Source organism: Chiloscyllium punctatum, chromosome 38 (genome assembly GCF_047496795.1).
Source record: "Chiloscyllium punctatum isolate Juve2018m chromosome 38, sChiPun1.3, whole genome shotgun sequence".
Taxonomy (NCBI): domain Eukaryota; kingdom Metazoa; phylum Chordata; class Chondrichthyes; order Orectolobiformes; family Hemiscylliidae; genus Chiloscyllium; species Chiloscyllium punctatum.
The window spans coordinates 68,298,414-68,370,502 of NC_092776.1; positions in this window are offsets into that span (position 1 = coordinate 68,298,414).

The window sequence follows — 72,089 nt, forward strand, 5'->3', positions numbered from 1 at the left end:
AACTACATCTAACCGTCGGAGTGGCCTCGATCCACCCCTGTGTAGCAGGTCCTGAAGGGCTGAATGGAACATCAGAACATAAGGCTGAGGGACACGAGTGGGACACTCGGCCCTTTGACACTACTCCACCAGTTGATAAGGTCGTGGCTCATCTCATTCTGGTCCCAGCTGCACTTTTCTCTCCATGCATCATTATCCCTGATTCACCTGTCTATGGAAAATCAGATGAAGCCAGCCTCGATATAATATAAAGCTTCAGCCATCCCATATATCTGGGAAGGAGAATACCTACGTGAATAAATTCCCACTTTGTGAATTTCTCCTCACGCGGTTCTGACTGAGGTTGGAGGGTGTCACTGTTTCCTTTTCTAGTCCCACTCCTTCACTACTCACATCACATTTTAAATGTGACTAGATTGGTGATATGGCCGATGATAAAAGTCTTAGACTAGGTATGGTTCAATGAAAAGAACAAGTCAAGCAGATTTCTTTAGTCAGACATAAGTAACTTATATAACTAATGGAGGAGCATGGTGGATCTGTGTTTCACACTGCTGCCTCACATCACCAAGGAGTTGGGTTCAATTCCAACCTCGGGCGTCCTGTATGTGGAGTTTGAACATTCTCCCTGTGTCTGTGTGGGTTTCCTCCAATGTTCCAGTTTCCTTCCACAGTCCAAAAATGTGCAGCTTAGAGTCGATTGGCCATGCTAATTTGCCCATAGTGCCCAGGGATTTTTATGTTAGGTGAGTCAGTCATGCGAAATGCAGTGTTATATGCATAGGATGAGGGACAGGTCTGGCTAGGATGCTGTTCGGTGGGTCAGTGTAGATTTGATGGGCAGAATGCCCTGCCTCCACCCAGTGGATATCTACCTGATACACTCTGCTGAAGGTTTTGTACGTTTCTGTAAGATCACCTGTCTTTCTATGAGTAACCATAATATAAGACCTTCATCTCTGGAATACATGAAGTGAAACATCTCTGAACTGCTTCCAATGTAATTTTATCCAATCTCAGGGAAGTAGACAAAAAATAACCTCACACCCCAGGTGAGGCTTTTTTTTTTGTTTTCTCAGTGCTATGAGTTTATGGAACTCTCTTCCCCGCAGACCATTGGAGGCAGAGATATTTAATATTTTTGAGGCATAGACAGAAGTTTCATAAGTAATAATGCAGTCAAGGAATATCAGGGAATGTGCTGGAATGTGCAGCCTGGGGAAATATTGACAGTGGTACAAAATGACACTGCTTCAGAACATCTGGCAAAATGAAATGATAATCTAGAAAACATTTTAAAATGCTAACAGTGATAGAACAGAGTACCAAAGGACCATAGGGTTGCTCGGTCATTAGAGAGAGACCACTTGTGGTCGTTTCAGCTGAGGGTCACCACGCCTCGGGTGATGGGTTGAGGGTGAGACAGCGTCCCCATCATGGTAACCTCTGTCAGTGTGGTGAATTGAACCGGCGCTGTTGGCCTCCATCTGCATCACAAACCAGCCGTCCAGCCAATTGAGTGGGAGACAGTTTAACTGTTACAGACAGAAACAGTCACAGGCAAAGTTCAAGAGAAACATTCATAACAAGGAAAAAGGTACAATTCAGATAACTGTCAAAATAACGACTGAGGGTAAATACGTTCCCTGCTAGAAATCGTATTTTATAATGAGACAAGTATTTCAAATCCGCCTTTGGTTGAATACGGTAAGGTGAGACAAATGAAATAACCAGAATTACTAAGTGTGATTGGATATCGATAACCATAAAATACGTGCAGATTTTTGATTGCTCTGTGTAAAATGTGCTTACCATTACATAGACGGAGAAAGCTGATGGAATATATTATTGGAAGAGTGCGCCCCCATGGGAAATGCCCTTGAGCAGGAGCTTAAAGAAAACCGGGGTAAAGGTGAATATTGTCTGCTCAGTGACAGGAACCCAGGGAGTTGAATGACTGAAAATTCATGTAACATGGAACTGAGAAAAGCATCAGATCAGCCACAATCTTCTTAAATGCTTGAATGCGTTTGAAGAGCTGAATGGCCTCATGGTGGATTTGAATTGCAGGTGATTTGAAAACTGTACAACATTATTACTTCCCCTTCTGTGTTACATACTGGGGCATTGACAATTTCCTGAAAATGGGAATTATTTGGAACACTAACTTGAACATTCCAAAATCAGCATTCTTCAGAATATTCTATCAACATGTGGGCGAATTGCAAAGGCGAGAGTGTTTGTGTGTGTGTGTGTGTGTGTGTGTGTGTGTGTGTGAGAGAGAGAGAGAGAGAGAGAGAGAGAGAGAGAGAGAGAGAGAAAGATAGAAGGCTTTGCATGCAATCGTGAGAGTAGTGGACCATGAATGGTGTTCGGGTGTTGGTGCTATAACAGATATACAGTGAGTGTGAGGAAGCAGGGAGAATACAGTGACCCTTATCCTGACAGAGTGGGGACGGTTATTGAAGCTTGTCCTGTATTGCTGAATATTTCTTCAGACCGCAGATGCGGCACTGAGCTGACTGGTGAGCTCAGACCATGCTTGGTGGGTCTGGTGGTGTGGCCCCTCTGGGAAGAGAATGGTCCCCCTCTGTACTAGCCTTTCCACCAGGAGCTTCGTGTCCCTGTCGACAAACCGTGGTGCAATTGCCCCTTATCTGCCATGCTCGGGGTAAACTGTGCAGGGCAGCTCCAAACTGAGAGAGCTCAATCGTGTGTCCGTTACCTTTAAAAGATGGCACCAGTAGCAGGGATCACGGAATATCGGGGCATCTGGCGATCGTGAGTAACTCCAGCCATGATGGGTGTGATCGGGCTGGCATTGAATGATAGGGACACCATGGGGTGGCTGGGTAGTTAATGAGGTGAGTTCGATATGATAGTACCAGGAATCTAGCTCAGCCTCGTGCAAACAACCCATCTGTCACACTCAGTGAAAATCACACAAAGATAAATCATTGTTATATTCAGCACAATGCGTCATAGACTCTGCTGTGCCCACTTTCAGTTACAGGGCTGCAGAACAAATGCTCATTCAAAACTGTCCATCATCTGAACTCACACCAATATCCGGTTCACCCATCAATCCTGGGAATACTGGCTCATGTTGCAGGGTACTGTCGAAATAACTTCATATCAGCATGCTGAAACATGTGATCGTCAATGAAATATTCTCTCAATCTCCCTCTCTCTTTTTCCCAAAATTCTTTTGTTTATAGTTATTTAAACGGATTTCCGCACCATCTCTCTCTGGCAGTGATTTACATATCCGTTGTCATGGTACAATGGAGCTGTAAATGGTTGGGAGCTTCACATCCTTTCACTTCCAGTATGGGCTGCAAGCTTCGCCACGCTGGTCAGTGATCTAACACAGTGTTACTGAACAATGCACTGGGGTTGTGTGCACAGCTTTATATGCTGCGATGGTAACTGCTCCCGGTTTACAGACCAATTCACTGCTTGTCACTGTACAGGTACCCATACTGAACAGAAACCTGTTTACAAAGCAAGACACTGGTGTGGGCTGCATACCACCCCATCCTGGACAGACCGTTTCATCTGGGTTACTGAATCCATGCACCAGTGTGGTCTGTGCTGGTCCCCATGTTGGACAGATAGCCAGTGGCCTGGTGAGACTTACGCATTATTCCATCCTGGAGAGATTGCTAGAATGTACTGGGCCTCGTCTGCACAGTGCTCCATCCTGGAAGATTGCTGGGTTGTCCTGAGCTGAGTTGTACAATGCTCCATCCTGAACAGATTGCTGGGTTGTTCTGAGCCTGGTCTGCACAGTCCTCCGTGCTGAGCAGGTATCTCATCTAGGCTTATACGTGTCTGGACTGGATCTGTGAAGTGGATTGAGTATCCAGTATAATTCCTGATCGAGCTATCACTCCTCCAGCTCGGCGCAGTCCGCTGTTATACCCCGTATTTCTGCAACATGTTGTCCATTAAGTAATTATCCAATTAAAACATGAATATCTGTCCTTCTTGCGATGCAAATGAGCTGACTTACCTGAAAATATATGATGAAGGTTGTCTCAACCCAAAAGTTTTCTTATTTTAAAGGTAAGTATGAGGTGCTCTGTTTCAGATGCAATTCGCTTTGTCAAAATATTTGGCATTCAGCAAAATACAATATATTCAAACACCGTCAATAAAATACAACAAAAACAAGAGCAACTTGTAATAACTTAATTTATTGGAAAACATAACAGAATAATAGTATATTTAACTACTAGGCAGTAACTACTCCAAAATGGCAGCATCCAATAAACACCCACTTTTCACAAAACAAATTCAGGAAACAGATGGTCTCACATGCAGTTCTCCAAACCAGGAGGAACGAACATCAAAGGACAATTCTGAGAGAAATCTCAGAGAGAGAGTGCAGCAGCTGGGAGAGATTTCCTGCCTTGCAACCCTACTGAGACCCTACCAATAACTGGCATAATCTAAGACTAAGAATCCTGCTTCTATAAGAGCTTGGCCATCACTCCACAGGACCAGGCTGCAGCTTCAATGACCACAATGAATGGAGTGTATCTACGCCGTCTATGACACTGCAGGAGCCTCTCAAAAATGCCTAATCCAACCCAAGCCGTTAAATGATGATAAGATAAATGTCAAAGTTAAACATAAATAAATTAAAGAAAAGCGTGCAGCTGCCTGGTGATCAGTCATGGACGGTCTCGGGAACCCAGCAATTCCTACCCTGCCAAAACACAGTAGAATCATCGACCTTGTGAAGAGAAAACATCATCTCTCTCCGTCACCTCGAACTTTACAATTGGAGATGTGCCATTCACCCAATAGTCAGCGATGTCAATACCCTACCCAGACTAAGTATTGTTGTGATCTATGCGGGATGCAGTGAAATTGGTTAACTGGAGCTGTTTGTTCAGTGACTATGATTGATGTCAGTCTCCATGGACCCTAACTGCGTCACTGGAGAGTTTCTCTCTTCCATAATTAAGGGGCGCCTTTGAACCTGTTGTCCGGTAGTGTCAGGGGCAGCGTGATCCTCAACACAACAGGACTAAGCAGCTCCAGAGAGCGGGAGAGGAAGTGAATCAGAACAATAGACTGAAATGTTCCAGCAATTATCCGAATCTGAGAAATTTACATTGGAATGTCACTACAATGAACAGGAATTTATCATTGGGTATTTACTGGCTTTCTCAGGATTGGCCATCGTTAGAGTGGCGGATCGAAGCCGTACTGAGGATTATTCAAGCATGTTACTACCCCATCCTCGCTATTATTGGTGTTCCTGGTAAGTCTATCCCTTTCAATTCTATAAACTATGATGAAAATCATTGCTAATTCTGTCATTTATATTTCGCAAAGACGTAGAGTATTTTATTCAGTTTCAGTCACAAACTCCACTTCCTTTAAATTAATTTCAGACTCTTCACTCATAAACATCTCAGAGGGAACATGACTGTTCACAACCTCAATCTGACGTTTGCCCTGAACTGTTCTATGTCTCGGTATTCCCTCTGTCATCGAATCTGCCCACACCCAACTCAATAATATCCCCCGTCTCGACCTCTGCCTCAATGCTGTTGCTGAATTAAACATCATGTAGCCCTTTGTTAAATTCAGATTTTATGGCACCCGTTGTATTCTGACTTCTCTACCAGTGACAAATATTTTGACCACAAACTTGTTGCCGTCACGACAGGTACTTCACAACAGGTTCTCTGTGTCAGATTCATAATGTCACTGCACGTGTAATTCAGAGGCAAAGGTGATAACTCGAAAGGCGTTGTTTGAAATCCTACCACAGCCGATGATTGAACTTAAAGTCGAAAGATAAAAATTAGAATAAAATTTCACTGATGGAAAAAATAAACAATCAGAATTTCTTTTAATATTACACTGATAGCCTTTGGTAAAAAAACTTAACATTATTGCCCGGTCTGGACTAAGGGCGACTTCAGTTCCACAATAAAATAGTTGGCTCCATGATGTCTTGACAAATGGCCTCACAGTCAAGGGCAATTAGGATGGACCACACATGCTGCCCTTGCCAGTGATGCTGACATACAACATTAAAGGAGAAATAAACCAAGGAACTGTGGATAATGGAGATCTGAAATAAAATTCTCCAGTGTCCAGAGAGAGAGAGAGAGAGAGAGAGAGAGAGAGAGAAAGGAAAAAGAAATAAAGCGATTGCTGAAGATGGACTGGAAGGAAAGTAGAATGACAAGTTATTCTAACATTCGTGACTTTCCCATATTCCCGAATATCACGTCCATTTAGGTATGTCCCTGATTAAAATGAGTTATGTTCCCTCCGTCTCTCTTCTCTGAGTGTGATGATTTATTGAAATTGGCAATACCGGTGCTGCTCTTGCCGTTGCTGAGATACAGAAAAAGGTAATGTTACAGAGTCAACTGCTTCTTTGGAGAGAGGAACTGTTACTGTGGGACTTTACAGAGATGCAACGGCTTTCTCAGCCGGGAAGAGAAACTAAGGAGAGGGAGGCATTTTCAACACTGAATAGGTGCACCATGTGTGTCGGGCATTGACTTGCTGCTGTCATTGGAAAGTCAGTGGAGTTTCTGAGGATAGTGTTCTCAGGGTTGTTTTGTCAGCTGCTGAGTTCATTCAGGGCGACCCGAGGGTCTGGTGATCACACCCTGGACACTGCATTTACAGCGTGTCTGGGTCCATGGAGCGAAGACTACACAGAAGGGAAGCTCTAGAAACAAGGAGGAGCAAAACAGAACTAATGAAAAAGATATTGAATATTCTTCAAAGCTGGTTAGATTCTGGAAAGGATCCTGTACTTTCCTTCCTGGGATTTCCAGGAACATTTGTCTCAGCTGGACCCATTCAGGTGTAAAGTGTGAAACCAGTTTGTTTCAAACATGAGGTGCTCACTGAGCTGTTTCCCTCCTTCAGTATAACCTGTAGCCTCACACCAGGGACAGGACTGTGCTGACTATCACCATGAATTTAACTGTTTTAATTCTGGAACTTTCCAGGCAGGAGTGGGTAATTTAGCCATCCTCTCTGAAGTGTAATCCTCCGATGTATCACGAGCTAACAGAAGCCACCTGCCTGCTGAGAGGAATGCATTGGTTCCATCTCCTCAGCAGAAGGGACAGAAACCAACTTCCAGATATACTAGAGACAAGGGGGATTGGTGAAAATGATGAAATGCAGGAAATTAGAATTAATGCAGGTTACCCTTTTGGAATTCCAATTGAACTGAAGTTTCATAAGTTGCTGCATCTGATGAGTTAGTTCCCATGGTATTGAGGAGATGAAAACAAAACTAGTGAAAAAAATATTGATTATACTTCAAAGCTGGTTAGATTCTGAAAGGAAACTGTAGACTGGAAAACAGCTATTGTAAACCTGAATATTTAAAACAGGACGGAGAGGAAAAACATAAAACTAAATAGCTTGGTGTTAGCTGTGAGAAAAAAAAAACATTGGAACCTTTTATAAGGAAACTGACAACTAAATACTTGGAAAATAATGATATGATTTGGTAGAATCGGCCTAGATTCGTGAAAGGGAAATGATCGTTGATAAACCTTTTTGTGGAGATTGTGCATTGTGACATCGACAATTGAGAACCAATGGGAGTGGATTATTTGAGTATTGAGAAGACGCTTGACTTGATCGAACACAGGTGAATGGGGAATGCGAGAATCCATGGGTATGTCGGGGAGGAATATATACCATATGGATTAAACATTGGTAATGGAGATACAAGAAGAATACTGTTTTTTTCCCTGGACTGAAGGCTTGATGGATGGCAGCAGGATCAGTGTTTGGGCAATATCTGTTCACAAGGTATAAAATGATTCAGATGTGCACAACAAATAGCATCATGTACACTTACATTTATTAAATGGTAAGAGATTGGGAAGTGCTATTGTTGAAAAGGACCTTGATGTCCTTGGTCATAATTCGCCAACAGAATTCTTATGGGGCAGGAAGTCAGTTATATGTGGCTCTTCATGCAAAATGATTGAAGCACCAGAGTTAGAACATGTTGTGGTTCTGTTTGCCGAGCTGGGAATTTGTGTTGCAGACGTTTCGTCCCCTGTCTAGGTGACATCCTCAGTGGTTAGGATCCTCCTGCGAAGCGCTTCTGTGATGTTTCCACCGGCATTTATAGTGGTTTAATGCCAGAGGAAACATCACAGAAGCGCTTCCCAGGAGGCTCCCAAGCAATGAGGATGTCACCGAGACAAGGGACGAAACTTCTGCAACACAAATTCCCAGCTCGGCGAACAGAACCACAACAACGGGCACCCGAGCTACTAATCTTCTCCCAAACATACAGGTAGAACATATTTCGCATTGGTCGTGTTCTATTTTGAGAGTATTTGTTTGTTCTGCTTTATAGACAATGATGTCTTTGTCACCGAGACAGCGCAAAGGAGTTTTACCAGACCAAACCCTGGCATGTTGGTAACTTGAGGAGTGAGTTCAGTGACTATGTATTTAATCTGTAGGGCTCTGAGAAAATAAGAAGCTGAAACTTGATGATTATGGATGGGCATTTATTATGTCACAAACAGCGGAATACTGTGAAAACTCCATACTTTTCATTAAATGATTGATTCCCGATGCATGTGCTGAGAACATGTCGATTGACAGAGAGCTACAGGCTCTGAATGAACTCGGAACACTTGAATGCACAGTTAGTGTTTGACACTGCATTGAATGTCACTTTGTGCACAATCCTGTCAGCAGCTACTATAACTTCATTTTGAAAGAGATAGGCATTCCCCATCAGCTTCTGACCCCCATGAAGACCATGGGTCTGCCTTCTTGGAGATTGAAGACAATTATTTGGAGAATACTTTAAAAAGGTTGGCTTCATTTCGAATGCCACAAAACCATGTTAAAGTAACACTTATGTACGATGAGTAATTAAGTCATGTGGATCAATTTGGAGCAGTCTATCTGTGCAGCCTCTGCTCCATTTGTTTGCAACGTTAGAACATCTCTGACCCTTTCCTGTTCCCGTGATATGACTTGAGAAGCTGAATGACCTCTTCGTGTTCATTTTTAATGATTCCGGGGGGTGAAATTGTCTCTTTCTGATCATGTGCAAGTGGCTGTGGGAGTAAGCAAATTCCTTCTCTTCCTTTTTTTATGAGCAGGAAGGACTGAATGGACTATCCCTCATTTTGCCCAGTAGTTGTGATAGGCTGAATGGCTTCCCCATATTCTTGTGAAACCAGATTGAAGTGCTGAATGTGCTCCTCGTTTTACTGTGGAAATATACAGTGCTGTAACATAAATGTTATCCAGGCTTTAGTCGCACAATCTTGAATGTAGTCCATGTCTAGCTGCACATGGACACAGACTGCTTCAAGAGCTGAAGAGGGACAAATTGTTCTAAACATTATGTAAACTTCAGTGAATATCCCCACTTCTGCTCAGTTTTGACTCAATGGGCTGAAAGGCCTCCTTCCAAACTGCAGGGATTCCCCGCTGACGAACAGAAGATGCCTGGGCTAAGGTAGCTACCTTGAGGATCTCCTGCAGAGATGCCCCATGGCCGAGATGATTGATACCCAACAATGATAGTCATCATCCCTTGTGCCGTGAATGACTCCAAACACTGGAGAGGTCACAAACAATTCCCATTAAGTGTGATTTTGCTCAGGCTCCTTGATCTCATCCTCAGTCAAATACTGCCGTGAGTTCAGGGCCAGTCTGTCTTATCTGAGCCCCTGTGTTCCCTCTTTTGTTCATATCAATGGTCATGATGTCGAAGCAGAGAATGTTTTCTTCAAACAGAGGGCACTGAATGTCAGGAATTCTATTGCAAAGAGTTAGGGGAGCTAGATCACTGAAAAGGACAAGTGGTGTTCAGCAGGGATCGGCTCTGGGACCCCTACTCTTTGTTATTTCTATAAATGATTTGGATGGGGGTGTGGAATAGTGGGTTAACAAGTTTTCCAATGACACAAAGGTTGGTGGAGTGGTACAGAATGTGGAGGGCTTTTGTAGTTTACAACGGGACATTGACAGAATGCAGAGCTGTGCTGAGAAGTGGCAGATGGAGTTCAAGCTGGAAACGTGTGAAGTGAATCTCTTTGCAAGCTCGAATGTAAATGCAGAACACATGGTTAAAGACAGGATTCTTGGCAGTGTGGAGGAACAGAGCGACCTTGGGGTCCGTGTCCACAGATGCCTCCAATTTGCTCCCCAAGTTGATGGTGTGGTTAAGGAGGCATATGGTGTGTTGGCTTTCATTAGCGGGGGATTGAGTTTAAGAGCAGTGAGGTTATGCTGAAGCTCTATAAACCCCTGGTTAGACCACACTTGGAATATTGTGTTCAGTTCTGGTCACCCCATTATAGGAAGGATGTGGAAGCTTTAGACCGGGTGCATAGGAAATTTACCAAGATGATGCCTGCACTGGAGGGCAAGCTTTATGATGAAAGCTTGAGGGAGCGAGGCCTTTGCTCATTGGAGGAAACAAAGATGACAGGTGACTTGATAGAGGTGTGCAAGATGATGAGAGGCATAGCTAGCGTATAGCTAGCGACTGTTTCAAAGGGCAGAAATATCTATCACAAGGGGTCATAATTTTAAGGTAATTGGAGGAAAGTTTAGGGGAGATGTCAGAGGTAGGTTCTTTAGACAGAGAGTGGTGGGTGTGTGGAATGCACTGCCAGCAGTGGACGTAGAGTCAAGTACTTGAGGTAAACTTAAGAGAATCTTGGATAGGCATATGGAAGAAAGTGAACGGAAGCATGTAGGATAGTCTGATCATAGAGTAGGATAAACGGGTGGCAAAACATCGAGGGCCGAAGGTCCTGTACTGTGCTCTAATGTACTTTGTTCTGTGTTCTATGGAAGTCAGAAAGTTGAGGGCTATAAAGCCATGATTTTAGTGAAAGGCAAGGCAGGCTTGGGAGGTGAACGACCTGCCTTTGTTTCAGATATTCTAACATTCTGTTATTGGAAAATTAGATTTGATTAGATTAGATCACTTACAGGAATGTACCTGGCAGGTCAGTAATGGAATGTTGCAGTCAAGGAGCCCAGAGGGCTTTGTGAGCATCTCTGGATGAGGTATGGGGGCTGTATTCACAGTGAATCTGGGTCTGCCAACAAGTGGAGAACATGTTGCAGAGAGGGGAAGCTCTGTAAAGAGAAATGAAGGACTGCTTCCATATTCAGCCTGGGTTTTCCAATTACATTTTCCAAATCTCCAAAACTGTGTGTTACAGTCATGAGGGAGTGGAAGTTCTCCTCTGTTTCTGTGCACCAGGTGATAGCAATAAGTGGCCTCCAACTGCTCCTATCCAGCAGGTTTGAGGGTCTGAATGGAACACAGAAACAGGGGGCTAGGGAGTAGGAGTGGGTCATGAGATGCTTTGAGACTTCTCCACCAGGCACTAAGATTGTGTCTTAACAGGTTTGTTCTCAGCCCCACTTCCTTGTCTGTATCCCATTATCCATGACGCAGTGTCTGTGAAATCTTTAACAAACTCAGCTGTGAATACTTGCAATCAGTGAGGCACCACAAACTTCTGGGGAAGAGAATTCCCATTCTAAAGCCCTTTTAGCATTTAACTCATACCTGTGATAGAATAGGAGAGTCAGACAGCATGGAAACACAACCTTTTTTTCCAAATTCTCCATGCTGATCAGGCATCCTAACCTGACCTAGTCGCACTGGCCAGCATTTGGCCCATATCCCTCTGGACCATTCCTATTCATGTATCGATCCAGATATGTTTTAAACATGCAATTGTACCCGCTTTCTCCACTTCCTCTGACAGCACTTTCCGTACACCCACCAGCCTCTGCGTGATAACGTTTCCCCTCAGGTCCCGTCTAAATCTTTCCCCTGTCATCTTCAACCGAAACCGTCTAGTTCTGGAAGTCCCTACACTGGGAAACATATGTTGGCCATTGTGACTATAAGCGGCCCTCAGGATTTTATAAACCTCTATCATGTCATTATTCAGCCTCCGAAAGTCCGGGGGGAAAAACCTCAACCTGTTCATCCTCTCCTGCAGCTCAATTTCTCAGTTTCCAGAAAATCCTTGTAAATCTTTTCTGCACCCTCTCAAGCTTAGCAACATCCACCCTTTAGCAGTGCCAACTGAATTGTACGCAATATTCTTAAAGTGGCCTCACCAACGTCCTGTAGAATCGTAATATGTTCCTTTACTCAATGTTCTGACTGAACATTAATACTCTCTCTACCTACTACTTCACTTTCAACGAACTATGAACCTGTATCCATAGGTCTGTTTGTTCAGCAACGTTAAAACTTACCAAAATGCAAAACCTCACAAGTGTCTGCATTAAATTCTATCTGCCAGTCCTTGGCAATTTGTTTGTCAAGGGTGCCGTTGTACACTGAAATAATCTTCACTGCCCACTGCCCCTTTTTTTAATGTTACCTGTAAACCAATTAACCATGCCTCTGATAATCACATACAAGTTGCTTATATACATGATGAAAAGCACTGAGCTCAGCACTGATTCTTTCAGCACACCCCGGCCCACAGGTCTACAGTCTAGAAAACAACCCGTTACCTTCAATCCAATTTTGTATACAATTGGTTAGCCTTTCCTGAATTCCATATGATCTAACCTTAGTATTCTGTCTATGATGAGGAACCTTATTAAATGCCTTGCTGAAGTCTGTGTAAACAATGTATACCAGAGTGCCTTCCTCAATCTTCTTCGTCACCTTTTCAAAACACCAATCACATTAATGAGACATGATTTCCATCGTACAAAGACATGTTGACTCTTCCTAATAAGTCGTCGTCTTTCTAAATGCATGTAAATCCTATCCCTCAGAATCCCCTCCAACAATCTCCTCTACACTGGCATTAGGCTGACTGAGTCGATAATTTCCTGTGTTTTTGGATCGCTGTTCCCTTTTCTAGTCCCACTCGTCCATTAACCACAAAAAAAAATTATAACTAGGTTGGTGATATGGCAAAGGATATAGTTCTCAGAGTGTCAGCGTCAGTGTTAGGAACAAGTAAGGCAGATTTCTTTAATCTGTTAAAACAACATGTATATGACCAAAGCAAAGTTACTCAAACTATGATGGAAAGAAGAATGACGAGTGGATATTGCAAATATGTACATTGATATTTCCCTTTTAAAAATACTGCGGAACACACACACACGCACACACATGCACACACACACACACACACACACACACACACACACACACACACACACACACACACACACACACACACGTATGTTTGACATCAAACTGAAAAGGACAATCAATGCAAAGTTATCTTGCAAGAACTTTGTCCAAGTATTATTCGAACTCATGACCAAAGGAAGAATGAGAGTTTGACCCAAATGCTGTTCTATTTATAGAGTCATCAAGTCCTACAGCATGGAGAGAGGCTCTTTTGCCCAAACTGGCCCATGCTGACATAAATATCCATCCACATTAACCTTTCTACCCAGCACATGTCACTTCTCGTCCTTTCCTGTCCATGTAATTGTCCAAATAATATAAATGCTTCAATCACTTCCGCTGGCAGCTCATTCCCTTTGTGTACCTCTCTCTGTGTAAAACAGTTTCCATCAGCTTCCCTTTTATTCTTTCCCATCTCACCTTAAATTGATGTACTCTCGTCCTCAATTCCCCAACTCTGGGAAAAAAGGCTCAGTCAATTCACCCTATCCATGCCTCTCATAATCTTGTACACTTCTATAAGATCCCCCTCAGTCTCCTACGCTCTAAAGAAAAAATGTTCTCATTTGTCCAACCTCTTCCTATAATTCATAATGTTAAGTCCTGGCAGCATCTTTGTCAATTCTGTCTGCACACATTTCAATTTAAAAGCATCCTTCTGATCGGAACGTGACCAAAACTGAACACAACACTACAACTGCAGTCTCACGGACATCCTGTATAACTGCAATATAACATACCAACTTCTCTCCTCCATGTCCTGACCGTTGACTGCCAGTGAGCCAAAAGTCTTTTTCACTGCCCATGTCTACCTGTTACTCCACTTTCAGAGAACGGTGGACATGAACTACATAGTCCCTCTGCTCAACGACACTGCTTAAGGCCTTATCATTCACGAGGAAACTCCTACATTGATCTAAGTTTGCAAAACATATTCCTCAGCCCACTTTTGCAGTTGATCAAGATCCTGCTGCAATTTCTGACAACCTTCCCCAACTGTCCACGATACCACCAATTTTAGTGTCATCATCAAATGTACTAATCATGCCTTGTACATTCTGAAGAATATCATTGAAATAGATAATAAAGAACAATGGGCCCAGCACTGACCACTGAGGCATTTCATGTGTCACAGGCCTCCACTCCGAGAGCATCCTTCCAATATTACCCTCTGGTTACTACCATCAAGCCAATTGTGTATCCAATTTGTCAACTCCCTCTGGATTCCTTGCGATTCTAATCTTCCAGACCAGCCTATCAAGAGTAATCTTGTCAAAGGCCTTACTGAAAACCATACAGACTATATCTACCGCTCTGCCCTCATCCAAGTTCCTGCTCACTTCATCAAATAATTCAAGCAAATTTGTGAGGCATGATCTCTCACACACAAAGTCATGCAATCGTTCCAGTCTAAAAACAACTATTAATAATAAGTATTATAATAAATAACAACAAACAATAATAAATAATAATAAGATGACATTTTCAGTGGAGAATAAATGATCCATGGTATGTGACATTGTAACGTGCATCATTGGTGAAGAGCAGAATAGATTTTGTCGCTGTGTCATTGAACTGCGTTGACAAAAAGCAGGGGTGGCATGGTGGCTCAGTGGTCAGCACTGCTGCCTCTCAGTGCCACGGATCCGAGTTTGATTTCAGCCTCGGGTGACTCTCTTGTGGAGTTTGCAAATTCTCCCTGTGTTTGTGTGGGTTTCCTCTGGGAGCTTCATTTTCCTTACACAATCCAAAGATGTACATATCAGGTAAATTGGCCACAGCCTCATGTGCATTAGTCAGTGGTAAATATAGGATAGGGGCATGGGACTGGGTGGGTTGCTATTCAGAGTCTCGGTGTGGCCTTGTTGGGCGAAATGGCCTGTTTCCATACTTTAGGAAACTGAAAAAAAATATTTCTGATCAAACCCTGTCTTTCCAAACCTGTGCATATCTTAACACTCAGAATCGTCTCAAGTAATCTGCCTACCACAGATGTTAGGCTTCCCGGTCTATAGTTCCCAGATTTTCCTTTGCTTCCATTCCAGAATAATGGCACAACGTTTGATAGACTTCAATATTCTGTAACCTAATCTGTGGCCAACGATGATGCAAAAATATCACCCAGGTCCCCGTACTTTCTTCTGTAAACTCTTGCAGTATTCTTGGATGCATCTGTTTAGGACCAGGAGATTTTTCCACCTTCATGCATTCTAATGCAGCCAACACGTCCTCTCCTGTGATATTGACTAACCCTAATATCGCCTCGACCTTTGTTATCCTCCCAAGTCTTCTTGTATTTCTCCATGGTAAAGAGAGAGGAGACATATTTGTTGAGAATCTGACACATCTCCTAGTTCTAGACATGCATGTCCACTTTGGACCTTGAGGGGTCACATTCTCATGCAGTTATTCTTTTAACTTCAATATCCTTGAAGAACCGCTTTGGATTTACCGTAATCTTCTCAGACAAGGCTATTGTGTGCGCCCTTTTTGCCCTTCTGATTTGCTTCTTCGGTGAACTCCTGTATTCTCTGTACACCGCCAGGGATTCCCTTGATCCCAGCTGCATAGACCTCAGCCAGATCACCTTTTTGCCTGTCAAAGCCTCAATATCTTCGAACAGCCAGGTTTCCCTCTTCATGCCAACCTTGCCTTTTACCCTCACAGGAACATACAGACCTTGAACTCCAGCCATTTCAATTTTGAAGTCATCCCACTTGCTGGAGGTTCCTTCTCCTGCAAACAAACTCCTCCAACCAACCCCTACAAGCTCCTATCTAATTCCATCAAAATTCGCCTTGCTCCAGTTTAGAACTTGAACATGCGGGCCAGTCTTGTCCTTCTCCATAAGTATTTTAAAACTAACAGAACCATAGTCCCTGTCCCAGCTTGCACTCCCATTGTCACCTCAGTCATCTGTCCTGCCATATTTCTTGGAATAGGTCAAGTATTACCCCTTCCCGAATTGCACCCTCTACATACTGCTTGAGGAAACGTTTCTGAACACACTTAATAGATACACCCCATCTCAGTCCTTAATTCTATGTCATTCCTAGTCAATGTTCAGAAAATTAAAATCTATGATTATGGCAATCCTATTGGCCCTACAAGTCTTCCCAATCTCTCTACATAATTTAATTATTCTAGTTTCCCGTTTACTATTTGGGGGCATATATTAAAACCAAATAATATCATCATTCCCTTTTTATTTCTTAGCTTCCCCCACAAATCCTCACTGGATGATCCATCAGTTATTTTATCTCTGATTACTGCTGTGGTACTCGCCTTAATAAAAAATGAAACTCCCCACACCTCCTTCTACCATCTCTGTCTCGCATAAAGCACCTGTACCTTGGTATATTAAACTGTCATTCCTGTCCCTCCCTTAGCCGTATTTCAGTAATGGCTATAACATCCCAGTCCCACGCACCTATTCACGCACTGAGTTCATCGGCCTTACCTGTCAGCCATCTTACATTGAAACAGATGCAACTTAATCCAACTGGCATTCCTTGCTCCCTGTCGTGTTCCTGCCTTACCTATCTCTGCACTTTACTATTTGCGATTACGGTATCTCCTTCCAGCCTCGCACTTGCAACCCTGCTGTTGAAGATCCCACGCCATCCCCAACGCCAGCCAATCTAGTTGAAACACTCCCTTGTAGCAACAGCAAATGCCAGCCAGGATATTAGTCCTCTTCCAATTCAGGTGCAACCCGTCTTTCCTGAACAGGTCACCTCTGCCCCACAAAAGATCCGAGTGATCTAAAACTCTGAAAACCCTACCTCCTGTACCAATTATTTAGCCACGCATTCATCTGCCATGTCCGCCTGTTCTTACCCTCACTAGCATGGAACACTGGAAGTACACCGGATATTATCGTTGTCCTGGTCCTGTCTTTTACCCTTTTTCCTCGCTCTCTATCATCACTCTACAGGACCTCATCACTACTTCTCCCTGTGTCATTTGTACTCCACACCCCGGTGAGAACGTTCCTCAGCCACTCTGCGATGGCCTGGACCATGGAACGTGGGAGGCTAAACACCATCCCAGATTCCCATTTGCAGCACAACATCTCTTGTCTGATGCCCTCACATATCGAGTCTGAATAATTACTTCTGTAGCTATTCATCTCGCATAACCTTCGAACAATGGGATTTCTTCCTGAAACTGTTGGATTTGGCGGAATTGCTTTGCAGTGGGGAGATTCTAATCAATCATCATCAGGAATCCTCCATGAGTGGAAAAGACGACTAGGCTTTTTTTTTCACTCCCACACATTGCTGTGTTGAGCGGCAGGGAAACAGAAAGGGAGCAATAGGCTGTTACTTCACAGATAGGCTACATTGTTCTCACTGTAAGTTAATTCAGTAACGTTATCAGGCCCCAGACTGGACCATGTGAGCTCTCCTTGAATATTGTCCGAATTATATGACTCCATCACATTCTCGTCTCCAGGTCAGTGCATCATTGTGGTTGTCATACACCGAATCAATTCATTAGCAATAAATGGCACTACTTGTTTTGAAGATGTGTTAATATGTGCCTGCATAATGTAAACATAAGCATTTGATGACTTCACAATATCTGTGTTAAGATGAATATCTTTTATTCTTAAACAAATACAGAAATTGCTGGAAAAGCTCAGCCTGTCTGGCATCAGATATGAAAAGAAATCAGAGTTCAATTTTTCAGTACATTGACTTTTTCTTTGAACCTGACTTATTCTTAAATTATTTCCCCAATTTTATCCTCACACATAAGAAGAAATATCCATCCGGTATTCACCAACTACGCACTTCGCAAGATGTTATATGGTCAATAAAACTTCTCTCATTCTCAGGTCGAACTGTTCCTTCATCGTAACGTAATGCCTTCATCCCAAGAATGAGTAAAGAGAAAAATCTTTGAAACGTTTCGAATGCAATTTTGTTGTTATCAGTTAAGGCAATTATAAATCCAGCAATGCCCTGTACTGATGCAAAAATCATCGCTAAGATCAAACACAACACCCCTTACACGAAACACAATAATTCCATTTACTTCCAAATCACCAGCTGCATCTTCAGAGTCATTTGATGTGATTCATGTACTAAGACACACAGATCCCTCTGTACCACTCAGTTCTGCATTCTCCTTGTATTTAAATAATTTTCTGCTGTTTTGTCTTTTCCCCGAAACAGAAAATTCCCATCACAGAAATGTTGTACATTTTTTTCTGCTGAAGGTTTGCTCAAAACTGTCCTCTGTCTGTATGCCATTGCTTGATTCTCTGCTCCTCCCCCTGTCTGTATCCCATTGCAGACACTCTGCCCTCCCCCTTTCTGTGTCCCATTGCAGACGCTATGCCCTCCTCCTGTCTGTATCCCATTGCAGATACTCTGCCCTCCCCTGACTGTAACCCATTGCAGACACTCTGCCCTCCCACTGTCTGTATCCCATTGCAGATGCAATGCCCCTCCCCTGTCTGTAACCCATTGTAGATGCTCTGCCCTCCCCCTGTCTGTACCCACTGCAGATGCTTTGCCCTTCCCCGTCTGTGTCCCATTGCAGACGCTCTGCCCTCTCCCTGTCTGGTTTTGTGCACCCCACTCTGGGAAGAGAATAATCGCTTCCTCATCTAACTGCCCCTGACAACAAACCGTGATGTAATTGCCCCTTATCTGCCATACTCGGGGTCAACTGTACAGGGCAGCTTCTAACGGAGAAAGCTCAAGCCATGTGCCCATTGGCCGGTTAAAGATGGCACCAGTGTCAGGGGTAACAGAATATCCAGGGGCATCCGGGTGATGGTGTATACCTCCAGCCATGAAGGATTCCCATTTACAAAACTGGAGAACAAATGCTCATCCAAAATTGTCCATCATCTGACCACACACCAATATCCCTTTTACCCATCTTTCCTGAGAAGACAGGCTCATGTTACAGGATGCTATCGAAGTGACTACATTTCAGCATTCTGAAACCTGGGAACACATCCTTCCATGACACTGTCTCTCAGTCCTCCCTTCTCGGTCTATACGCAAATCCCCTCTCATGTGGTGATATTTAAACAAATACCCACCATCTCTCTCTGGCAGTGATGTTCACACCCACAGCACCCCTTTGTTATAGTACAATCGAGATATGGAGCTGTAAATAGATGGGAGCTGCACATCCTGCCCCTTCCAGCATAGGCTGCAAGTTTTCCCACGCTGGACAATGATCTAACACAGTGTTACTGAGCAATGAACTGGGATGGGGTACATATTCCTACATGCTGGGAGGGTAACTGCACCTGGTTTACAGAACAATGCACTAGGGTGGTGTACACAGTCCTACATGCTTGGAGTGTAATTGCTCCTGGTTTACAGATCAATGCACTGGGGTAGTGTACACAGTTCTACATGCTGGGAGGGAAACTGCTCCTGGGTTACAGATCAATGCACTGGGGTGGGGTACAGAGTCGTATATGCTGGAAGGGTAACAGCTCCTGGTTTACAGCTCAATGCACTGGGTTGGGGTACACAGTCCTATATGCTGGCAGGGTAACTGCTCCTGGTTTACAGATCAATGCACTGGGGTGGTGTACACAGTCCTATGTGCTGGGAGGGTGACTGCTCCTGGTTTATAGCTCAATGCACTGGGGTGGGGTACACAGTCCTACATACTGGGAGGGTAACTGCTCCTGGTTTTCACATTAGTGCCTTGCTGTGGTCTGCATAGCTCCCCGTGCAGGACAGATATCTAGTCTGGGTTTATTGATCAATGCCCTGAACTGATCTGTGCGTTTGAAGGTAAGTGTTGTGACTTGATCTGTGCAGTGTTCCACTCTGGACAGATTGCTGGGTTGTATTGACCAGTGAAATGGATGAATCTGGAGAGATTTTTGGGTTGAACTGAGCAGTACACTGGCCTGGTCTGCAGTGTTCCACGGTGAACAGATATCTCCCCTGCGTTTATGGTGTCTGGGCTGGTTCTGCGATTTGATTGAGAACGTGGTATATCTAACCATTTCAGCTGATCTGGCCATGGCTTTAGTTCCCATTCCTGTGATTGGATCCTCCGTCTCTCACCCCATTAATGTTACAGTGTGCCCAGGCACAGTACACTATGTTGGTGGGTTGGATAGTGGGGAAAGGTGATGGACAGGTCAAGGAGGTCCCCGGAATGTTCTGTCCCCGACATTCTGTAACTGACAATCCCCGGGTCGTTCTGTCCCCAACATTCTATAACTGATATTCCCCGGAACGTCCTGTCCCTGACATTGTTTGTGAACGGCCGGACGTCAGTGAATTGATCAAACGATAAGATCCTGAGGGAAGAGATCCCGTTCCAGGGAGAAGGAGAAACTGTTGTGAAGGTCCCTCAGGCAGTTAAAGGGGTGAATACATTTTCCCTGCGTTTACATTTTTCCACGACATAGGATTGACCACAATTTAAACGAAAATACAGAAATTCCCAAACTCCGTTTGTCTTCAGGAAACTGGGAGAGAATCTTTCAGGGCAGCAACGTTTCAAACCTCCGTATTCGGAACTGGGAAGGAGTATTCTCTGTCTGCTCTCGAGTGATCGAGTGTGTGGGAATGTCCTATAAACCATCTGTCCTTATGGATGTGTATTTGTGTGTTTAGGGAGGGAGGATTTCTTGTCGTTTATGTCACATTTTTGTCAGTAATTCCGACCTTCCCATTTGTTATTCCAGCTCCAATTATTTTAATAAATCCCTGAATACAGGGACACATTTGAAAATCTCACTGGGTCTCCGATCAAACGGGTCTCTTTGCCTCCAGGCTGATGGATAATGGGGTTGTTTTCCTTTCTCACAGTTAACGTAGTGACCATCTATGTCCTGCTTTATAAAGATTGTGGATTGTCTGAATGTGTCAGAAGTTAGTTGGGGGCCATGGCAGCGGCGGATCTCCTGGTCATTATCCTCGACCTAATCCTGAGACACATTCCCATTGGTTATCCGGAACAGTTTTATTTCCTGAAGTACTCTGAAATCGTGTGTAGTACCACGCCGTCCTGCTTTATGCAGCCTCTGACTGCTCTGTCTGGTTCACCGTCACTTTTACCTTTCACAAGTGGTTTGTGGCCACTTGTTGCCAGAAGCTGAAAAGTAAAATATTGCAGTGGGAAAACGGCGGTTGTGGTTCTGGGAACAGTGACTCTGCTGAGCTGTTTAAAGAACATCTTATGCTCATGGCTCGGTATCGGCTGGGGAACTTCCCCTGGCTTTGTGATGTAACACACGCTGTTGCATTCTCCATTGTCTGGGTCACAATCGAGTTCGTCCGCTACATGCTAGCCCCGTGTGTCCCATTTCTCCTGATTCTGCTGCTCAATGGTCTCACTGTCAGACACATTTTAGTGACCAGCAGAGCCCGCAGGAGACTCCGCGCTCACACCAATGGGGAAGCTCAGTCTGACACTGAAATAAGAAACCGAAAAAATCCATCATTTTACTGTTTGTGATCTCGGCCAATTTCTTCCTGTTATGGTCAACGTTAATGCTGTATTCTTTATGGATCCGGACGCGTGATATTGTGTATACCCCCGTATACCTCCATTGGTTTGTGCAGGAATTGGGCTTCATGCTGCAGCTCCTCAGTTGCTGCACAATCACCGCGATTTATGCCATGATCCAGACTAAGTACAGGCAGCAGCTGAAGAATGTGCTGAAATATCCCTTCACCCAAATCCATCCATCAATCAAATTCCCTCATAAATCAATCCATCCGGGATTTTCTCATTTCAGTTCAGTGTTTCAGCAATGGAGCAGCCTGTCGCTATGATAACAGACTGAGGGTAGCGATGGTTTGTCCTTCCTTATCCCACAGGGGGGTTACAGCGAAATATTTCAATGTTTCACACAACTCAGGTGCCAGTGAGAAAAGGCACCATCCCACTGACTGTATCCATCACTTCCATTTGTAAACAATAAAAATGTTCATGAAAGCGTGCCGAGCAGCAGAGTGACAGATGTTGTTGTGTGTCTTTGTATTGGAGAAACTGAGCTGGAGAGAGACAGACTCAGCCCCAAATCCTGGTCCTCAGGGAAGGGAAGGTTAACAGTGCAAATACACAATTTAATGACAGAGCTATTTCAGGTTTTGTATTATACAGTACATACAGTACACCATATACATTGTTGCATAGAGCTATTCGTCAATTCTTAAACATTGGAGCTGATCTGTTTGCATGTAAATATTACTGTACATCGAACTATCACATTTTATTTCTAAATCTTCTTTGTATGGGAACTGTTTGTTTATAAATACAAATATTGTTGTGGATTGGAAATGTTCATGTTTATATTTAAATCCTGTTTTGTCTTGGAGATGTTCATTCGTTTTCATAAATATTGTTGTGGATTGGAATTGATATGAATTATATCCCAGACCACGACAACTCGCTGTATCAAAACATCTGCCCCCTTGATACCTTTTGCTCAATTCGATGGGCCATGATAACATCAGCAACAGCACATTTGCCTTGTGTGTCAGAGAGAATAGTTATATTTCACTCAAACCCTTCCTCAATCTCATTAAAAAGTGATTAATCAAAGAAACGACATGTTTTTATAATTCAACCAAATAAAATAAAATTTTGTACAAAGTTAGAAAGATAGAATAATCTGGAGTGTATATGTCCATCCCTGTTTCCCTTCAGTGTTCTTTGGATTTGTTTGGACTGAGAAAAGGGACTGCAGATTAGAAATAATTGAATGAACAACAGAAAGGAATCTGTTTTTAAATTTCACTGGAATTTCAGTGAAGATTCTGAAGTCTGCTCTAAACCCACAAGATGGCAGCCTATTGCAAACTTCCCATGGAGCAGTCAGGCAGACTCACAGCAATGTGCTCTGACCCCACTAGAGGGCAGACTATTGTAAACTCCTCATGGAACAGTCAGACATACTCACAGCAATGTGCTCTGACCCCACTAGTGGGCAGACTATTGTAAACTCCCCACGGAACAATCAGACAGACTCACAGCAATGTGCTCTGACTCCACTAGAGGGCAGACAATTGTAAACTCCCCATGGAGCAGTCAGACAAATTCTGGATAGAGATCAGATTAAAATTACATTAGATGTATGTACTAAAGACAAGAATCAGTGTAAAGTTCCCAACATTTTACATCATGGTAAAACACGCTGTAATGAGAAAAAGAAAAGAGCCATTAATGAGCAATCCAAACCAAACAGTTTTTGGAGACAATTGCACATTAAAAAGATCGTACAACACCAGGTTATAGTCCAATATGGTTAATTGGAAGCACAGTAGCTTTTGGAGCGACGGTCCTTCATCAGGTGATTGGAGAGTTGCTCCGAAAGCTAGTGTGCTTCCAATTAAACTTGTTGGACTATAACCTGGTGTTGTGTGATTTTTAACTTTGTACTCCCCAGTCCAACACCGGCATCTACAAATAATGACATTGAAAAGTGGATATCTTCAACTGGACGTTAATTTAATGCAGCTTTTTTTTTTAAGGAGCATTTAGATGCGACAGGACCGATGCTTAAAACCAGAAAAGGAAAGGGACTGCTTTCATCCGGAGAAGACGAATTCTCATTCGGATCAAACTCAAACTCGGCAGAGCTCACTGGTTCATGGTATTTTCATCAGTCTGTGCAACACCTTGTGTAAACATGTGGAATAAACTGGTGTTAATTTGGGCAAAACTGTTGTATCAATCTGCACAAAACTCTTGTCTTAATTTGTGCAATAAGCTTGCGTTCAGCCAGGAAAAAATGTTAAATGAATTTGTCCAAAGAATGTGTGTTAACTTGTACAAACGTCTTGTGTTAGTTTGTTGGGGAAAATTGTGTGGTTTTGTGTTGTGTGTGTCTGGGGTTGTTCAGGATTTGAACCTGCAGCTTTGTGTCTGTGTCTGTGTCTGTGTGTGTATTCCCAGGCTGGGCTAAGTGGATAGTTTGGGGGAGGAGTGAACAGACACAGGAACAGACTGGGTCAGTCCTGATCTAACCCATTGACCTGCTGTTTCCTCCAAGACCCCCCCCCCCCCCCCCACGAAATCTCACAAAGATGGTAGTCGGTGTGTTCCATACCTGGGAGAGGTGGGTTCCAGGTAATGTAGCTGGGAGCTGACTGGATCAGCTGGCATTTGGGAGGAGATGGGGGTTGAGTGACAGACCTGAGGCTATTTAAACCAGGCTCAGGAAGCCATCATTCCCTTTGCCATGTGGCATGCCCAGTGGTGAGTATTGGGGAGTTAGTATCTCTATGTCTCTACGTTTATATGTCTCTCTGTCGCTATGTCTCTGTGTCTCTGTGTCTCTGTGTGTGTGTGAGTGAATGTGTGAGTTATTAGATTAGATTAGATTAGATTACTTACAGTGTGGAAACAGGCCCTTCGGCCCAACAAGTCCACACCGCCCCGTCGAAGCGCAACCCACCCATACCCCTACATCTACCCCTTACCTAACACTACGGGCAATTTACCATGGCCAATTCACCTGACCTGCACATCTTTGGACTGTGGGAGGAAACCGGAGCAAACCCACGCAGACACAGGGAGAATGTGCAAACTCCACACAGTCAGTCGCCTGAGGCAGGAATTGAACCCAGGTCTCTGGTGCTGTGAGGCAGCAGTGCTAAACACTGTGCCATCTCAATCCTAGGGCTAACCCATTTAAGCAGCCTCAGTCCCTGATGGGACACAGAGAGAGCTCTTGGGGAGATGGAGCCGAGAGCAGCTGGGAAGGTGGGTATGGGGCTTCTTAACGTCTCCATGTCTCCACTTATCTCACTTTTCTCTCAACCTCACTTTCCCCCTTCCCTCTCTGTTGATGTTTCTCTCCATCCACCTTTCTGTCTTTCTTGTGTTCTCTCCTTCCAACTCACTTTCTTTGTATCTCTCTCTGCCTTTCCCCCCTCGACTTTCCCCCCTCGACTTCCCTCTTCGACTTCCACCCTCGACTTCACCCCCGACTCTCCCCCCAACTTCCCCCCCGACTTCCCCCCGACTCCCCCCTCGACTTCCCCCTCGACTTCCCCCCTCGAATTCCACCCCTCGACATCCCCCCTCGACATCCACCGTCGACCTCCCCCCTCGACTTGCCCCCTCAACTTCCCCCCCTCGACTTCCCCCCTCGACTTCCCCCTGACATCCCCCCTCGACTTCCCACCCACGACTTCCCCCCCTCGACCTCCCCCCTCGACATCCCCCCGGATTGAATGACAGCTTAAAAAGAAGATCTCTTTAATGCAGCGTTCTTTCTCCATCCAACTACAACAGGACCCTATAAACCCCTAAAAAACACAAACCCCTCCTCCCCTCTATATCGATCTATCTATGTCTCGGTGTGTGTCTCTGTGTGTGTCTCTGTGTGTGTCTCTGTCTCTGGCTGTCTACTTACATACTTACTATCCTGTAACACTATAACGTGGTGTTTCCCAATCCAACACCGGCATCTCCATGATCGAAATATAAAAACCACCAGATGCTTGCTTGAAACACACACAGCAAGACCTTACAAGCAGCAGTGTAACCACAGACGGATCGTGTGTGTCCCTGATGCTGGTTAAGGGTTTGATTGCGTCTCCTGGACAAGAGGGAGCAATCCTCCTGTTGGACAAACTCCAAACATTTCCCCGTTCCTTCTCTGTGCCCTGCACTCTGATTCCTGTCTTGTGCTCTCTCCATCTGAGATCTCTGTCTGTTCCCCCCTCTCGCTGTCTCCATCTCTGATCTGTCTTCCCTCCCTCTCTCTGTTCCCCCTCTTACACTCCATTTCCGAGATGTCTCTGTTCCACCCCTCTATCCCTCTGTCTCTGCAATCTCTTCCTCTGTATTCCCCACTCTCGCTGTCACCATCTCGAAGATCTTTCTCTCTGTCTCTCAAAATGGTCACATTTTATCCCACTGGCCTTTGCACATGGCTCTGACATTAGAATGGGTCTTTGGAGAGAGTTTCTCATGTTAAGGTATTAAGTCCCTCCTCTGGGAGTCCTTCCTCCCAGATCCTAGGGGTGTAACCAGTTTGTGTCAAAATCCCAAGGCCCCAGTTCCTTTAACCCCAGGCCTCAAATCTATTTTAAAAAAATGAACGCTCCACTGGGGCAGTCAGTTCTCTCTTTCACTACTGTCTGTCTCTCCCATCCCCTTCACACTCCCATTCTCCACCCCTCTCTCTGTCCCTGGAGCTGGAGTGAGAGGGGGCAGTGACATCTGTGGGATCAGAGTGTGCAGCAGCTCCCCCTCCATCTTTTCCCCCCTTTGTCTACCCCAGTCCAGATCAGAACATGCCCCCTTGTGGTAAAAATCCCAGAGACAGCCTGAACCCCACCATTCTTTACCCCGCGTGTGTGTTTGTAAATAAACGACAAGGAGACAGGACAGTTTCTGATTATTCGCTCTCTGTGTCTGATTCTTCGCGGCAGAAGTGATTTAATTCTCTCTGTCTCTGCATCGTTCAGAGTTTCAGCTCCTCTGCTATTGGATCCAATCTCCTCCTCACCTCCAGGGTTAGGGGGAGCTGGTGGGGGGGGGGGGTGAACACAGAAATAAAAACAAGTCAATTTGAAATAAAATACAACAGTGGCACCAAAAGCAAAGCAAGATACCACAGTTCTCTGCCTTCCCCAATCTCCCACGGGACCCTTGTTCAGTTTAATTGTTGCAGAAAGAATGAATTGCTGACCATCACAGCGACATTGAAATACAGACATCACCGCAGAGCAGTACACCAGAGGGCAGAAACATTAATAAGCACGCACAGCAAGATCCCACAAGCAGAAATCTAACCCCAAACACATCGTGCGTGATGCTGTTTAAGGGTTGACGTATTTGTGTCAAATCCCAAAGCTCCAGTTACCTTAGACTCAGACTTCAAACCTGTTCAAAAATGACAAGGTAGCAATCCGATAGGACCCGGTTAACCAGAGGTCCTGGTAAAAGCCAGCACCCCCCTGCCCTCCACAGGAGATTAAACCTCTGGATAATACACAGACAAAACTCACCTGGGCCCAACAGACTACATCCTCTCGAACAGGCCTCAGGACTGTGTTCCCCCTCTGGTGAAATTTCTTGTTTGAAGGTTTTCTGCTCCAAGACACACACCTTTCACATCCTCAAGTGGCCAGGAAGACCGCTTTGGGAGGAAACAGACAGCATGAGTGGGAAGGCTGAGCAGGGAAATCTTTCACAGGGAGGTAGTACAGTAAAATCCCAGCTTTTCCCCTCTCTGTCAGACAGACAATTTCTCAGCAACATCCAAACACAAACACGTCGGGTGATGAGTTGAGTTTTCATGTTGAAGTTTTTGAAATGATGGGTTAGCTGATTAAAACCACTGAGTGCCTGCAACGATGGCATTCGGCCAATTGACGCACAGCAAGATCCCACAAGTGACAGTGCTGCAGAAGCTCGATAATCTGATCGTTTTTATTTCCAGTTTAATTATTTCCTTTCACCCCAGAATCAAATGTTGCGGCTATTTCACAATCTCACACTGCCCCCTCTCTCTCTTCTGTTTCTCTTGCACTCACGATTTTCCATTTCATTCTCTCACTCTCTCTCTCTCCGTGTCAAATTCGATCATCCTGCCCTCTCTAATGACCCACTTTCATCTGAGAGTGTGACAATTCATTCCAGAGGGTCAGATATTTTGGGTTACAATTCTCTCCTGAGGGAGTCCTGTCTCCCAGATCTTGGACGTTTCACCTGTTTGTGTCACCAATATCCCGGTTACTTTAACCCCAGGCTTCATACCCGTTTTAAAACCGACAAGGCCGTGATCTGACAGGACCCAGTTAACCAGAAGCCGTGACAAACCAGGCTCCCACCCCACCCCACCCCCACCCCCAGAGGCGATGAAACCTCGGGGGAAGAAACAGACCCCAACTCACTTGGGCCCCACGGGCTACAGCCTGGCTAACAGGCCTCAGGCCTGTGCTCCCCCCCCCCCCCCCCCCACCAGAGGTTGCTCTTGTCCAAGGCTTTCCTGGCCCCCAGGCATTTTGGATCTTCACTTTCCTGCTTTCCCAACAAAAGTTCCTCGGGATAAAAGAGAGAAGAGATGAGTTGGTGGGGGACCTGGGGAGCGAGAGCAGTGTGATGCAAAATTACACAGCAAGATCCCAATTTAAACACAATCCCACCACCTCGTTGCCCCTTCCTGAATGCATTTCATAACCTCACAGCAACATCAAAATACAAACAAATCATAAGAAAGCAATCAACCAGAGGCTGGATACATTATTTTATACACACACACACACACACACACACACACACACACACACACACACACACACACACATACACACACCACTCTGTCTCAACCAGACAGGGAGGGCTGCTCACAATGAATCTGACCAATTCCTTGTGCACATTTATTCTTGGTGAGAGGTTAGTGGAGCCCACCACTGCCTTCTCTGACACGTTGCATCGACTGTCAGTCTGCTCTCTGGGGAGGGCTCTGTCTGATTGACATGTTAATTTTCAGGATAGGAGCCTTGTGGGTTCTTGCTGCCCACTGAGATATTAATTCTGGGGCAACAAAGTGTCTGCTTTCCCAGTTTCCACAGCTCTCTTATTTTATTGAAGCCTTATTAGTTGTGTCAGTGCAGTTTGAAAATATTAAAGATTACTCCCACACTAGCATCTCAGAGCCTGACTGCAGGTAGGCTTCCTGAGACACACACACAGGGCTGGGGATGGAGAGGGGGATATTTACGAGGTTTTTTTTCTCTCTCTCACTGTCTGCCTTCTCTCTCTGTCCCTGTGTCTCTCTCTTCTCTGTGTCTCTGTCTCTCTCTCTCTGTCTCTCTCTTTCTGTCCCTGTATGTTTGTGTGTGTCTCTCTCTGTCTCTCTCTCTCTCTCTCTCTCTCTCTCTCTGTCTCTCTCTCTGTCAGTCTCTCCCTGCCCTGCTCTACATCCAGCCATTTCTAACTTGATTTTGAGTCTTTTAATTCCTTTCCCTTTCTCAAAAGTATTGGCAGAGTTTGGGAATTTATATCATAGATCACGTGTCTGCCCCTCAACACCCACATTTCACCCTCTCTTCTCCCCTGCCTTCACCCTCCCCCCCCCACACACACACATACACCAACACACCGACACACACACTGACACACACACCGACACACACACATCGACACACACACACCGAAACGCACAAACCGACACACACACAGACACAGACACATGCACACAGAGACACACACACAGGCAGACACAGAGACACAGACACACACACACACAGACAGACCGACATACACACACACACACACAGACACCGACACACACTGACACACCCCAACACAGGACATGGGCACTGTGCACAGATTTAGTCTGGGGGGAGTGTCAGTGAGGGTCTGAGCATCGCAATCTCTCTCTCACACTCACACAAACAGACACACGTGCACACTCTCTCTCTGTCTCACTAATAAATACTCACTTTCACTCACTCAATCTCTCTCTACACCCTCTCTCATACACTCGCTTCCACATACTCTCTCAGTTACAAACACTCTTATACTCACACTCTCATACACACGCACTCCCACACACTCATATTCACCATCTCATATATGCTCACTTTCACACACTCACTCTCTCTCTCCAAAACTCTGTCTCTCTCACACACACTTGCAAAGTCTCTCACACATCCCCTCTCTCTCACGTGCGCACTCACTCTCGTTCACCTGTACACACTCTCTCTCACATGTGCACACATTCGCATGCGCTCACTTTTACACATGCACATACACACTTCCTCTCTCTCACTCTGACACACTCTTTCTCACACTCACACGCACTCTCATGCATGTGCACATCATATTTCACACACGCTCACTCTCTTTCTCACTCACTCACATGCACACATTTTCTCTCTCATGCGTGCACACTACCTCATGCACGCACTCTCGCACCCAGGCATTCTCTCTCACACACACACGAATTCTCTCTCTCTCTCACACACACGCATTCTCTCTCTCGCACACTCATTCTCTCTCACACACACGCATTCTCTCTCTCTCACACACAGACGCATTCTCTTTCATACACACTCATTTTCTCTCTTGCACATGCATTCTCTCTCTCTCACACAGACATTCTCTCTCTCTCGCACACACATTCTCGCTCTCACACACACAGGCATTCTCTCTCACACGCGCATTCTCTCTCTCATGCACGCATTCATTCTCTCTCTGTCACACACACGTTCTCTCTCATACACACACGCATTCTCTCTCTCGCAACCACGCATTCTCTCTCTCATGCACACTCATTCTCTCATACACGCATTCTCTCTCACACACATATTTTCTCTCTTGCACACATGCATTTTCTCTCTCTCACACACGCATTCTCTCTCACGCACACATGCATTCTCTCTCTCAATCACGCATTCTCTCACTCTCTCAATCACGCATTCTCTCTCTCTCTCGTTCACGCATTCTCTGTCTCACGCACACAGGCATTCTCTCACACACACGTATTCTCTCTCTCATGCACACATGCATTCTCTCTCTCTCTCACACGCACGCATTCTCTCTCTTGTACACACATTCTCTCTCACACACACACATTCTCTCCCTCACACACGTATTCTCTCTCTCATACATGCATTCTCTCTCTCTCTCGCACACGCATTCTCTCTCTCTCATGCACACAGGCATTCTCTCTCTCTCACACACACGCATTCACTCTCTTGGCACACACGCATTCTCTCTCTCATACACACACGCATTCTCTCTCTCATGCACGCATTCACTCTCACGCACATGCATTCTCTCTCTCGTTCACGCATTCTCTGTCTCACGCACACAGGCATTCTCTCACACACACGTATTCTCTCTCTCATAAACACATGCATTCTCTCTCTCTCACACGCACGCATTCTCTCTCTTGTACACACATTCTCTCTCACACACACACATTCTCTCCCTCACACACGTATTCTCTCTCTCATACATGCATTCTCTCTCTCTCTCGCACACGCATTCTCTCTCTATCATGCACACAGGCATTCTCTCTCTCACACACACACGCATTCACTCTCTTGGCACACACGCATTCTCTCTCTCATACACACACGCATTCTCTCTCTCATGCACGCATTCACTCTCACGCACATGCATTCTCTCTCTCGCACACGCATTCTCTCTCTCACGCACACTCATTCTCTATCTCACAAATGTATTATCTCTCTCACAAACACATTCTCTCTCTCACACTCAGTCATTCTCTCTCTCACAGACACACAGTCTCTCTCACACACACATGCATTCTCTCTCACACACACACGCATTCTCTCACACACACACACCTTCTCTCTCTCACACACATCTCTCTCACACACACGCAGTCTCTCTCTCACGCACACTCATTCTCTCTCTCACGCGCACTCATTCTCTCTCTCACACACGTATTCTCTCTCACACACATGCATTCTCTCTCTCACGCACACTCATTCTCTCTCTCACACGCGCATTCTCTCTCTCACACCCACGCATTCTCTCTCTCATGCACACGCATTCTCTCTCCCTGTGTAACCCTCCCTCTCTCGATCTCTCTCTGTCCCTGTCCCTCTCACTCTCTCTGTGTCCCACTCTCTCTGTCCCACTCTCTCTGTCCCTCTTTCTCTGCGTGTCTCTTTCTCTGTACCTCACTCTCTGTGTCCCCCTCTCTCTCCGTTCGTCTCTCTGTCCCTCTCTCTCTTATCCTCTCTCTGTGTGTCTCTCTCTCTGAATCTCTCTGTCCATCTCGCAGTTCCTGTCCCTCTCTCCCTCTGTCCCTCTCAGCCTCTCTGTGTCCCTGTCCCTCTCTCTCTGTGTCCCTGTACCTCTCTCTCTCTGTCCCTCGCTCCCTCTCTCTGTCCCTCGCTCCCTCTCTCTGTCCCATTCTCTCCGTGCCCCGCTCTCTCCCTGTCCAGCTCTTTCCATGTCCCGCTCTCTCCCTGTCCCGCGCTCTCCCGGTCCTGCTCTCTCTCTTTGTGTCCCACTTCCTCTCGATCTGTCTCTCTCTCTGTCACTCTCTCCGTGTCCCCCCCCCCATCTCTCTGTGTCTCCTTCTCTCTGTCCGTCAATGTCTCTGTCTGTGTCCCACTCTGTGTCTCTCTCTCTCTCAATCTCTCTCTCTCCCTCTCTCTCTCTCTGTGTCCCTCTCTCCCTCTCTGTGTCCCTCTCTTTCTCTGTCTTTCTCTGTCTCTGTCCCTGTCCCTCTCTCTCTCTCTCTGTCCCTCTCTCTGTCGCTATCCTGTTCTCTCTTTCTGTCACTCTCTTCCTCTCTGTGTCCCCCTCTCTCAGTCCCTCCCTCCCTCACTCTCTCTGTTTCTCTATCCTTCTCTCTCTCTGTCCCTCTCTCTTTCTCTCTCTGTCCCACTCTCACTGTCTCTTTCTCCGTCTCTCTCTCTGTCCCTCTCTCTCTCTGTGTCTCTCTGTCTCTCTGTCCCCCTCTCTCTGTCCCTCCCTTTCTCTCTCTCCCGCTGTCCCTCAGTCTCTCTGTCCCTCAGTCTCTCTCTCTCTCTCTGTCCCTCTCTCTTTCTGTGTCTCTGTCCCTCTCTCTCTGTCTCTTTGTCCCTCTCTCTCTGTGCCCCTCTGTCTGTCCCTCCCTCGCTCTTTCTCCCTGTGTCCCTCCCTCTCTCTGTCCCTCTCTCTGTCCCACTGTCCCTCTCTCTGACCCTCTCTCTGTCCCTTTCTCTGTCCCTCTCTCTGTCCCCCTCTCTGTGCCTCAGTCTCTCTGTCCCTCAGTCGCTCTCTCTCTCTCTCTCTGTCCCCCTCTCTCTCTCTGTCTTTCTCTCTCTGTGTCCCTATCCCCCTCTCTCTGTCCCTCTCACTGTCACTCTCCTCTCTGTCCCTCTCTCTCTGTCTCTCTCTCTCTGTCCGTCTCTCTCTCTCTGTTCCCCCCTCTATCTGTCTGTCTTTCTAACGGACCCTCTCTCTCTCCGTGTCCCTGTCTCTCTCTCCGTGTCCCTCTCTCTCTGTGTCCCTCACTCTTTCTCTGTCCCTCTCCCGCTCTCTCTGTGTCACTCTCTCTCTTTCTCTCTCTATCCCTCTGTCTCTCTGTCCCTCTGTCTCTCTGTCCCTCTGTCTCTCTGTGTCCCTCTCTCTCTCTTTCTCTCTCTGTCTCTCTGTCTCTCTGTCCCTCTGTCTCTCTCTGTCTCTCTCTCTGTCTCTCTGTCCCTCTCACTCTGAGTCCCTGTGTCTCTCTGTCCCTCTCTCTGCCCCTCCCTCGCTCTCTTTCTCTGTGTCCCTATCTCTGTCTCTGTCTTTCTGTCCCTCTCTCCCTCTGTGTGTCTCTCTGTCCCTCTCTCTCTGTCACTCCTTCACTCTCTCTGTGTCCTTCTCTCTGACCCCTCTCTCTCTGTCCCTCTCTCTCTGTCTCTCTGTCCCTCTCTCTGTGTCCCTCTCTCTCTCTGTCTGTCACTCTCTGTGTCCCTCTCTCTCTCTGCCCCTCTCTCTATGTCCCTCACTCTCTCTCTGTCTGTCAATCTCTGTGTCCCTGTCGCTATATCCCTCTTTCTCGCTCTGTGTATCCCTCTTCCTCTCGTTCTCTCTCTGTCCCTGTCCCCCTCTCTCTCTCTCTGTCCCTCTCTCTGTCCCCCTCTCTCTGTCTCTATCTCTGTTCCACTCTCTCTCTGTGACCGTCTCTCTCTCTGTCCCTAGCTCTCTCTCTCTCTGTCACTCTCTGCGTGTCCCTCTCTCTCTCTCTCTCTCTGTGCCTCTTTCTTTCTGTCCGTCACTCTCTCTGTATCCCTCTCTGTCTGTGTCCCTCTCTGTGTTTGTCTCTCTCTCTCAATATCTCTCTGTCCCTCTCTCTCTGTCCCTGTCCCTCTCCCTCTCTGTCCCTCCCTCTCTGTCTGTCTGTCTGTCTCTCTCTCTCTGTCCGTCTAACTCTGTTTCCGTCTCTCTCTATCTTCTCTCTCTCTCTCTTTCTGTCCCTATATCTCTCTGTGATCCTCTCTCTCTCTGTCCCTCTCTCTCTGTTCCTCTCTCTCTCTGTTCCTCTCACGCTCCCTGTCCCTCTCTCGCTCTCTCTGTGCCTCTCTCCGTCTCTGTGTCACCCTCTCTCTCTGTATCCCTCAATTTCTCTCTGTCCCCCTCTACTTCTCTGTCCCTCACTCTTTCTCTGTCCCCCTCTCTCTCTGTGTCTGTCTCTCTCTCTGTCCCTCACTCTCTCTCTCTGTCACTCTCTCCGTGTCCCTCTCTCTCTCCGTCAATCTCTCTGTGTCCCCCTCTCTCTGTGTCCCTCTCTTTCTCTCTCTCTGTCCCTGTCCCCTCTCTCTGTCCCTCTCTCTCTGTCCCTCTCTCTCCCTTTCCCTCTGTCTCGCTATCCCTCTCTCTCTCTGTCCCTCTCTCCCTCTCTGTGTCCCTCTCTCTCTCTATCTTTCTCTCTCTCTGTCCCGGTTCCTCTCTCTCTGTCTCTTGTCCGTCTATCTCTCTCTGTCCCTCAGTGTCTCTGTCCCTCTCTCTCTGTCTCTCTGTCCCTCTCCCTCTGTCCCTCATTGTCTCTGTCCCTCTCTCTCTGTGTCCTTCTTTGTCTCTCTGCCCCTCTCTCTCTCCGTGTCCCTATCTCTCTCTGTCCCTCTCCCTGTCTCTCTCCCTCTCACTCTCCCCCTCTCTCTGTCTGTCCCTCTCTCTCTATATGTCCCTCTCACTCTCTATCCCTTTTTGTGTCCCTCTCTCGATCTCGCTCTGTCCCTCTCTCTGTCTCTGTCCACCTCTCTCTGTCCGTCTCACTATCTCTGTCCCCCTCTCTCTCGCTCTGTCTCTCTGTCCCCTCATCTCTCTTGTCCCCTCTCTCTCTGTCCCTCTCTCTTTCACTCTGTCTGTCTCTCTCTCTCTGTCCCTCTCTCTCTCTGTGTTGCATTCAAATAGCTGTAGGATAGTGAATCCCTAAGCAGAGACACAGAGTTAAACTCTGTTTAAAGTCTCTCCATCCCACACACCCACACATAGAAACTGAATATAATGTGGAGAAATGTCCATGTGCAGCACAGATTTCCAAACTAACTCAGTGACAGACGAAAATCCCCGTACTTTGCCCAGAGCCCACTTCCAGACCCAGGGAGGTTTTGTCCCTGACCCAGAGCAGTTTTCTGACTGGATATTATTACATTGCAACATGAAGGTACTGAGTGTAACAATGTGCTACATCCCGTCATGTCATCTACTTTGCTGTCGGTGTTTTGTGAATTATATTGAAAACCTTGGCAGGTGCAAGAGAATATTCTGGAACGTGATTTGCAGTAAGAATAGATAAAGCACAATGTTTATGTTTCAAATGGTGAGAAATTTTAAAACGTTATTGTCTACTGGGTATGGCTGATCTTACACATAAACATCAGAAAAATAACATGATGGTACACGGCTTTATGGACTCAAAACTTTCCTAGTTTGAGGACTATCCTTTTCTGTTTACCCCTTTCACTGAAGATATTAATATCCTTTTTATACTGCACTGCCATTCTGGTAACAGTGCTGCCTATCTCTCACTGTCTCATTTATCTTGAATCCTGTTGAAAGATACTTAAACACACAAAGTTCCAGAAAGAGCCTTGTTTAATTGCAGGTGCATTATTTTCTTTCATTTGTAGACATCACACAATGTGAACCCACAGAAAGTCAGTGCAGGATTTGAGAAACCCTTCAATTTGGGATGAGACCTAGCCAGGCAGGATTCTGATACAACGCTGCACGTCTACAATTCAGTGGCTGAGCTCTTTCAGGTTTTGTATATTATATTTCTCTCATATATTACGAGGTTGGAAAGTAAGGCAGACCTGTCTGGAATGTCACATTGTCTCTCCGCATTCACTGTAAACAGGTTCTGGGATTTGCATTTTAATCACCTCCAAAGAGATGTTTCCATTTCCTATCTCTATTAGCATCCATGAATGGAAATGGGTTTTGACACGTTGCCCCCTCTCCCTGACACAAAGTATTCCTGACACACCCGTTCACATACCATCCTCTGAGTGAACAAGTTGCCCCTTAGGTCACTTTCATATCTTTCCCCTCTCACATCAAACCTATGCCCTCTTGTTCTGGACTCCACCACCACAAGGAAAAGACTTTATCTATTAATCCTATCCATGCCCCTCATGATTTTATAAACCACGATAAGGTCACCCCTCAGCCTCTGATGCTCCAGGGAAAACAGCCCCAGCCTATTCAGGCTCTCCCTGTCGCTCAAATCCTATAACCCTAGCAACCTACTTGTAAATCTTTTCTGAACCCTTTCAAGTTTCACAACATCCTTCCAATAGAAAGGAGACCAGAATTGCATGCAATATTCCAATTGTGGCCTAACCCATGTCTAGTCTAGCCGCAACATGACCTCTCAATGCCTATACTCAAAACTCTGACCAATTAAGGAAAGCATACCAAACGCTGCCTTCATTATCTTATCCACCTGCCACTCTACTTTCACGGAGCTACGAACCTGCACTTCAAAGTGTCTTTGTTCGGCAACTCTCCCTCGGACGTAACCATTAAGTGTTTAAGTCCTGCTCAAATTTACTTTCCCAAAATGCAACATGGATCGGTGCTGGGCCCTATACTTTTTGTCATTTACATAAATGACTTGGATGCGAGCATAAGAGGTACAGTTAGCAAGTTTGCAGATGACACCAAAATTGCAGGTTTAGTGGACAGCGAAGAGGGTTTCCTCAGATCACAACAGGATCTGGACCAGATGGGCCAATGGGCTGGGAAGTGGCAGATGGAGTTTAATTCTGATAAATGCGAGATGCTGCACGTTGGGAAAGCAAATCTTAACAGGACTTCTACATTTAATGCTAAGGTCCGAGGGCGTGCTGCTGAACAAAGAGACCTTGGAGTGCAGATTCATAGCTCCTTGAAAGCGGAGTTGCAGGTAGATAGGATAGTGAAGAAGGCGTTTTGTATGCTTTGCTTTGTTGGTCAGCGTACCCAGTACAGGGGCTCGGAGGTCATGTTGATGCTGTACAGGACATGGTTAGGTCACTCTTGGAATATTGCGTGCAATTCTGGTCTCCTTCCTATCGGAAAGATGTTGTGAAACATGAAAGGGTTCAGAAAAGTTTTACAAAGATGTTGCCAGGTTTGGAGGATTTGACCAACAGGAAGATTTTGAACTGGCTGGGGCTGTTTTCCCTGGAATGTCGGAGGCTGAGGGGTGACCTTATAGAGGTTTACAAAATTATGAGGGGCATGGATAGATTAGGATAAATAAACAAAGTCTTTTTTCCAGGGGTCAGGGAGTCCAGAACTAGTGGGCATAGGTTTAGTTTGAAAGGGGAAAGATATGAAAGAGACCTAAGGGACAACGTTTTCACGCAAAAGGTGGTATGTGTATGGAGTGAGCTGTCAGAGGAAGTGGTGGAAGCTGGAACAATTGCAACATTTAAGAGGCATTTGGATGGGTATATGAATAGGAAGGGTTTGGAGGCATATGGGCTGTGTGCTGGCAGGTGGGACAAGATTGGTTTGCGATAACAGGTCGGCATGGACAGTTTGGACCGAAGGGTCTGCTTCCATGCTGTGCATCTCTACGATTCTATGACTCCATAACTCACTCCGGGCTACCTGTTATTCTGTATATAAACCACCCTGAAACCCTCGATTTGATTCCAGTCTGCAACTCACTCCGGGGTATCTGTTATTCTACACATAATCATCCCGAATCCACTTGATAAAATTCCAATTTGTAACTGACTTCCAATTTTAAGGGGCTCTGCACATTAGCCACCTCAATTCTTTGATTAGATTCCAGTCTTATCACAGTCCGAGGTATCTGTTATTCTGTATATTAACCATCCAATCCAACCCCTGTTAAAATTGCCCATGGTATTCAGGGATGTGTGGATGAGTTGCTTTAGTCAGGGGTAAATGTGGGGAAATGGGTCTGGATGGTTTGTTCTTCTGAGGGTCAGTGTGGTCTTGTTGGGCTGAAGGGCTTGTTTCCCCACTGTCATGATTATATGAATCACCCGGAGCCCTCTCGATTAGATTCCAATGTGTAACTCACTTCCATCTATGTGTGACTCACATGCTTCAAAAACACCCCAAAACCTTCAATTCTATTCCACTTGTTGGAGTTTAATTTAGATAAACACGAGGTGCTGCATTTTGGGAAAGCAAATTTGAGCTGGACTTATACACTTAAAGGTCAGGTCCGAGAGAGAGTTGCAAAACAAAAAGACTTTCAAGTGCAGGTTCGTAGCTCCGTGAAAGTAGAGTGGCAGGTGGATAAGATAATGAAGGCAGCGTTTGGTATGCTTTCCTTAATTGGTCTGAGTTTTGAGTATAGGCATCGAGAGGTCATGTTGCGGCTGGACTGGAAATGGGTTTGGCCACAATTGGAATATTGCATGCAATATTGGTCTCCTTCCTATCGGAAGGATGTTGTGAAACTTGAAAGGGTTCAGAAAAAATTACAAGGAGGTTGCTAGAGTTAGAAGATCTGAGCTACAGGGAGAGGCTGAATAGGCTGGGGCTGTTTTCCCTGGAGCATCAGAGGCTGAGGGGTGACCTTATCGACGTTTATAAAATCATGAGGGGCATGGATATGATAAATAGACAAAGTCTTTTCCTTGTGGTGGGGGAGTCCAGAACTAGAGGGCATAGGTTTAGTGTGAGAGGGGAAAGATATGAAAGAGACCTAAGGGGCAACTTGTTCACTCAGAGGGTGGTACATGAATGTAATGAACTGTCAGAGGAAGTGGTGGAGGCTGGTACAATTGCAACATTTAAAATGCAGCTCGATGGGTATATGAATGGGAAGGTTTGGAGGGAGATGGGCCAAGTGCTTGAAAAAGAGACTCGAGTAGGTGAGGATATCTGGTCGGCATGGACGGGTTGGACCAAAGGGTCTGTTTCTATGCTGGACATCTCTTTGACTGTATGACTCCGCAATTTTGTGACTCACTACTTGTTATCTGTTATTCTGTTTGTAAACCACCCTGAACCCTTCGATTAGACTCCAGTCTGTAACTCACCCCTTGGTATCTGGTTTGCTGTTTATAAACCACCCCAAACCCCTCGATTAGATTCCAGTCTATCCCTCACCTTTGGGTATCTCATGTGCTCTATGTAAACTCTAAACCCCTCAATTAGATTCCAGCCTGGAACTCACTCCTGGGGATCTGTTATTGGATCTGTGAAGTGATCCTTGTTGAATGTTAGACTGAAGACAAGATAAACTAAATGGTCAAATGTTACATTGGGTGCAGGAACACAGAAAGCGGCTGATTCATTTCTGTTCTGTTACAGATCTCGAAGTTTTAGATTGGGGCTAAATATCTGTCACAATGGGGAAAGTCTCAAAAGCTGTTTCAGCACATGTCCATTAACAATATTTATCTGTTTATTCTGAGCAAACATTAAAAGTTGCCTCTGTAAATTCAATATACTGCGTTTTCCATTCACTGACATTCCGATTTTTATTGCTCATCGTTTTCTTCTTAAATACTGATTGCAATACAAGTCAGGTATATGCTCTCAACAAGAAAACCAATGGGAGGCAACATAGAGTTCTTGAGCAGACTATGCATTTGAATGAAAAGGCAATTCCTTCGAAAAAATACTCTGCACACCTGTATCTCTTTCAATTCAATAATTCTGCAACTAGATTACAGTTGTGAGTTGATCTGTCTTAATTAGTATCTGCGTCACTGTAAACTGCTGAAAAATATTGAATTGTTTTATTTGTTACAATGATTTAATTATCAATTCTTTGTTACAACAATAAGTGAACTATATTTTATCTATTCAGTGAGGTCAAGGGACCAGTGGCCCGTACGTGAACATTCTGAATATTACTACAACTGGAGAAATTGGAGCTGAATAAAGGTCAAACTAATGCAAACAGTAGGCGAAATAAATCAGCTTCATCAGACAGTGGAAACCCAGGTCAAAGAGGCCACAACGGTTCGGAAGATCCAGTTACAACTAGCACAAGACTTGTGTATTGGAGAGTTTGAAGCAGACTTCCTGGCACCTTGACTTCCAGCCAGTGTCTGAGCAGTATGCACCTCACTTGGGAATGAAAACAGTGTAGGGTGTTTGCACGAAGCCCATTGGATGTTTTGAAACCAGAGCTTTGTCAGAATGTTGTTAAACATTGTCCAAATCATGGTGAAAAGCTCAAAGCTATTGAAATCACAGTAATGGGAATGATCTTCAAGGCCACCTAATTAGTGTTCCATGAAAAACTCTTTGTAAGTATCATATTGCTCTCAGTTGAATAAACACAGCAATCATCACACTGCCACCAGATCCAAAGATATGCAACAGGTACCTTCTTATCGATCACACGCTATATTTTTCCCAACCTAAAAATCACACTTAATTACTTATCACTGAGGATGCTAATAGTAACATGCATCGTGAGGGAGAAATTCCTGAAAGGCAAGTTTTCTCGAAGGTGTCTATTCCAATTATCATGACAAAATTGTAACTGTGGCTCAGTACATCAGATCGCCATTAAATTTATTCATCTGCTATTTCAGAGACAATATTGAAAGCACTTTCTCTAAACATGCTTTTGACTGTATTTTCTATGATCCCATTTTCTTTGTCTGTTTATTTTCTTCTGACCGACATGTGTAAATATCAATTACATAAAAATGACACGACTTTCATATTACATTTCTCCAGAAGAAAAGCAGAAGCCGGAAGTACAGAAATCTTGAATATCCTCGAATTTTGTATACTGAAACAATTCTAATCAATAATCAGTCAATGTGTCATATTTTTCCACAAATCATGCTGTCGTTTTAATTCTCAGTTCACTGATCTAAATAAATATCTAGTCAACATCAGATCAAACCTGTTTGGAAATATTGAATCATTTACTTTGCCAGAGTTCTATACCTAATTATTAATTCATTGTCATTCCAGTAGTTCAGTTTAGGGTTTGTAACAAGCATCATGAGATTCACATTTCAACTTAAGCCATTATCTCTTAGCGCCAATGCTGCAATGGAAAATGGATCCTTTATTCCAGATCAATACATCCACAAACCAACCAATAATGTCCCATCCAACATTCAGAGCATATATTTTATCAATTGTCCTTTGACTTTTTACAGAAATCATTGAAGTAATATTCGGTCTTATTAGCTTTGACAATTGGGATTGTTTTGCTTTCCAATAATTTCTAATCATTTCTACAAATTACGGACAGCAATATGAGATTTCTATTCATTTTTAATTTTGCAATGAACTGTTTATAAGACTAATTGTTGCTTATATCTAATATTTAATAATTGTTCAGATCCAATATATCGAGCTCTATATTTGGAATTATGGATCAGTGACGTAACCAATTTGCACCGTACCATTTCCCAACAATAGCGAATGCTGACTTGTATTTTACTAGTGGTGTCCTACTTGATATGCTTTGATTAAATATCAATGCAATACAAACATTTATTGTGATTCAAATGATCTCATTCAGAGCGAAATATTTTTTATATTAAAACAGTTTTAATGTTGCTTTTTATTGTGTGCAAGAAAGGAATAGAGTTACATGAATTTGTTGTTGAGGTACTCTAACACGAAATTTTGAATTTTTGGAAATATTACGATGTGGGAAAAATTTAGATGTCTGCTGGCATGTCATAATAAATGACGCTTTTCCTTTACAAATCATGTGCGTTCCAAATTGATCTTTTAATTTTCATTTCATTACAAGAAAAAGTGCACTTAAGATGTGAATTTTATACATTTTAATTCCAACATTATTTGTCAATGAACAAGAATCACACAATTATCAGAATTCCGTTTTCTATCAAATGTCTTTGACTGCACCTTTTGTTCAATGGAATTCTCACTTTCACTGTCTAATTCTTTTCTTCCTAATGCTGACACACATGTCGAAACATTGATCGTGATGCCCGTTTTTACATGCCAGCATATTCACAAAATTGCGTACGATTTCCATTCTAAACCTCATTGTAATTATATGATCTTTACTCATTTGAAAGGTACATTAATCTCAACCTTATAAAATCAGAGAGAAGTACTCTTCATTTCTACATATTTCTCAGTCACGTAGCAAACTCATTCGTCTTACTTTCGCTAATTTAATTTTTAAAATATATTTGTTGCCAATATGTAATTTCTAATAATTGCTCTATCCAGTAAGGGGTATAAATGTGGATTGATGGCTCCATACAATAACTAATGCAAAGACATTGCAGTGTACAATCTCTCAATCATTGTGAAAATCGATTTTTATTTTAACCAGTGAATTATTGTTGAACTGATTTGATTATATTTTATTTCAAAGCTAACATTTATTCTGTTCCTAATCACAATAGGATATACCTTTATCTCATGTGATAAGCTGTTTACATTTAATGTCAATTTTTTTAAAAATGGAAAAAAAGAATCTACATAAAGATTGTTTCATTTAACAATGACAGTAAATTTTGAATTTTTGGAAATCTTGGAAATTTTGGAAAGAACCAAAGTTTTCGTCAGTTGAAGAGTCACATTGAATGACTACTTCATTACTTTTTCCAGTTCACGTGTGTTGCAAAACCATTTTAATTTTAATTTCATCAAATGACAAACTGCTTTGAACATATTGAATTATTTCATTGTTATTTATCAGAGTACAGTAATGACACAATTATGTCAAATTCTCTTTCCGCAAATTATCACGAATTTCATATGTAACTAAGACATTTACTGATACATTCCAACATTATGGCGAATTAGTGTTTCGTTTTCAGTTCATTCCACACAGAAGCTATCTAAGTAAATTCCAATAAAACTATCATGCTGAACATCAGAATAGTTTTCACTTGAATAACCACAGTAAATATTATGAACGCTGGTAGTTTTTCTACTACTAGACCAGGAGGCATGTTTTCAATTCGCATCTTCAGTAGAGGTTTGTCAGAGCAGCTCTTAATGTTGATTAGAAAGTATCTAAGAATTGAGAGAAATGCTTTGCAATTCAACATGAGATATGCTCACATCTATTGTTCATTCCAATAATATTCTCTTATAGTTAAGTTCAGGAAGTACACATGATGCTTGTTGCTCCAAGCAATATTTATTCTTTTGTCAGAATGGCAAAGGATGCGAACAGTAAGAGGTGTTGTTAGTCGTGATATGTTATATGTTTCCAAATAGGTTTTCCATTCAAATATCGTAAAGGAAATGATAAATTTGGCTTTATTCAACTGTGGACGCAAACCTTTTCAGCTCATTTCAATTAACAGTATTTATCTGCTTATTCAGAACAATCACTGAAAGTTGCCTCTGTAAATTTAATTTACTGTGCTTACCACTCACTGCAGTTCTGACGTTAATTACTCCTTGCTTTCTTCATAAATCTCAAAATACTGATTAAAATATAAGTCAGATGAATGTTTTCGACAAGAAAGCCAATGGGAGGTGACATAGCATTCTTGAACAGCAATATATTTGAACAAAAAATCGATTCCTTTCAAAAAATGCTGTGATTTATATCTTCTTACAATTCACAATCCTGTAACTAGATTATAATCTATTTTAAAAAAAACATCTAATCAATATTAGATTAAACTTTTGGAAAATGTTGTATCATCGTACTTGTTTAAAGGCAAACCTTAATAATCACAATGAATGAACCATATTTTAACTATCCATTGAAGTCATGTTACAAGTAACCCAAAATTGAACATTGTAAATTTACCCTCGGCCAGAGAAATCGGGCCTAAACGAAAATTGATTAAACTAAATCAAACAGCAGACAGCATCAATCAGATGCATAAAACAATGGAAACCCAACTCAAAGTGATCACAAAGGTTTGGACATTCAGTTACAACAAGCCCAAGAGCTGTGCATCTTGGAGGTTGAAGCAGGTTTCCTGGCACCTTGACTTGCAGCCGCTGCCTGAGCATTAGACATGTCCCTTGGGAATAACAACAGAGAAGGGTGCGTGTGTGTACCAATCCGTTGGAAGATTTGAATCCAGTTCATGATCATATTCAGAACTTTGCCACAAGATTATTTATGATTTTCCAAATCATAGGAAACAGTTGGAAGCTACTGAACTCAAATTACTCGTAATCACTGTTCATTAATGGTCTTCAAGGCCAGGTAACTAATGTTCAGTGAAAAAAATTCTTTCTAAGTACCTTATTGTTCTCAGGATGAATAATCACAGCAAACATCACGCTCTTACCAGATCTAATGATGTGTAAGAGATACCTTCTGATAATTTACACACAACATCTTTCCCAGAACAATAATCACAATTTATTACTTATGGCTGAGGATGCTAATTGTAACATGTTTGAGATGTGGAATGTACTGGGTTTAGGCAAGTGTTCTGATGTGTTTCCAGTCCAAAAAGCATGATAGAAATCTAATTGTGGCCCAGTATATTATGAACACATCCCCATTAAACATATTTATCTCTTTATTGAGAGACAGTGTTGAAAACAAATTATTTTATAAATGCTGTTGACTTTGATTTTCTCTGATATCCATGTTCCCTGTTGTGGGAAATAGAACCCACTTACTTCAAAAATTTCAGTCCGAGACAAGACCTGGAGCAGCAGTATCGTTTACTATACTTTTGCAAGAGTGGTGTCTATAAGTTAGGCAACCCGAGTCCAACGAGCACACAACTTTTATATGATACATTTCGCCTTTACCCGTCCCCCACTTATTGCATTGCTCCTCCCCTGTTTGCATCTTCCACTTCTCTAAGCCCATTAGTCTTGTTTATCTCTTGCCTTATCCAGCCTTGTGCATAACAAAGTTCAAGTTTTGCTTGGCCATTTCACCACATCCAAATGTGGTTCATTGTCAGCGTATATCCTCCTTCACTGTCATTTGCTTCCTTGCTTATTAAAGCAACATTTCCTCTTCGTCCACACTGAGCCTTATGACCTCTTGATTCTTTTTTTTGTTTGTTTTTACAGAAGCAGGAAACAGATCCTTGTATGTGTTTGTAGAAGCATATCTAGCTTAATCTACACCGACTCACCTCACCGCACCTTATGTATTTATCTGTAACATCTACCATTGTTTGCAGGCACATTTCATTCTTGTATGCACATTTTAGCTAATGCAAAGGCAATTATACATTTCCTTCACATAGTTTTCATTCTTGTTGACTTAGCTCTTGCCTGAAACAATTATACACCAGTGTGAGTTCATTTCCTTTGAAAAAGCAATTATGGTTGCAGAAGTAACATTGCTTTATACAATTCCCCCACTTATCTTTCATTATCATTTGTTATCTTCTGAATTTTTCTTTTATGTCATTTCCAAATTGACTAGCATCTTTCTGAAAATGTAATTCACCAATACCACGTCTACTACTATCAGGGAAATAAGGATGGAGACCACCACCCCATTATATTTTGCTATCCATGATTCAAGACATCCAGTGAGAGATGTGTCTACTCCTGAATTCTCAGCCAGTTCCTCTGCTAAGGTAGTCAGTCCCCTTATGGCCCGCGCAATTGAACCATCAGGCGCAGTGTTATTCCTCACATCATGCACCCTCTTTTTCCGCTAAAATCATATCAAGGGCCATTCTGTTTTCCCATGCCATCCTACTTGTTTCATCAAGCTGTTCTGATATCCCTATAACCGCATATCTTGTATAATTTATAAATCACTATTGATTATAGAAAATGCAATTTATCCAATCTACATGTTTATTAATTGTTATGCAACAAAAGAGAGCTGACTCAAAGTCTGCTGCAATCTGGTTGCGAGCCTTAAACTAATCGGGTCCCCCCCCCCCCCCCCCCCACCCCACCCCCCCGCCCAGGGACTCCTATAGAACTGAGATAATTCCTGTCCGGAGGAAGGGTGGGTCTCAATATTTTGCCTCCACAGTGCCACCACAGATCTGCTCGGTGAACCTTTAGTGCTGAGTATTTCTCTCCCTTGTCCGTTTCGGTGATATTCTTAATCTCTGTACATAATTTCAGCTCCCCCAAATCTCAAGGCAGAATTGCACCTCGTCTATGCACACACGATGTGTGATTTCCGACTGCAGCTGAAAACATAGGGGGAGCTTTTAAGTCTTTCTTCTCCAAAAAGACTTTTCATAATATACTTTACCCATTCAACCCAGCCATTTGCATCCCCATATCCAGTTTCTATTTCGATGGTCCTTCGCCTCGATAATGTTTACCACTTTAGGGTCATTGGGTGGGTTGAAAGGTTGTATCTTGTTATCCAGTAGTTCTATCCATTTTTCCTTTCCTACGCTATTTCGAAAACAACAGCCCGAGAAATCATTCCCATTTGTTTTCATTTCTATCCCAAAGGTTTCATTTAAAAGCACCCGATAGGTAGCCACCCCCTCCCCCAGAATTGCTTCGTGCCATGTGGTTTTCTTTTCGTTAGGTATATTGGGTTGCACTCTTCATCAGGACAATCGAAAGGTGGTCGGAAGGGGGCCCATGTAGTGTGATGAGACCATTATATCAAGTACCATCCCCAAGGCCATCCACGTAGGACATAAGGTATATCTCTGTGCTGCAGTACTGTCTTTGATTATCCCCACAATTTACTAAGCTGCATGCATCGGCGTCTATTACTTGAGGATTTTCAGACTCAGGGGCCATTAATAACACATACGAAAAGGATGTTTGACAAAATCCAAATACTAAGAGAGTTAGTATCATAACTATAAGCATCCCCAGCATTCTAAAAAATCGTGCTGAAACACCAAAAGACTTAATATATAATCCTACAGAAATAATCCTGCGCTCGCGTCGCCACTGTATAATCAGTTACTCAAAGTCTCTTTAGACTGAGTTTCACCGGTTCTTGTGTTGATTCGGGTGTCCAGACATTTTCCTCAACTGGAGATTCCACTGGCCCTTTGATTCGAGTGTAGTGAGTCCAGCCTTTTTCTGCCGTTCTTATTGCTATTTGAGTGGTCAAGACAGCCTGGTACGGACCTTCCCAGTCTGGTTGCAATTTCATCTCTGTCCATGATTTATTCAGACCCAATCTCCCGGTGGAATCGGAAGAACAGCGAAATCAAGGGGCAGATTCTGTGCCAATAAATCCTGTTTCCTGAGGAAAGACAAAGAGGAGGACACGCCCAATATATACTTCTTTAAGAACATATCTTTAGTTTCTTGCATTGGCAGCGGCCAAAGGATATGCCTCCACCCAACCAGATGAATGATCAACTATTGCCAACATGTACCTCAGTCTGCCCACTCGGGGTAATTCAGCCTAATCGACTTGTATACTCTGGGAGGGTCTCAATCCTGATTTCCTTCCTCTCGGGACTTGTTTCCTCAACACTTTCTTGTTATTTTTTGCATGTTATGTATCCCTTATATACCTGTTTGGCTCTCGTATATATCCCTTTGCATTCATATTTCCTTAAGACTATACCACACATTGCTTGCACTCCCCAGTGGCTCCCCTGATGTAAGTTTCCGAATCACCTCTACCAATAAGGCTGTTGCTGCCACTGCCTGCACACACTCTGGCTAGTAATTTAGCTTTCCATTCTTTAATTAACAACGAATCAAAGATGTTATGTTTCAAATTAACCATGCATCAATATGACAGGTCACAAGGCATTTTATGCTTATGTGAGAAACCTGAGAATGACGAGAACGAGGGTAGGCCCGATCAAGGACAGGAGTGGGAGATTGTGTATTGAGTTGGAAGAGATAGGAAAGGTCTTGAACAAGTACTTCTCTTCAGTATTTACGAACGAGAGGGACCATATTGTTGAAGAGGAGAGTGTGAAACGGACTGGTAAGCTAGAAGAGATACCTGTTAGGAAGGAAGATGTGTTGGACATTTTGAACAACTTGACGATAGACAAGTCGCTCGGGCCTGACGGGATATATCCTAGGATTATGTGGGAAGCAAGAGAGGAAATTGCAGTACCGTTGGCAATGATCTTCTCGTCTTCACTGTCAACGGGGGTGGTACCAGGGGACTGGAGAGTAGCGAATGTTGTGCCCCTGTTCAAAAAAGGGAATAGGGATAACCCCGGGAATTACAGGCCAGTTAGTCTTACTTCTGTGGTAGGCAAAGTAATGGAAAGGGTACTGAGGGATAGGATTTATGAGTATCTGGAAAGACACTGCTTGATTAGGGACAGCCAGCATGGATTTGTGAAGGGTTGGTCTTGCCTTACAAGTCTTATTGAATTCTTCGAGGAGGTGACCAAGCATGTGGATGAGGGTAGAGCAGTGGATGTAGTGTACATGGATTTTAGTAAGGCATTTGATAAGGTTCCCCATGGTAGGCTTATGCGGAAAGTCAGGAGGCATGGGATAGAGGGAAATTTGGCCAATTGGATAGAAAACTGGCTAACTGGTCGAAGTCAGAGAGTGGTGGTATATGGTAAATATTTAGCCTGGAGCCCAGTTACAAGTGGAGTTCCGCAGGGATCAGTTCTGGGTCCTCTGCTGTTTGTAATTTTTAGTAATGACTTGGATGAGGGAGTCGAAGGGTGGGTGAGTAAATTTGCAGATGATACGAAGATAGGTGGAGTTGTGGACAGTGAGGAGGGCATTTGTCGTTTGCAAAGGGACTTAGATATGATGCAGAGCTGGGCTGAGGAGTGGCAGATGGAGTTCAACCCTGCCAAGCGTGAGGTTGTCCATTTTGGAAGAACAAATAAGGATGCGGAATACAGGGTTAATGGTAGGGTTCTTAGTCAGGTGGAAGAACAGAGGGATCTTGAGGTCGATGTACATAGATCTTTGAAAGTTGCCACTCAGGTGGATAGAGTTTGTAAGAAGACCTATGGTGTATTATCGTTCATTAGCAGAGGGATTGAATTCAAGAGTCGTGAAGTGATGTTGCAGCTGTACAGGACTTTGGTTAGGCCACATTTGGAGTACTGTGTGCAATTCTGGTCGCCTCACTTTCGGAAAGATGTGGAAGCTTTGGAGAGGGTGCAGAGAAGATTTACCAGGATGTTGCCTGGAATGGAGAATAGGTCGTACGAGGTTAGGTTGAGAGTTCTCGGCCTTTTCTCGTTGGAACGGCGAAGGATGAGGGGTGACTTGGTAGAGGTTTATAAGATGATCAGGGGAATAGATAGAGTAGACAGTCAGAAACTTTTTCCCCGGGTACAACAGAGTGTTACAAGGGGACATAAATTTAAGGTGAAGGGTGGAAGGTTTGGGGGAGATATCAGGGGTGGTTTCTTTACCCAGAGAGTGGTGGGGGCATGGAATGCGCTGCCCGTGGGAGTGGTAGAGTCAGAATCATTGGCGACCTTTAAGCGGCATTTAGATAGGTACATCGATGGGTGCTTAATCTAGGATAGAAGTTCGGCACAACATCGTGGGCCGAAGGGCCTGTTCTGTGCTGTATTGTTCTATGTTCTATGTCACTGAGAATGTGTGATGGAATCCTGTCAATCAATAATGATTCAGGCTTACAAATTCGATTTATTATAAATATTAATTATTAATTATATAAATAAAATAATCATTATCTGTAATTCAGGGTGGAAACGCAACATATGATTAAAACATGTTTAAAGCTGTAATTGTGCAATTCGGTTGGTTTACCAGTCACTTGTGACTTTTCATTCTGTTTCCGTAATTGTTTTGTTTGAGCACATTCATTTTTAAGAACCTCAACAGATTTCATAGCACCACTTGCAGATAATTCAATCCCCAATTTGGTGGCAGTATCTTGTCATGAGCACAAATCTGATTCTTCATGCCTCTCATGCCATAATCCAATTAACTCTTTCGCTCCCGCTGTTTTGGGCTTAAAATTTAAGGATGACATTACTTCACCCGGATCGATTAGGAAGACCACGGCCCCTTTATAAACTCCCACCTTTAAATTTATCAAGGGTTCCTGGTGGCTCCCCTAGAGTAGGTATCCCTGACACGCCTATTTTTCATCAAGGTTCATAAACGGTACTGCCCTTACTTTCTTTTTCAGATCTAGACACTCTCTCTTTAAGTGACCCGTCCTTCCGCAGTAACAACATCCCGCCTGTGTGGATTTCCACCTTGATCCGATCCCTGTCCCTGTCCACCAAACACCCTTAACATCTCCTCCCTTTATTTTCAACGTGCAGTCCACCACCATTCCGGTTTCCTTCTCCTTTTAGTTTTGTTATTTTCTTTCTTACCTCATCAACCGTGGATATCATTATTTTTGCCTTTTTTTTCTACTTCTCATGTTACATTGCCAGATGTTGTTTCGACCTTGATATTTTTAAGAATATTTCTTGCTCCCTATATCTTCAAATACCAATTCATCAATTTATGCTTGTCTAACTTATACCCTCCCACTCCACCAAGGACATGCGGGTCCTTGGAGCCCTCCATCGCCAGACCATAGCAACACAACGGCTGGAGGAAGAGCGCCTCATCTTCCGCATGGGAACCCTCAAACTACAAGGGATGAACTCAGATTTCTCCAGTTTCCTCATTTCCCCTCCACCCACCTTGTCTCAGTCCCAACCCTCGGACTCAGCACCACCTTCCTAACCTGCAATCTTCCTCCTGACCTCTCCGCCACCACCCCCACTCCGGTCTATCACCCTCACCTTAACCTCCTTCCACCTATCACATTTCCAACACCCCTGCCCAACCCTCCTCCCTACCTTTTATCTTAGCCAGCTTGGCATACTTTCCTCATTCCTGAAGAAGGGCTCATGTCCGAAACGTCGATTCTCCTGCTCCTCGAATGCTGCCTGAACTGCTGCGCTTTTCCAGCAACACATTTTCAGCTCTGATCTCCAGCATCTGCAGTCCTCACTTTCTCCTAACTTTAAAGCCTGTTCCAAACTATACATTTTTAAAACTTACTTATAAATATATATTTATATATTATAAATTCATTTATTCCGTATTTAATGATTAAAATATAGAATGCATACACTTCCTGACTTTGAAATCCTTTATAATTACCAAGTCTTAGTCCCTTAATTTAAATCCAAAATTAGCTTTCTTGAGTATTTCTGACCAGTCAATGCTCAATTACAATGCTATAGTTCGTGAAATAACTGGAGCTGATTTAAAAGGATTTGTCGATTCAAGTTAATTAAAAAACGTCTAATTCATGAACAATGGCCGAATCCAAGGTCACGGATATTAACCATAAGATTTTTAAAAAATTACTATCTAATGTTGAACTGAAACTTCAACTGTCCTCCATAAATCGCTTTTCTGTAAGGATAAAAGAGATTAGTTGGAAACTGATAGTAAGGCATTCATGATCTGTAAAAAGAACAGGAGTTAACATTTTATTTCATAATCACAGTAGAATCCTTAACCTTAAAAGAAATCATATTAAATTTCCGTAATATGAAACAAAATCAAAACAGTCCTGGATCTCAAGCTTCAGGGAACAAAGCACAAACACTCAATCACCAACAAACAAATGCGCACTCAAACTGAATCACAATGGGTTAAATTTTCTATTAGCTGTACAGATCTTTTCTCTCTCTCACTCTCTCTCACACACACACCGTACCTCACAGACACTTTCTGGGCTTCCCGCAACAACTCCTCTCGACGCCTTTTGCTTCACCCCTCTATCCTTTGAATCTTTTTCTGGATGTCTGGCCATGATTTAGTTACAAAGTGTACTCTCAGTAGACCTTCAGCTACTAGCCCTTCCGACGCGAAGCATAATCTGATTCCTCCTGCCTATAAGGCCGTTTACCATTGACATATAAATTCAAATATTTACAGACCCAGTCTTTGTCCAACCGGTACTTTGGCCAGAAGACGGTGGGACTAAGATTGGATTTCTTAATCCAGACAAAGCAATATTTAATCATATTTTTCCTTTTCCCCTTGTACAAGTATTAGTTTTCCAATTTTTCAACATCCGTCCCGAGGGGCTTTCTGGAGGGCTGTCTTTGGGATTTATTTACCCTTCCTCATTTTTGCTTGCTTTACCTCCCATAGTGGTTTACCTGCCAGTCCCTTAATTTGACAGGTATCACACTCGCAGACGCCAAGGCAATTCTAAATCTAACCCCAATCAAACCTAGGGCACGCTAACCCCAATCAAATCTAGGGGACTCTAACCCTAATCACACCCAGGGCACTCTAACCCCAATCAAACCCAGGACACCATAACCCCAATCACACCCAGGGCACTCGAACCCCAATCAAACCGAGGGGACTCGAACTCCAATCAAATTCAGGGCACTCTAACCCTAATCACATCCAGGCACTCTAACGCCAAACAAACCCAGGGGACTCTAACCCACCATACACTGGTGTGAGTTCATTTAACTTGCATAAGCAATTGTGGGTGCTGAAGCAACACTGCTTTACCTATATCCCACACTGTTACCTGGACTCCCTCACTCTCACTATGTCACCCTGACACCCTCCCACTCACTCTGCATCCGTCACCCTGATCCTTTCACAAACACTCTGTCACGGTCAAACTGACCCTCTCGCACTCACTCCATCTCCGTCACCCTGACCCCCTCACAATCACTCTGTCATGGTTAACCTGACGCCCACACCACTCACTCCATCACCATCACCCTGAACCCTTCACACTCACTCCATCACCATCACCCGACCCCCTCACACTCACTCCATCACCGTCACCCTGACCCCCTCACACTCACTCCGTCACCATTAGACTGACCTGCTCACACTCAATCCATTACCGTCACCCTGACCCCCTCACACTCACTCCATCTCCGTCAACCTGACCCCCTCACACTCACTCCATCAGCTTCACCCTGACCCCCTAATACTCACTCCTTCATCATCAAAATGACCCCCACACCACTCACTCCGTCATCGTCACTCTAACCTTCTCACACTCACTCCATCACTGTCACCCTGACCTCTTCATACTCACTCCATCACCATCCCCCAGACCTCCTCACACTCACTCCATCACCGTCACCCTGACCCCTTCACACTCACTCGGTGACCATCTCCCTGACCCCCTCACACTCACTCCATCACCGTCACCCTGATCCCTCACACTCACTCCATCACCGTCACTCTGACCCCCACACAATCACTCCGTCACTGTCACACTAACCCCCTCATACTCCCTCCATCACCGCCACCCTGACCCCCTCACAATCAAACCATCACCATCACCCTGACCCCCTCACACTTACTCTGTCACCATCACCCTGAACCCTCACACTAACTCTGTCACCATCACACTTACCCAGTCACACTAACTCCATCATCGTCACCCTGAGTCTCTCACACTCACTCTGTCACCATCACTCTGACCCTTTTACACTCACTCGTTCACCGTCACCCTGGCACACTCACACTCAAACCATCACCATCACCCTGACAACATCACGCTCACTCCATCACCGTCACACTGATCTCCTCACATTCAGTCCATCACCGTCACCCTGACCCCTTCAACTCACTCCATCACCATCACCCTGACCCCGTCACATTCACTCCATCACCGTCACCCTGACACGCTCAAACTCAAACCATCACCATCACCCTGACCCTCTCACACTCACTCCATCACCGTCACACTGATCCCCTCACATTCACTCCGTCACTATCATCCTGACCCCTCACACTCACTACATCACCTTCACCCTGACCCGTTCACACTCACTGCATCACCATCACCCTGACCCCATCACACTCACTCTTTCACACTCACTCCATCTCCTTTCTCCTGACCCCTTCACACTCACTCCATCACTATCACCCTGACCCCCTCACACTCAAACCATCATCATCACCCTGACTCCCTCAACTCACTCCATCACCATCACCCTGACACCATCACACTTACCCAGTCACACTAACTCCATCATCGTCACCATGACCCTCTCACACTCACTCCACCACCGTCACACTGATCTCCTCAAACTCACTCCATCACCCTCACCCTGACCCCCTCACACTCACTTCGTCACAATCACGCTGACACCCTCAACTCGCTCCATCACTATCAAACTGACCCCCTCACATTCACTCCATCACCGTCACCCTGACCTCATGACACTCACTCTATCACCGTCACCCTGACCCCCTCACACTCACTCCATCACCATGACCCTGGCCCCCTCACACTCAAACCATCACCATCACCCTGACACCCTCAACTCACTCCATCACCATCACCCTGACAAACTCACACTCACTCCATCACCGTCACCCTGACACCCTCACGCTTACCCAGTCACACTAACTCCATCATCGTCACCATGACCCTCTCGCACTCACTCCATCACCGTCACACTGATCTCCTCACACTCACTCCATCACCCTCACCCTGACCCCCTCACACTCAGTTCATCACCATCACCCTGACACCCTCAACTCGCTCCGTCACCATCAAACTGACACCCTCACATTCACTCCATCACCGTCACCCTGACACCCTCACACTCAAAGTATCACCATCACCCTGACCCCCTCACACTCACTCTGTCGCCCACACCCTGACCCCTCGCACTAACTCTATCATCATCACACTTACACAGTCACAGTAACTCCATCCCCATCACCCTGACCCCCTCACACTCACTCTGTTACCGACACCCTGACCCCTCGCACTAACTCTATCATCATCACACTTACACAGTCACTCTCACTCCATCACCATCACACTGACCACCTCAGACTAACTCCATCACCCTGACCCCTCACACTCAGTCCATCACCGTCACTCTGACACATTCACACTGAAACCACCACCATCACCCTGACCCCTCACACACACACCATCACCGTCACACTGACCCCCTCACACTCACTACATCACCTTCACCCTGACCCGTTCACACTCACTCCATCACCATCACCCTGACCCCCTCACACTCACTCCATTACCGTCACCCTGACCCCCTCACACCTACTCCATCATCATAATCCTGACCCAATCACACTCACTCCATCACAGTCATCCTGACCCCCTCACACTCACTCCATCACCATCACCATGACTCCCTCAACTCACTCCATTACCATCATCCTGACCCCTTCACACTCACCCCATCACCGTCGCCCTGACCCCCTCACACTCATTCTGTCACTATCACACTGACGCCCTCACGCACTCCATCACAGTTACCTTGACCACCTCACATACATCAGACACCTCACAAACATCAGACCATCACACACTGCCCCAAATCACCCGCACTGTCACGCTGACCCCACACACTAAACCACTAGATTAGATTAGATTACTTACAGTGTGGAAACAGGCCCTTCGGCCCAACAAGTCCACACCGCCCCGCCGAAGCGCAACCCACCCATACCCCTACATCTACCCCTTACCTAACACTACGGGCAATTTAGCATGGCCAATTCACCTGAACTGCACATCTTTGGACTGTGGGAGGAAACCAGAGCACCCGAAGGAAACCCACGCAGACACGGGGAGAATGTGCAAACTCCACACAGTCAGTCGCCTGAGGCGGGAACTGAACCCGGGTCTCTGGCGCTGTGAGGCAGCAGTGCTAACCCCTGTGCCACCGTGCCGCCCACTATTGTATACACAGTCCCACACTGCCCTCACCGTCACGCTCACTTCCTCCCACTCCACCATCATTACACACACCAGCATCGCACACACTGCCCTATACATCCCCTGCCATCACGCCCAACACCACACACTCCACCGCCATCACACACACTGCCCCACAACAACCTCACCGTCACACTCACCTCCACAAACTCCACCACCCTCATACACACTGCAACACACCCCCGTAACGCTCACCCCCACACACCCCAAACCTTAACACACACTGCCCCACACCACTCTCACCATCATGCTTACTCCCACGCACTCCACCACGATCAAACACACTGCCCCACACAACCCCTTCGATCACGCTCATCTCAACATACTCCACCACCATCACACACATTGACTCACACAACACCCACCATCATGCTCAGCCCAAAAACTCCACCACCATCACACACACTGCCAAACACCACCACCACCGTCACGTTCACACCCATACACGCCATCGTCACCCACACGGCCCTACACCACCTCCAACGTCACGCTCACCCCCACACACTTCACCACGATCACACAACACTGCCCCACACCACCCGCACCATCACGTTCACTGCCTCCCATTCCACCACCATCACACACACTGCCACATACCAACCCCACGGTCATGATCACACCCACACACACCACCAGGTTCACACACACTGACCCACAACTCCCCTGTCATCACGCTCACCTCCACACACTCCACCACCATCACACACATGGCGCTAAACCACTGGCACCATCACACTCACCCCACAAACTCCACGACTATCACACACACTGCCCCACACCACCCCCACCGTCCTACACACCCCCACTGTCCCACACACCCCCCACACACTCAGCCACCATCACACAAATGCCCCACAGCACCCTCACCAACACGTTCAACCCCACACACTTCACCACCATCACACACACTGCCCCATATCACTCTCACCGAAATTCTCACCCACGCACACTGCACCACCATCACACACACTGCCCAGGACAACCCTCTCCGACACGTTCACCCCCACACAATCCACCACCATCACACACACTGCCGCACACCACCACCACTGTAATGCTCACCCGAACACACTCTACCAGTCTCACACATACACGGCCCCACACCACCCTCACCATCACACTCGCCCCACATACTCCACCAACGTCACACATGCTGCCCCACAACAAACCCACCATCATGCTCCTATTCCACCATCATCACACACACTGCCACACACCAACCCCACGGTCACGCTCACACCCACACACACCACCAGCTTCACACACAATGACCCACAACTCTCCTGCCATCACGCTCACCCCCACACACTCCACCACAATCAGGCAAATTTCCCACACCACCCTCACCATCACACTCACCCCCACAAACTCCACCATCATCACACACTGCCTCAAACCACCCCTAGGGTCACGCTTACCCACACACACTTTGCCACCATCATACACACTGCCCCACACCACCCTCACAATCACGTTCACCTCGACACACTCCATCACCCTCACACACCACACCACTCCAACTGTCATGCTCACTCCCCCATTCTACCCCATCACACACACCAACATCACACACACTGCCCCATAAAACCCCCACAATCATGCTCACCCCCACAAACACCGCCAACACCAGACACACTGTCCCACACCACCCTCACCGTCAGACTGACCCCCACACACTCCACTAACATCACACACACTGCCCTACACTACACTCAATGTCACGATCACCCCAACGCACACCACCGCCATCACACACACTGCCCCACCCCACACCCACCAACACGCTCAATCCCTCCCACTCCAGGACCGTCACACATACCAGCATTGCACACACTGCCCCACACCTGCCTACCGTCACACTGATCCCCACACAATCCATCACCACCACACACACTGCCCCACAATAACCTAACCGCCGCACTCACCCGCACACACTTCACCACCACCACACAAACTGCCCCACACCACCTGCACCGTCATGCTCACCACCATATACTCCACCAACGTCACATACACTGCCCCACAACTAACCCACAATCATGCTCACACCCACATACTCCACCAACATCACACACACTGCCCCACAACACAACCACCATCATGCTCACACCCACATACTCCACCAACATCACACACACTGCCCTACAACACACCCACCTTCATTCTCAACCCCACAATCAGCACCAACACCAGACACACTGACCCACATTACCCTCACCATCATGCTCACCCCAAAGTCTCCACAACCATCGCATATAATGCCCCACACCACCATCACCATCACACTCACGCCCACACAAACCACCACCAGGGCACACACTGCCCCACACCACCCACACCATCACACTCACACCCACACACTCCACCACCATCACCCACAGTGCCCCACACCACCCCAAAATCACGCTCACCCCCACACACTCACCCACCATCACATACTCTGCCCCACACCACGCTTACTGACACGCTCACCCAACACACTCCACCACCATCACGTACACTACACCCCCAACCCGTACAATCACTCCCACCCTCACACACTCCACCACCATCACATACACTGCTCTACACCACCCCACCAACAGGCTCAGCCTCACACACTCCACCACCGTCACATGCATTGCCCCACACCATCCTCACCGTCACACTCAGGACTCATACTCCACCAACGTCACACATACAGCTCCACAACAACCCCACCATCATTCTCACCCCCAAAATCACTGTCATGCTCACCCCCACAATCTCCACCACCCTCACACACACTGCCCCACACCATCCGCACCATCATGCTCACTGCCACACACTACAACACCATCACTCACTGCACCACACCACACCCAACGTCACGCGCATTCCTCTCCAACTCCACCACCATCACACACCAGCATCACACACATTGCCCCACACCTCCCCTGCCATCACGCTCATGCCCACACACTCCATCCCATCACTCCATCACCATCACACACACCGCTACATCACCACAACCATCACGATCAAACCCACATACTCCACCACCATCATACACTACCCCACACCATCCTCACCGTCACGCTCACGCCCATACACTCCAACACCATCACAGACACTGGCCCACACCACCCGCACCATCACGCTCACCGCCACACACTCCATCACCATCACTCACTGCACCACACCACACCCAATGTCACGCGCATTCCCTCCAACTCCACCACCATCACACATATTGCCCCACACCTACCCTACCGACACGCTCGCCACCACACACTCCATCACCATCACACACACCCCCACAACACCCTCACCGTCACACTCAACCCCACATACCCACCACCATTGCACACACCCCCACAGCACCGTCACTGATACGCTCAAACCCATACCCTCCAACACCATCTTACACACTGGCCCACACTACACCCACCATCACGCTCAGCCCAAAACTCACCATCACACACACTGCCCACAACACCCCCAACATCACACTGTCCCCAGACACTCCACCGTTATCACACATATTGCCCCACACCACTCTCTCCGTCATGCTCATATCCACACAATCCACCACCCTTTCACACACTGCCCCACATCGCCCTCACCGTCACCCTTTTCCCCACACACTCCACCACCCTCTCACAGACTGCCCCACACCACCCTCACCGTCACGCTCACTCCCACTTCCTCCACCACCATCACACGCACTGCCACACACCACCCTCAAAGTCCCCACATACTCCACCAAAAGCTCTCAGACTGCCCCACACTATGCCCACCGTCATGCTCCCCCCACACTCTCCACCACTATCATACACATTGCCACGTACCACCCTCACCGTCACACTCACCTCCACACAGTCCACCAACATCACAACACTGCCACACACTACACCACCGTCATGCTCACCTCCACACACTCCACCAACATGACACAGTCTGCCCTACACCACACTCACCGTCTCGATTACCCCAACACATACCACCGCCATCACACACTGCACACACCACACCCACCGTCACGCTCACTCCCTCCCACTCCACCACCGTCACACACACCAGCATCACACACACTGCCCCACACCTCCCTTACATCACGCTCACCCCCACACACTACACCACCATCACACACACTGCCTCACAACAACCTAACCGCCACACTCACCCGCACACAGTTCACCACCACCACACACTGACCCACACCACCCGCACCGTCAGTCTCACGCTCACACTCTCCACCACCATCACACACTCTGCCCTACACCACCCTCACCATCACGATCACCAACCCACAAACTCCACCACCATCACGCATACTGCCCCACACCTCTCCCATCGTCACGCTCACTCACTTCCACTCCACCATCATCACACACACCAGTATCACAAACAATACCCAACACTAACCCCAACGTCCTGCTCACCCACACACATTCCATCACTATCACACACACTACTCCAGAACAACCTAACCGGCACATTCACCCCACACACTTCACCACCACCACACACACTGCCCTGCTCGACTCACGCTGTCACTCTCCCCCTACACACTCCACCACCATCTCACACAGAGCCCCACACCATCCTCACCGACATGCCCACCTCCACACACTCGACCACCATCACAAACACTGCGAAACACCATCCTCACCGTCACGATCACCCAATCGCACACAACCACCATCACACACTGCCCCTCTCTACTCCCTCCATCACTCTTACACCCACACACCCTCCACCACCATCATACACATTGCCCCATAAATCCCTCACAGTGACTCTCACTCCCACACACTCCACCAACATCACACACACTGTCTCACACTACACCACTGTCACGCACATCTGCACACAATCCAACACCATCGCAACCAATGACCGACATCACCCCCACCATTACACTCACCACCACACGCTCCACCAGCATCACAAATTCTGCCCCACACCACACTCATCATCATGATCACCACAACACACACCGCCACTATCACGCACACTGCACCATACCACCCCCACTGTCACGCTTACCCACACACACTCCATCACCATCACAAGCACTGCCCCACACCACCCCTACCATCACGCTCCCCGGCACTTAAAACTCCACCACCATCAAAAACATTGCCGCACACCACCCTCATCGTCACACTCACCTCCACACACTCCACCACCATCACAAGCACTGCCTCACACCAACCCTACCATCACGCACACTCCCACTTACTCTATCACCATCACACAGATTGCCCCACACCACCCTCTCCGTCACGCACACCCGCACATACTCCAGCACCATCACACACACTGCCCCACACCACCATGATCGTCATGCTTATCCCCATATAGTCCACCATTATCACACACATTGCCTCTGTCACGCTCAGATCCACACAATCCACCACTCTCTCACCCACTGCCCCACAACACCCTCACCGTCACCCTCATCCCCACATACTCCACCACCCTCTCACAGAGTGCCCCACACCATCCTCAACGTCAGGCTCACTCCCACACACTGCACCACAATGACACACACTGCCCCACTGAACCCTCTCCATCACGCTCACTCTCAGGTGCTCCACCGCCATCACACGCATGCCACACACCACCGTCAAAGTCACGCTCACCCCCACATACTCTGCCACCAGCTCACACAATGCCCCACACTATGCCCACCGTCACGCTCACCCCATTCTCTCCACGACTATCATACACATTGCCACATACCATCCTCAAATGCAACACTCACCTCCACAACTCTACCACCATTCCAAGCACTGCCCAACAACAACCCCACTATCACGCACACCCCCGCATACTCCATCACCATCACACAAACTGTCTCACACCACCTTCACCGTCACGCTCACCAGAACACACTTCACAAACATCACACACACTGGCCCAAACCACCCTCACCGACACGCTCACTCCCACACACTCCACCACCATTACACACACTGTAACACACCACTCTCACCGCCACGCTCATGCCCACACACACCAGCACCAGCACACACGCTGCCCCACACTCATCCCACCATCACGCTCACCCCCAAACTCTCCACCACCATCACACACACACAGCCCCACAACACCACCACCATCACGCTTACACTCCACACTCCACCACAATCATGCACATTTCCCCACACCACCCTTCACTGACACGCCCACCTCCAAACACTGCGACACACCATCCTCACTGTCACTATCACACCATAGCACACAACCAGCATCACACACAGCCCAACTCCACCCCCTCCATCACGCTTACACCCACACACACGCTCCACCACCATCACAAGCACTGCCCAACACCACCCCTACCTTCACACTCACCGGCACTCACACTCCACCACCATCAAACACGTTGCTGCACACCACTCTCAACATCACACTCACCTCCACACACTCCACCATCACAAGCACTGACTGACACCAACCCCAACGTCACGCACACCCTCACATACTCCATCACCATCACACACACTGCCCCACACCACCCTCACCGTCACACTCACCAGCACACACTCCACTACCATCACGCACACTGCTCCCACACCACCCTCACCGTCACTTTCTCTCCTACACACTCCACCACCATCCACACACTGGCCCACAAAACCCTCAACGACACGCTCACTCCCACACACTCTATCACCATCACACACACTGCCTCCACACTACAGCACCGTCACGATCACCTGCACACACTCCAACACCATCACAAACACTGACTGACACCACCCCCGCCATCACACTCACCACCACACTCTCCAACAACATCACACACTCTGCTCCACACCTCACCTACCGTCACGATCACAACACACACCACCACCATCACCCCCACAAACTCCACCACCATCACACACACTTCACCCACACCACCCTCACCGTCACGATCTCCCCCACACACTTCACCACCATCTCACACACACTGTCACACACTACCCTCACCGCCACACTCACGCCCACACACACCAGCACCGGCACACACGCTGCCCCAAACTCACCCCACAATTACGCTCACCCCCAAAGACTCCACCACGATGACACACACTGTCACACACCACCCCCACAGTTACACTCATCCCCACACACTCCACCACCATCACAAGCACTGTGCGACACCACCCCTACCTTCACGCTCACCGGCACTCACACTCCACCACCACTAAACACATTGACGCACACCACCCTCAACATCACACTCACCTCCACACACTGCACCACCATCACAAGCACTGCCCCACACCAACCCCAACGTCATGCCCACCCCCACATACTCCATCACCATCACACACACTGCCCCACCACCCTCACCGTCATGCTAACCAGCTTCACCACCATCACACACACTGCTCCCACACCACACTCACCGTCACGTTCTCCCCATACACTACACCATCACACACACACTGTCACACACCACCCTCACCGACACGCTCACTCCTACACAATCCACCACCATCACACACACTGCCCCACACCACCCTCACCGCAACGCTCATGCCCACCTCCCCACATTCGACCACCATCACACACGCCACGACACACCACCCTCACTGTTACGATCACACCATCGCACACAACCGCCATCACACACTGTCCCTCTCCACCCCCTCCATCAGCCTTACACCCATACACCGTCCACCACTATCATACACATTGCCCTGTACCACCCTCACAGTGACACTCACTCCCACACACTCCACCAACATCACACATACTGCCTCACACTACACCACCGTCACGCCCACATGCACACACTTCAACACCATCGCAAACACTGAATGACATCACCCCCACCATCACACTCGCCACCACACACTCCAACATCACACACTCTGCCCCACATCACACTCACCGTCATGATCACCACAACACGCACCAACACCATCACACACACTGCCCCACACCTCCCACACTTTCATGCTTACCCACACACACTCTATCAGCATCACAAGCATTGCCCCACACCACCCATACCGTCACGCTCACAAGCAAACACACTCCACCACCATCAACACATTGCCCCACATCACCCTCAATGTCACACTCATCCCACGCACTGCACCACCATCACAAGCACTACCCCACACCAACCCCAACGTCACGCACACCCCCACATACTCCATCACTGTCACCCACACTGCCCCACACCATCCTTACCTTCACACTCACCGCCACTTACACTCCACCACCATCAAACACATTGCCGCACACCACCCTCAATGTCACATTCTCCTCCACACAGTCAACCACCATCACAAGCACTGCACCACACCAACTCCACAGTCACGCACACCAGCACATACTCCATCACCATCACACACACTGCCCCACACCACCCACACCGTCACGTTCTCCCACATATACTCCACCATCATCACACACACTGTAACACACCACCCTCACCATCACGCTCACCCCCACATACTCCACCACCATCACACACATTTCTCCCACACCACCCTCACCGTCACGTTCTCCCTCACACACTCCACCACCATCACACACACTGTCACACACCACGCTCACCGACACGCTTACTCCCAAACTCTCCACCACCATCACACACACACACCCACAATACACGCACCATCACGATTACACCCACACACTCCACCACATTCACGCGCATTACCCCACACCACCACCACCGCCACCCTTACTCCCACACCGTCCACCACCATCGCAAACACTGACCCACATCACCCTCACCGTCATGCTCACCACCACACACTCCAACAATATCACACACTCTGCTCCACACCACACTCACCGTCACAATCACCACAATACACACCACCATCATCACACACTCTGACCCTCACCACTCCCACTGTCACGCTTACCCTCACACACTCCACCACCATCACGAGAACTGCCCCACACCACCCCCACATTCACGCTCACCCGTGCACACACTCCACCACCATCAAACACATTGCCCCACGCCACCCACAACATCATACTCACCCACACACACTTCACCACCATTACACACACTTCCACACACCACCCCAATGGTAACGCTCAGCTCTACACACTACTCTACCATCACTCACACTGCCACACACCACCCCTACCATCACACTCACCCACACACAATTCACCACCGTCACACACACTGCCCCACAACAGCCCCAACGTAAGGTTCATCATAAAATCTCCAACTCCATCACTCACACTTCCCCTCAACATCCCCACGGTCACACGCACCCGCACACACTTCACCACCATCGCACACACTGCCCCACACCAGCCTCACCATCACGCTCACACGCACACACTTAACCACCATCTCACACAGTGCCCCACACCACCGCTACCGTCATGCTCACCCACACACACTGCACCACCATCACTCACCCTGCCCTTAACCACGGCCACGGTCATGCTCACACCCACACACTCCAACAATATCACACACTCTGCTCCACACCACACTCACCGTCACAATCACCACAATACACACCACCATCATCACACACTCTGACCCTCACCACTCCCACTGTCACGCTTACCCTCACACACTCCACCACCATCACGAGAACTGCCCCACACCACCCCCACATTCACGCTCACCCGTGCACACACTCCACCACCATCAAACACATTGCCCCACGCCACCCACAACATCATACTCACCCACACACACTTCACCACCATTACACACACTTCCACACACCACCCCAATGGTAACGCTCAGCTCTACACACTACTCTACCATCACTCACACTGCCACACACCACCCCTACCATCACACTCACCCACACACAATTCACCACCGTCACACACACTGCCCCACAACAGCCCCAACGTAAGGTTCATCATAAAATCTCCAACTCCATCACTCACACTTCCCCTCAACATCCCCACGGTCACACGCACCCGCACACACTTCACCACCATCGCACACACTGCCCCACACCAGCCTCACCATCACGCTCACACGCACACACTTAACCACCATCTCACACAGTGCCCCACACCACCGCTACCGTCATGCTCACCCACACACACTGCACCACCATCACTCACCCTGCCCTTAACCACGGCCACGGTCATGCTCACACCCACACACTCCACCACCATCATATACACTGCCCGACACGGCCACTACAGTCACGCTGACCCACATACACTGCGCCACCATCACTCACACTGCCCCACTCAGCCCTCTCCTTCAGGCTCAACCCCACACCTTGTCCCACCCTCACATACACTTACGCTCACCCGCACGCACTACACCACCATCACACCCACATAACTTCCACCAACATCACACATACTGCGCCACACCATCCTCACCGTCACGCTCACCCCCACACACTCCACCAGCCTCACACATAATGCCCCACACCATCCTCACCATCACGATCACCCCACACACTCTACCACCATCGCACACACTGCTCCACGGACACCTCACTGTCACATTCATTCCGTCACACACTATCACCATCATACATACTGACCCACATCATCCTCACCATCACGCTCACCCCCATACAATCCACCACCAACACACACACAACCTACACCACCCCCACTGTCACACTCACACCACACACTGCACCACCAACACACACTGCCACACATCATCCCCACCGTCATGCACACTATCACACACTTCGCTACCATCACACACTGCCCCACATGACTTCCACCGTCAATCACTCCCAAATAGACATTCCACCATCTTCACACCCACTGCCCCACGCACCCCTCACCATCACTCTCACTCCCTCACACACTACCGCCATCGCACACACTGCCCACACCAGCCCCGCCATCACGCTCAGCTGAAAGCACTACACAACCATCGCACACACTGCCTCACACCACTCTCATCGTCAGGCTCACACCCACACAACTTCCACCACCATCACACACACTGCCCCACATGACCCTCACCGTCATGCTCAGCCCAAAAACTCCACCACCAACACACACACTGCCCACAACACCCTCACCATCACGCTCACTCCCAACACTCCAACAGCCTCAAACAAACTGCCCCACAACCCCCTCACCATCACACTCACCCTTACACACTCCACCACCATCACACACACTGCTCCACGCCACTCCCACCGTCACGCACACCCCCACACACTCCACCACCACCACACAAACAGCCCCACACCACCTTTACCATTACACTCACCTCCACACACACCACTAACCTCACACACACTTCCCCACACCTGCTCCACTGTCACGCTCACCTTCGCGCACGACATCACCATCACACACACTACCTCACACCACCCTCACTGTCAGGCTCACAGTCACACAACTTCCAACACCAACAAACACACAGCCCCAACACGACACTCACCATCACGTTCAGCGTAAAATTCCACCATAATCAAACACACACAGCCCCACATCACTGCCACCGACACACACACCCCCACACATTCCACCACTCTCACGCACACTGCCCCAAACCAGCTGCACCATCACGCTCACCGCTCCACACCACCCCGACCGTCACACTCACCCACACACACTCAACCACCATCACACACATTGTGCTCCACACCATCTTCACCACCAAACTCACCTCCATAGACTCCACAGCCATCACACACTGCCTCACAACACAACCACCGTCACACTCAACCACACACACTAAACCACCATCACACCCACTGCCCTACACCACGCTCACCGTCACGTGCACCATCATAAAGTCCACCATCATCACACACACTGCCCCACACAAACCCCACAATTAAGCTCACGACCACACACTCCACCACCCTCACACACACTGCCCCACACAACCCCCAATGTCACGCTCACCACCACACACTCCACCAGCCTCACACACACTGCCCCACAACACAATCACTATCAAACTCACCCACACACACTCCACCACCATCACACACACTACTCCCACTGTCACACTCACCCGAACACACTCCACCACCTCACACACACTGCACCACATCACCCACACCGTTATTTTCACTCCTACTTACTCTGCCACCATTACACACTGCCCCACGCACCCCTCACCGTTACACTCACTCCCCCACACACCACTGCTATCACACACACTGACCCAAATCATCCTCACCGTCACCTTCACCCACATACACTCCACCACAAACACATTCACTAAACTACACCACCCCCCCAGTCACGCTCACCCCCACACAGTCCACCACCGTCACACACACTGCCCCACACCAACCCCACCGTCACTCACACCGTCACACACTCCGCCACCATCACACCCTGCCCCACACGACCCTCACCATCACGCTCACCCAAATAAATACTCCACCAACCTCACACACACTGCCCCACGCACGCCTCACCGTCACACTCACTTCCTCACACACCACCAGCATTGCACACACTGCCCCACACCAGCCCCACTGTCACGATCACCAGCATGCACTAAACCTCCATCAGACACACTGCCTCACGCCACCCTCATCGTCAGGCTCACACCCACACAACTTCCACCACCAAAACACACACTGCCCCACACGACCCTCACTGCCAAGCCCAGCCCACAAACTCCACCACCATCACACACACTGCCCTCCACCGCACCCCAGTCACGCTCACCGCCACACCCTGCACGACCAACACACATTCTACTCACTCAGCCATCACCTTCACACTCACCACTACACCCTCGACCACCCTCGCACACAATGCCCCACTGCATCCTCACTGTCACACTCAACCCCAGACACTCCATCCCAATCTCACACACTGCCCTACACTACCCCCACAGTCACGCTCACCCCCACACTCACCACCAGGATCGCACACACGGCCCCACACCAGGCCCACTGTCATGCTCAACAGCATGCACTACACCTCCATCACACACACTGCCTCACACCACCCTCATCGTCAGGCTCCCACCCACACAACTTCCACCACCATCACACACACTGCCCCACACGACCCTCACCATCACGCTCAGCTCATAAACTCAACCACCAACACACACAATGCCCCACACCGCCCTCACTGTCACGATCACCCCACACACTTCACTGCCATCACACACACTGCCCCACAACGCACCCACCGTCACGACCACCACTTCACAAACCAGCACCATATCACTCACAATGCCCACACCACGCTTACTCCCACACACTCCACAATAATCACATCTAATGCCGCACACCTCCCCTACCGCCATACACACCCCCACCCACTCCATCACCATCAGACATACTGCCCCACACCACACTCACCTTCACGCTCACACTCACACACTACACCAGCCTCACACAAACAGCCCCACACCACCTTCACTGTCACACTCACCTCCACACACACACCGCCACCCTCACACACACTGCTCCACACCAGCACCACTGTCACGCTCACCCGCACTCACTACAGCACCATCACACACTGCCCAACAGCACTCCCACCGTCACACACAACCTCACACACTCCACCAGCCTCACACACATTGCCCCAACCCACCCTCATGGTCATGCCCACCCCCACACACACTACCAGCATCTCACACTCAGCCCCACTCCACCCCCACGGTCACATTCACCCACAAACACTCCAACACCCTCACACACACTGCCCCACATCACCCTCATCGTTACACTCACCACCACACAGTCAACTACCATCGCACGCATTGGTTCACACCACCCTCAACGTCACACACACCCCCACACACTCAACTACCATCACACACACTGCCCCACGCCAGCCTCACAGTTATGCACACCCCCACACCACCACCACCATCACACACACTGCTCTACACCACCCCCACCGTCACACTCACCCACACACACTCCACTACCATCACACATACACAGACCAGTAACTGAATCACCATTACACTCACCCGCACACAAACCACCACCATCACACACACTGCCTCATAACACCATCACCGTCACACTCATTCACACAACTTCCACCACCACCATACACACGACCCTCACCGTCATGCTCACCCCCCACACTCCACCATCCTCACACATTCTGCCCCACAACACCCCCACCGTCATGCTCTCACCCCCACACACCACCAGCATCACACACACTGCCCCGCACCACCCTCACCAGCACAGTCATCCACACACTCCACCACCATCACATATACTGCCCCACACCAGCCCCATCTTCATGCTCACAAAACCCTCCACCATCCTCACACATAGTTCCCCACAACACCCTCACCATCACGCTCATCTCCACGCACTCCACCACCATCACCCACAGCCCCACACACTCCACCATCACCATACAAACAGCCCCACACCGCCTTCACCGTCACACTCAGCGTCACACACACCACCACCCTCACAAACATTGCCCCAAACCAGCCCCACCATCATGGTCACCCACATGCACTACACCACCATCACACACACTGCCTCACGCCACACTCATCGTCAGGCTCACACCCACACAACTTCCACCACCAACACACACACTGCCCCACACAACCCTCACCGTCAACCTCAGCCCACAAACTCCACCACCATCACACGCACTGCCCTACACCGCACCCCAGTCACTCTCACCGCCACACCCTGCACGACCATCACACATTCTGCCCCACGCAGCCATCCCCCTCACGCTCACCATCACATCCTCGACCACCCTCACACACAATGCTCCACTTCATCCTCACTGTCACACTCACCCCCACCATCACACACACTGCCCTACACCACCCTCACCATCAAACCCACCTCCATATACTCCACAGCCCTCACACAGACTGTCCCACAACACAACCACCGTCACACTCACCCACACGCACCCAACCACCATCACACAAACTGCCCACGCTCACCGTCACGGTCACCATCATAAACTCCACCACCATCACACACACTGCCCCACACCACCCCCACAATTATGCTCACTGCCACACACTCCACCACACTCATACACAAAGACTCACACCACCCCCACTGACTCACTCACCCCCACCCACTCCACCACCCTCACACACACTGCCACACACCAACCCCACCGTCTCGCTCACCCGCACACACTACACAACCATCACACGCACTGCCCCACACCACCCCCACCGTCACTATCAGCACAACTCTCCACCACCAAAACACACACAGTAGCACACAGCACCCCCACCATCACGCCAACACTCACACACTACACAAAATCACGCACCCACTGTCCCACACCTTCCTCATAGTCACGCTCACCCCACACAATCCACCACCCTGACACACACTGACCCACACCAGCTCTAGCGTCACTGTCACCCGCACACACTACACCACCCTTACACACACTGCCACAAACCACCAGCACGTCACGCTGACCACCTCACACCACCCCCACCGTCACACTCAACCACACACATGCAACCATCATCACACACACTGCCACATACCACGCTCACGGCCATGCTACTCCCCCCACCCCACCAGCATCACACACACTGCCCCACACCAAGCTCAAAGTTACGCTCACCCCACACACTCTACCACCTTCACATATACTGCCCCACACCAGCCCCACCATCACGCTCACCACAACACATTCCATCAGCCTCAAACATACTGCCCCACACCACCTTCACCGTCATGCTCATCCCCACACAGTCATCCAGCCTCAAACATACTTCTCCACACCACCCTCACCGTCACACTCACCTCTACACACTCCAACACGATCACACGCACTGCCCCACACCACTCCCACCATCACCACACAAACAGCCCCACACCATCTTCACCGTCACACTCACCTCCACACACGTCACCACCCTCACAAACACTGCCCCACACCAGCCCCACCGTCACGGTCACCCGCACGCACTACACCACCATCACACACACTGCCTCACGCCACACTCATCGTCGGGGTCACACCCACACAACTTCCACCACCAACACATACACTGCCCCACACCACCCACCTCTTCTCGCTCACCACCACAAACACCACCACCATCACACACACCCTCACCGTCATGCTCACCGTCACATACTTCACCACTATCACACACTGCCCCACACCACCCTCACCTTCACGCTCGCCCCCACACACTCAACCACCGTCACACACACTGCCCCACACCACCCACACCATTATGCTCACCCCCACCCACTCCACTACCCTAACCCACAATGCCTCACACTACCCCAACCATCTCGCTTACCCGTGCACACAATACAGTCATCACACACACAGCACCATACAATCCCCACCGTCACAGTCACCGCACACTCCACCACCATAACACATACACTGCCACACAACACCCCCACCATCACGCCAACACCCACACACTCAACAAAAGTCACGCACAGTGTCGCACACGATCCTCACCGTCACCCTCACTACCACACTCTCAACCAACATCACACACACTGCCCCACACCATCCTCACCGTCACGCTCACACCACACAATGCACCACCATCATACACAATGCCCCACACCACCTTCTCCGTTCCGCTCAGCCCCAAACACTCCA